Source organism: Quercus suber, unplaced genomic scaffold (assembly GCF_002906115.3).
Source record: "Quercus suber isolate HL8 unplaced genomic scaffold, Cork oak 2.0 scaffold_40, whole genome shotgun sequence".
NCBI lineage: Eukaryota > Viridiplantae > Streptophyta > Magnoliopsida > Fagales > Fagaceae > Quercus > Quercus suber.
The window spans coordinates 1402070-1474158 of NW_027069505.1; the positions used below are offsets into that span (position 1 = coordinate 1402070).

At 35.1% G+C, this 72089-nt stretch overlaps 4 protein-coding genes and 1 pseudogene across 5 annotated transcripts; 2 read left to right on the top strand and 3 right to left on the bottom strand.

Annotated features, from left to right (window-relative positions):
- Nucleotides 1-16030: 16030 nt before the first annotated feature.
- LOC112011357 (uncharacterized methyltransferase At1g78140, chloroplastic) lies at nt 16031-20203 on the top strand. The gene is made up of 8 exons (XM_024043728.2): nt 16031-16346; nt 16543-16646; nt 16749-16889; nt 17380-17464; nt 18198-18391; nt 18494-18605; nt 19329-19436; nt 19849-20203. Exons 1-8 carry the CDS (start codon nt 16176-16178, stop codon nt 19987-19989), a joined length of 1056 nt encoding a protein of 351 aa, XP_023899496.1. The 5' UTR covers nt 16031-16175; the 3' UTR covers nt 19990-20203.
- Nucleotides 20204-20602: 399 nt separating this feature from the next.
- Nucleotides 20603-23837, bottom strand: LOC112039660 (uncharacterized; annotated as a pseudogene).
- Nucleotides 23838-23940: 103 nt separating this feature from the next.
- LOC112039668 (uncharacterized methyltransferase At1g78140, chloroplastic) lies at nt 23941-28477 on the top strand (the record flags this gene model as incomplete). The annotated part of the gene is made up of 8 exons (XM_065771171.1): nt 23941-24135; nt 24431-24534; nt 24651-24791; nt 25283-25367; nt 26114-26307; nt 26404-26515; nt 27504-27611; nt 28134-28477. Coding segments are annotated over 8 exons (1080 nt in total), but the record flags the coding sequence as incomplete, so codon positions are not given.
- Nucleotides 28478-29855: 1378 nt separating this feature from the next.
- LOC112039667 (uncharacterized) lies at nt 29856-35066 on the bottom strand. Of its 2 annotated transcripts, XR_010628101.1 has the most exons (4): nt 34566-35066; nt 31480-32231; nt 31018-31145; nt 30871-30901 (listed from the first exon to the last, which is right to left on the bottom strand). XR_010628101.1 is itself a non-coding variant. In XM_024072550.2 (3 exons), the coding sequence occupies exons 1-3, from the start codon at nt 34869-34871 to the stop codon at nt 30409-30411; spliced, it is 1551 nt and encodes a 516-aa protein (XP_023928318.2). In that variant the 5' UTR covers nt 34872-35061; the 3' UTR covers nt 29856-30408. The 2 variants fall into 2 exon arrangements, 1 of the variants encoding a protein (XP_023928318.2); XM_024072550.2 differs by lacking the exon at nt 31018-31145 and having other exon boundaries at nt 29856-30901; nt 34566-35061.
- An 18492-nt stretch (nt 35067-53558) lies between these two features.
- Nucleotides 53559-55797, bottom strand: LOC112039683 (uncharacterized). Its single transcript, XM_024072574.2, has one exon. The coding sequence runs from the start codon at nt 55083-55085 to the stop codon at nt 53826-53828; it is 1260 nt and encodes a 419-aa protein (XP_023928342.2). The 5' UTR covers nt 55086-55797; the 3' UTR covers nt 53559-53825.
- Nucleotides 55798-72089: the final 16292 nt, after the last annotated feature.

Below are 72089 nucleotides of genomic sequence, written 5' to 3' on the forward strand. Positions count from 1 at the left end.
GCGGTACAATACGGCCATTTGGTTGGCATTAGAATTTACTGATTGTTTTAAAACTGCACTTTTCGTTAATCTTGAAAGCTATATAGTTCTCTGGGCATCAAACAAGTTTTTGCTCCAAGTCATAGCAGCTTTACATTACCATGAATAAATTGCCAATACTATGTAGAAACATTAACTAAAATGATGGAGAATTTACATGATGGTGGTATCTTGGTTATAAGGTATATGATTTGTGACATAATTAAAACAGGTGAAAGTGAAAAGCCACATAGGCCCCCTTTATTTTATTTTTGATAATTTTATAGTTGGGTGAACGGAGCTGCAAGGCTCTTGGTCCTTTATTCAAGTATGCTGATAACGAATTTTCATTGAAATTGGTAAAATTAAAGTTTGTTGCTTGGACAAATTGAATTCTATGAAGCCTCTGTCTTTTTTAATTTTTTGAGTTCGTTGAGGTAGTCATGTACTTGGTGGCATTGGTGAGTGTTGTGACAGTGATAATGCCATCTGATCTAATCAGGGCTAAGAAAACCAACCACCTCAAATGTTGTTGTTGTCGTGTCAGTTCTAATTTGAGTAATTTCAACATATTAAATAAGTCATATAAAAAATAATTTCTGTGAGGCCTTAAGATGTCGTCAAATGGACTTATGGTGACAATAGACATTTGAGTCATTGACACCCTATAAGAGATACTATTACAAGATATGTCTCCATCCATTACAATTACATTCAACTCATTTAATTTGGTATGGTTTGGTTCTGCACTTACATTAGTCTGGTGAAAGCTTGACCTCTTAATCCATCAAATCATGGAACATAAGCTGGTTAGGGGGTTATTCATTTAATCAGGACTAGCTAGATGAATTTTGGGTGGTCTTTGTAGTTACACTATGGTTCCTTTAGAATTTAGGTGCAAAGCTGCATTGCAAGATTCTGTCATACTTGCTACTAGTGTTCAACTTTATAGCCGATACTGCAATACTTGATTTCCTTGTGCACACAATGTAAGCAAGAAGTTACAGTTAGTAGCATCCATGCCGTATCTACTTGAGGCAATCTTTCTCTCAATGAATTTCTTGGTTGGAAAATTCTCTTATGGTTGAAGACTGCAAGGAAATTAATGAGTAAAGATGAATGGAAGGGTTCTAGTTTTGTAGCAACAGATATGATTGGCCAAAAGAGGATGGCTGGCTGTTTGGTTATCAAAGAGGCTTTGTGCATGGCTCTTGAGAAAGGGTACCAAGCTGTCACTATGAACTGGTGCATGTGCTTAATGAACTTTTGAAGTAAGATGGATTTTGGCTCCTGTGGTGGCATATACTAAAGAGCTGGTGCTTAATTAGGTTGCTGAGTGTTGGATCAGTTATCCTCAAAGGTGAGTGCAGTGTGCTCATTGAAATCAGATAATTAGCTACTGTGGCAACTAAGACCTGCTTGCATATCAAGTGGAGTAGCAGATAGGCTAGCAGGTTGACTTTCTGTCCTACTAATGTTAATACTGTAAGAAGTTTAAAACTTTTTTTTTTTTTGAGAAGAAATAAGAAGTTAAAACTGTATAACTTTAATTGGTATGTACTTTTGTATCTGTTATTTTTAAAAAATAAAAAATAAAAAAACGAAAGGGAAAAAAAACTCTTAAAACTTTATTTTTATGTATAAGTGCTTCTTAATAATCACTTTGTTAAAGTTAATTCTAATTATTTTATGTTAACATGTATTATTAACATGCATTGCTTTGGGATTCAAGTGATAACTAAGTGGTAGTGATATTCTTTATGGTATCTAATATATTGTGGTTTGAACATCATCTTTCCTTTCCTCACTATCTATCCATAAAAATAATATATTAAAAAATATGTAAAAAAATCATGAGTTGTCACTTATATAGTTGAATGCATTTCAAAATCAATTTTCATAAACTTTTGACAACATTATTGGAAAAAAAAAGTTTTAAATTTTTTAAAATATATTTACATAAAGTTCGTAGGGTTGGCTTCAACTCTTAGGTAATACCCCACTACATGGGCTCCAAGCATTGGGTTGAGTTCCACTTAGGGGAGGTTAGGGGACTGCACAGGTTTATGGTAGAAGAATTTTTTCACTGTTACTGTCCGACTAAATTGTTCAGTCCAAGGGCATGTACAACTTTGTGCCCAAGAGCTCGTTACTAAGGCTCGTGTGTGACACCCCAAACTCTAACAAAAACTGGAAAAGTCGCTATTTTTTCATGGAGGGTGACGAATGGATGTGTCACCCTGGTGACTGAGAGTTCATGCCCGTCAACAAAACTTGGGTATAATGCCCCCGTCTGGTATGCATCTGTCTTTATTTAGTTTTTAATTGTAGATTTACTTTACTTTAACTGTCTCCTTTTGTAGCCCAGGACCATCCACAAGTCTCACTTGAGTAGTGGAGCTTTTTGGAAAATATTTTTTAACAAAACCAAACTATTAGAGAGGACGTGGGCTAAGTTGGTCAACTTAAACACTCTTCACTGGTATTGTGACGGACTAGAGCCCACAGAAGCAACTCGACGCTACGATCGTCAAGTACGCCAACATAAGTCCATCGCCCAACACTTTAGTCTCTCTACTTTTCACATTTTCTAAACTCTTGTATCCCCATCCATCTTTATGCAAAATGGACGATAGCAAGAGAAGGGCCTACATTAAGTAGCAAGCTGCTTTGAAGAAAAAACAAAAGGGGAGTCAGCCCTTTAAGGGGACAGGCCTGGCTAACCCGTCGACCAAAAGGAAGCAGCCAAAGAAGATTGTCCGTCTTCCAAAGAAGCCTAAAACTATTCCTGAGCCCGTCATGGGGTTGAAGGCTGAGACTAGGAAGATGGTCACTCCTCTTGGTTATGGAAGGGGCAAGGGACTCATGACGAGCCCTATTCTCGGTACTAAAAACCACCCGTCCTCCTCCGTGAGGATTCTAAGTATGCGTTAGAGCAGCTCATGTCCATCATCACGGCTGACAATTATGAGGACTGGAGTAACCACGCAACTGAGGCCATGGGGGAGACCGGGCTTTTTAGCATTGCTCAGGTAACTATGTCCGTCTATTTTTTTTCTTTTCTTCAACCTGCCTGGTTACTAACCCTCTCTTTTTCAAGCGATGTCAATGATGAAAAGGTTTATAGGTCGTTGCCTAACCATGAGACGGTGCTGGACCATATTAGGGCAAAGGCAAGGTTGACGGAGGACAAACTGGCTAAGTTGAAGGCCTGGAAGACAGTTTAGGAGAGAAACTTGCTTTGTCGGAGTAAGCTAAAGTGAGCTGGAGAAGCAGACAGAGCTGTTGAGGCAGGCCTTGGAGGACAAAGAGAAAGAAATTAGTGACATTAAGGACTGGCTCCATCAGGCAAAGGAAAAAGCGATACGTGAGTACCGTGACTCCAACGCCTTCCTGGTAGAGCTCGAAGGCTCCTTTGCTGAAGGCTTTGACAATTGCCTCCGTTAAGTCAAAACTTCTTTTCCAGACCTGGACTTGTCACATGTTACCATTGAGGCCCAAGCCCAGACCTTAGTTCAACCTGTCCACTTCGAGAGCACGGATGAATTATTTGCTGATGATGCCTTCGTTAACAACCCCCGTGGTGACGGAGAGACTGCTGTTGAAAGCCAAAGCAAAATCGTCGAGGATAGCACTCGTTAACCTGATGAAGTTCAAGTTTTGGAAGAGAGAATGAGGATACTCTCGTCCAACAATAGACCCCTTTTTTTTTGCTAAAATGTAAAGATTCTGGAGAACAATTTATGTTGAATTAACAGTCTTTTTTTTTTTTTGGTATCTAGACTTCTCCCTTTATGGGTTTCCGTAATATATTGATTACTTATTTTATCCGTCTACTTTTATTCTTGTAGATGAATCCATTCAGTTTATGGTTATGAATATAACTCATTCTTTAGGGTGAATCCGTCCACCTCTTAGGTTTGAGCAAGAGTTTTTGAGTCTAACGGGCTTAAGTCATCCCCTTAGGGTGATTCGTCCTCCATATGGACTTGTTAAATTCAAAAATTAGTCCATCCACTTTGTGGACTTCGTCCATTAGGGATGAGACCCGTCCACTTTGTGGACTTGATGTTTGAGTCCATCCATTTTATGGACTTATGATTAATAATGAAAACCGTTTATTTCGTGGACTTTCAACCTGTCCACTTTATGGGCTTATTATTGATAATGAATCACGTCCACTTTGTGGGCCTTATTTCTGGAATTTGTCTACTTTGTGGACCTATCATTAATAATGAATCACGTTTACTTTGTGGGGTTTATAACTGGAATCCGTCCATTTTATGGACTTGTTATTAATAATGAATCTCATCCACTTTGTGAACTTTATAACTGGAATTTGTCCACTTTATGGACTTATCATTAATGTTGTGAACTTTATAACTGGAATCCGTCCACTTTATATAACTGGAATCCGTCCACTTTATGGACTTATCATTAATAATGAATCTCGTCCACTTTGTGAACTTTATAACTGGAATCTGTCCACTTTTATGGACTTATCATTAATAATGAATCCCACCCACTTTGTGGACTTATGGAATCTGTCCATTTTATGGATTTGATATTGTAGAAATATAGATATAAAAATATGTGGCCTTTCTAAATAACTCCTCTTATTATTATGGTAATTCATGCGTAAAAATTGTTCTTAAAAACTTGCCCTTGGGCTTTAAAAGGAACTGTAGAAAAAATTCAACTAAAAAGAAATAAACTGGAGATAAGGAGCGTCGTCGCTTGTCTACTGGTAGTACTTCTTTAGGTGCTCTGCGTTCCATGGGTGACTCAACTTTTGTCCGTCCAGCGTCTACAGGTGATAGGTTCTCTTCCTATGCCATGATGCAACTCTGTATGGTCCTTCCCAATTAGGTCCTAGCTTCCCTGGGGTGGCGTTTGTCACCTTTCTCAGGACAAGATCTCCAACCTAGAAGTCCATCTGTCTGACCTTAGAGTTGTAGTGCTTTGCCATGAGATTTTGGTATCATGCTAACCTTTGCTTAGCTATTGCTCTTACTTCGTCCACCATATTAAGCTGCAGGTGCATAGCTTCGTCATTCTTACTTTCGTCTTGGTTTCCTACCTTGTAGCTTATAGGTCCTACTTTAGCCAGGATGACCGCCTTACTTTCGTATGCCAGTTGAAATGGTGTCTCCCCTATAGGTGTTCTTGTCATCATCCTATATGCCCATAAAACACTTGGTAATTCATCCAGCCATATACCCTTTACCCCCTTGAGTCGAGTCTTGATGATTTTAAGCAAGGATCGGTTCGTGACCTCAACTTCTCCATTGGCCTGAGGTTGCGTAGATGATGAATAATGGTTCTTGATCCCTAGCTGTGAGCAAAAGTCTCTGAACACGTTGTCGTCAAACTACTTTCAGTTATCCGAGACAAGCACTGTGGGTATACTGTACCTATAGATAATGTTTTTCCATACGAAACTGTGCACATTCTTCTCTGTGATGGTGGCCAAGGCTTCCGCTTCTACCCATTTGGTGAAGTAGTTAATGCCGACTACTAGGAACTTCAATTGTCTCATCACTGTTAGAAAGAGGCCCATGATATCCAACCCTTATTGAGTGAATGGCCATGGGGCTATCATTGGGGTGAGCTTCTTTGTTGGTTGCCTTATGAGGTTGCCAAATCTCTGACACTTGTTGCAAGCCTTGACGTATGCATGGGCATCCCTCTACATGGTTGGCCAATAGTACCCCACCCAGATTAATTTTTGCACCAACAACCATGATCCAAAATGATTTCCACAGACTTCTTCATAGACCTCTCTCATGACACAGTCTGCTTACTCGGAATGAGGCACTTTAGGTACGGTCGGGAGAAGCCTCTCTTATATAGGACGTCTTGATTAAAATGAAGCGAGCTACTTGAACCTTCAACCTCCTTGCGGCCTCCTTATCGTTTGGTAGTGTGCCATCCTTCAGGTTGAAGGCTACTGGTGTTGTCCAACAGTTCTCAGAACCTATCTCTTGCACATTGGTATCGTCTATTAACTGCGAGATTTGAATGAAGGACAATACCTAACCAGGGATGACCATGTGCTTTGCTGAAGCAGCTTTAGCAAGTTGGTAGGTGTGCTTGTTCTCTTCCCTTGGGATTTGAAAAAACTTTACTCGGAGGTTGCTAATTCAATCCTTTACCCGTTCAAGGTAATTATTATTCATTCATTCTTGCAGTCATAGTCGCTATTAACCTGACTAGTTACTATTTGGGAATCGCAATATACGACCAAATTTTCAGCTCCTGCGGCCTTAGCAAGGTCCAGCCTCACTATCAAGGCTTCGTATTCTACTTCGTTATTGGTAGTAGGGAAATCCAGACGGACCATGCATTCGATCCTATTTCCTTCTGGGCTATAGAGTACCACACCAGCTCCACCTGCTTACCTATTAGAGGACCCGTCTATATGGATGCTCCATTAAGGGATCTCTTCTGCCCTCTGGCCTTTCATGAGAGTGAATTTTGCGATGAAGTTAGCTATTACTTGCCTTTTTGCAGCCGTGCGTGGTCGATATTGTATGTCGAATTCACTTAACTCAACTGCTTATAATGCCATCTGTCCTGCAGCTTCAGGGCTACTCATAGCTCTACGAAGGGGCTTGTCCGTCAGGACGATCACAATGTGTGCTTGGAAATACGGCTTAAGCTTTCATGTCACAGTTACTAATGCGAAGGCAAGCTTTTCCATCTAGGGGTACCTCTCTTCGCTCCTCGTAGTGCTTGGCTTGTGAAGTATACGGGATTCTGCACCCTGTCCTCTTATTTGACCAAAGCTGCTTTGACAACGGCCGGGGAAATGGCTAGGTAGAGGAATAGTTCTTCCCCTAGCTTGGACGGACTTAGTAAAGACGGAGAAGAAAGATACACCTTCAGATCTTCAAATGCTTATTGGCACTCGGTCGTCCATTCGAATGACTTCTTTAATGTGCGGAAGAAAGGTAGGCACTTATCCGTTGCTCTTGAGACGAACTTGTTTAATGCTACCTTGCCGTTCAGGTTCTGCACCTCCTTGACTGTCTTTGGCGGAGCTAACTCCATTATAGCTTGTATAATTTCTGGGTTGACCTCAATACCTCTTTGGGATACCATGAATCCCAGGAACTTTCCTGCTGTCACCTCGAACACGCACTTGTTTGGATTTAGTTTCATATTGTACAACCGGGGTGTATTGAAGGTCTCTTGGAGGTCACTCAAGTGGTCGTCCTCCCGCATGATTTTTACCAACATGTCATCCACATAAACTTGTATATTCCTTCTGATATGATGTGCAAACATTATGTTCATCAACCTTTGGTATGTTGCACCCGCATTCTTGAGTCCAAAGGGCATCACTTTATGGTAAAAGAGGCATTGGCTGGTAACAAATGAAGTCTTCTCTTGATTAGCCTCATTCAATTTGATCTAGTTGTAACCAGAGAATGCGTCCATGAAGCTTAGCAGTTGGTGTCTTGCAGTTGAGTCTACCAAGGTGTAAATTTGCAAGAGAAGATAGCTATCCTTGGGGCAGGCCTTGTTTAAGTCTGTGAAGTCTATACACATCCTCCACTTCACGTTAGCTTTCTTGACGATCACCACATTTGCCAGCCAGTCGAGGTAGTACACTTCTCGTATGAAGTCTACTTCTTGTAATTTTTAACCTCCTCAGTTATGGCTTTACCGCACTCCTGTGCGAACACTTGCTTTTTTTCCCGGATAAGAGAGAATGAGGGTGATATGTTTAACTTGTGGACTATGATCAACGGATTAATTCCTGGCATGTCCTTATGACTCCAGGCGAATACATCCTGGTTTTCCCTTAGGAACATCGTGAGTGCTTGACATACTGGCTGGCTAGCCAAAGTTCCTATCCTCATTGTTCGTTCAGGCCTAGAATCATCAAGGAGTACTTCTTCCAACCCTTCCACTGGTTTTGCTACCATTCACTGTTCTTTTATACACATAGTCTGTAAATGATCGTCCATCTCTAGCATGGCAATTTAGCATTCGCATGCTGCCACTTGATCCTTCCTTACTTCCCTTACCTCGTACTCGGTGGAAAACTTGATCATCAAGTGGTAGGTTAAGATCACAGCCTTCAATGAATTCAAAGTAGGACAACCCAATATGGCGTTGTATGGAGATGAACAATCAACAACTAGGAACGTAACATCCTTGGTGATCTGCTGAGGGTAATCTCTGATTGTTATCGGCAAGGTGACCGCTCTTAGGGATGCACCTTTGTTCCCCCAAATCCTACGAGTGGCGCGTTGGTCAGAATCAACCGTTCTCTCCTTATCTCTATCTGTTGGAATGCCAAATAGTATAGGATATAAGCAGAGCTCCCATTGTCCACAAGGACTTGGTGGGTGTTGTAGTCACCCACACGTATGCTGACTACAAGTGCATCGTTGTGTGGGTGATGGAGACGCCGGACATCTTCCTCTGTGAACCCAATTACAAGGTTGTCAATTCGTGCCATCTTTGGGGTGTATCCCGTCAGCTACCTATGGTAAAACTACACACACCATTATACCTGGGTACTAGACAGAACCAAGGTCTTGCATGGTCCTCGGACCCAAACCTATGGGGAAACTAGATACTTACAGGAAAAATTGAAGTGGTAGACAGAACCAAGGTCTTGCATTGTCCTCGGACCCAAGCCTATGGTAAAACTACACACACCATTATATCTCATACTAACAGAAAATAGAAGTGGTAGACAGAGCCAAGGTATTGCATGGTCTTCGGACCCAAGCCTATGGTAAAACTACACACACCATTATACCTGGGTACTAGACAGAACCAAGGTCTTGCATGGTCCTCGGACCCAAACCTATGGGGAAACTAGATACTTACAGGAAAAATTGAAGTGGTAGACAGAACCAAGGTCTTGCATGGTCCTCGGACCCAAGCCTATGGTAAAACTACACACACCATTATATCTCATACTAACAGAAAATAGAAGTGGTAGACAGAGCCAAGGTATTGCATGGTCCTCGGACCCAAGCCTATGGTAAAACTACACACACCATTATACCTGGATACTAGATAGAACCAAGGTATTGCATGGTCCTCGGACCCAAACCTATGGGGAAACTAGATACTTACAGGAAGAATTGAAGTGGTAGACAGAACCAAGGTATTGTATAGTCCTCGGACCCAAGCCTGTGGTAAAACTACACACACCATTATATCTAATACTTACAGGAAAAGTTGAAGTGGTAGACAGAGTCAAGGTATTGCATGGTCCTCGGACCCAAACCTATGGTAAAACTACACACACCATTATACCTGAATACTGGGCAGAACCAGGGTATTGTATGGTCATCGGACTCAAACCCGTAGAGAGAATAACTATCTAGAGAAAAACCAAAGCGTTACTTAGAATCAAGCTATACCACGATCTTTAGATTTATATTCGAAGGGTAACAGACGGTTTCATGAGGCTAACTCCGGAATAGAATACGAATATTGAGCAGAATACAATAGTAAAGCAAACAAAAGAAAATGTCATTAGATGGAAGCAAAGTATTATATATTCAGTTCAAACGGAAAGTATACAATTCCTTTACAATGCCGCTGAGGTAAGAAACAAATTAATATCAAAGAGAAAATAAGCAAAGCTATCCTATGCCGTATACTAGTCTCCTCAATTCAATAGGCAAATCAAGTCAGTAAGTAAATCAAAAAAGGTCTGGGCCAAGGCCTAAGGGCTTGATTTCAAAAGGTCCGCCGGAGGACTTGCCATGTCTTGTGGTATTCCTTGACCCTCGGTTACAACTTCCTCCAACACTCTTTGGGGCTCAACCTCCTCAGATGGTTGATCAGTTAACGGTACATCCTCGGCGGTCCTATCCTGACTTTCAACCGATGGTAATGAGGATCCCTCCTCAGGAGCAGCAGGTGCAACCTCACGAAGGGTAATATACCCTGTCCTCCCTTCTAAGCTCAGATGAGGCATCAACCCCTGCTTGGTTGAGGGCTTCATGCCAGGTTTGAGAGCAATAATGCCTGCACACTGCAGGAACTTGAGCCCGAAGGGTGGCTTCAGTCTTAGCCACCCCTTCTGCGAAAGCATCCTCCTCTGCCTTTTCCATAGAGCGCTCAGCGTCTGTTTTCGCAAATACCGCCTCGTCTTTGGCTCTCACAGCCTCGTCCTTGACATATTCGGCAACACCTTTTTCATGGATTGCCTTGGTCAAATTTGCCTTCATATAGGTAATGTCCTCTTTGGCCTTTTGTAATTGACCCTCAACATGTTGCAAGCGGTTAGTTTGATCCTCAGCTTGCTTCCTGACCACGGCTAGGTCAGAGACAGCAATATCCCTGGCCTTCGCCATTTCTGCCAGATCCTCAATTGCCTTTTTCAGGTCGGCCTCAGATCTCTTAAGAGTATTGGCCGCCTCTAGGAACTTGTCGCGCTCTTGCGCTAAGGCATTGCTATGATCATCAACCTCTTCGCCCAACCTGAAAAGGGCCTGGATAGCCTGCCAGTAAAAACAAGCAACTCTGTAAAGAGAAAGAAAGGTACTAAGCGACAAAATTTTGAGTAAAATGAATAGGTGTCAAAGGACCTACCATGCCTAGATATTTCTTAAGGTCGAGGACAACCTCTACCCCACTCATTTTCTCTAACTCGGCCATATCAATGGGAAGAAGAAGAGATTTCTCTAGGGCCTCGGCCACGAGAGCCCCCTCGTCTCCTTGAGACTCCCGCATCGATGCGTTATCCATTAGGGGCTGATCATGGAGCATGGCAGCAGGCAGCCAGGCTTGAGCCTGGGGCTGCTGGGTGGCCTTCTTGCTCTTCCGTTGATCACCGAGCTTCAATTGCTTTGGAGGCTTGCGAGTTCTACCCTCCTCGGGTGAAGAATGAGATTTGCTCCCATCCATTGGCTCTTTACCCTTGGAAAGTCTTTTCCTTTTCAGGTCATGAGACTCAGTAGGAGGGGCTGTTACTGTAGGAACGGAGGACGACCTAGTTTGCATGGTTAGAATTTGGGGCTGAGGTGCTGGGGGCTGGGGCTGCGACTCCCCTGGTACATCCTTCTTGGAACCATCTTCAAGCAGGTCGAGAAGATTGGTTTGGGGCTGTCTTTTTAAACCCATCTCAGCCTAAGTACCAACTCTTATGGACTGGAGATCGGCTTCGGACAAGTGAGGGTCTCCTAGGTCACCGGGAGGATCCTCGGACTGATCAACTAAGTCAAACACACTATATTCGTCCTCGAAGGAACTCAGTTCAACCACCTCCCTTGCTTTCTTAGATGGTCCTTTCTCGGCCACCGTTACTTACCGGGATGAAGAGGGACCTGATAGCGGAATGCCTTCAGGTATATAAGACCCCTCAGTAAAAGCAAAATCGCTCTCCACCACGGTAATCTGCGTAAGCCGAGGGTCACGAGCTCTAATTACGTGCTTCGGAACTGGGAATGACGTCTGAGCTGGGTCGCATCCGAGGATTTTATGAGCAGCTCTGACTTGGTTATCAGGTTCGTTCAAAAAAAGGTCCGACCTGAGAACGGTTTCCAAATCCGCTTTGTTAACCAGGTGGAAATGACGTGCAAAGGCGTGTGGATCTGCGAAAAGAAAAGCGAAATTCCTATGGTTAATCAACCAAATCGAGTATACAGGTATAAAACTTGAAAATGCTGAGACCTAGATTATCTTGTATTTCGGATGCCCTACCTGGCTCCCCCTCTACCGTTGGGAAATGAAAGCCGTCGTGCCACTCTCCCGACACTATGAGGAAATCTTGGTTTAACCCCTTATTGGAATCAGGAAGACACTGGATAAGACGAACCCTATCGTCCCTTGTCTTCATATAATATGTCTTACCCCTCAGGTGATGAAGGTTGTAACACCAATTCACATCGTGGTGAGTCAGTCTCAGCCCCATTTTCTCATTTAGGGTATCTACACACCCTAATATCCTAAATACATTCACGGCACACTGAGTAGGAGCCAGGCGAAAATGCCTAAGGTAATTAAGGGTCACCGGCCTCATAGGGATTCTCATCCCTCCTTCTACGAAAGCAACTATCGGGATCACAACTTCACCCTCCCTCCTCCTAAGGTACCACTCTCCCTCTTCACAGTACTTCAAATTCACATTATTGGGTATTCCATAGTCAACAATGAATTTGTTCATCATCTCATCGGACTCGACCAACTTCTTAAACTTACTCATTCCCCAAAGACAACTAAAAGTTCTAAAAGAGAAAAGGAAGAGTGAAATCAAGGAAATTTGGGGTCACTAGAAAAAGAAGACTTACAGAAGTATGACGATACTCTTCAGATAGTGTGCAAGTCGAACCAGACTCGAACTATATGCATCAATAATTGTAAGCGCGAAAATGATGGAACCCTTAGGTTCAAACAGGTATTTATACTCCCCCTTAGGTTCCCCAAATGTAACCGCTTGCTCATAAAAGCAAAAGATCATGCCGTTGAAAGTGGGAAACGTGGTGCCGCCAAAATTTAATGTGGGCGCCCATTAAGTCTTGAAACGCTAAAAACGCGCATCGGGCAGTCAAAAAGCCGCCAGCATCAGTACAAACCGAAGTGGGGCAATTCGTCCAATGGACCCGCAGGTATCAAAACCCTCCTCCTCGTCCGAGGGAACGTGCAACAGGGTTTTGAGGGGCTATTGTGGGGCCCATTGGCCTGATAGCCTCGGCCCATCATGTAGCAGGCCCAAGGCCCAGACCGAGTAGCACAGGCTATTCAGGGCTAAAAGTGGGGAAAGCCTCTCTTCCCAATCCTCGCCGATGACCACCTTATCCTCGGTCTGACAAAGGTGATTTTGGGGAGAGACTAACCCCAAAGTAAGCTGTCACTCTCGCATTTAATGCACTCAACTAACCCCCCCTGGCCGCATTAATGGGGAGGTAACCCATTGGCAGGATAACGTTGATCAGAGTAAACCACTTGAGTACCGATAAGGCCTCTGATGGGACGGACGGCCAGAAAAAAGGCAAATAGATGATCAACATATGGAAGAAGGAGATAGGAAGATGAAAACTATAAAAGAAAAGCTAGTAAAGTAAAGAAGGGAGGGAAAAAAGAAAGAGAGAACAAGAAGGCCTCCTCGGCCTGTGGCCGAGGAGCATTCCCCCATTTGTAAAGAAACTCTTAGCATTTTTTATAAGAAAAGCTCATGCATGGTGATCGACGGCCAGCACCTAAACCTTTCAACCCACTCTCTATAAATTTATTGTTTGGGCTTATTGGGCTGAAAACCCATCACTCAGGGTCAATCCAAATTGAGTTCTCACAATAGTTGTTTACAATTATTTATATATTTTGTTATTAATATATTTAGGTTTTTTTATTTTATATTGTCTTTTAATTTTGCTCTCTCCACAAAACTAAAATCATGGCTCTGCCATTAGCTACAAAGGCTCATCTTGTACTGAACTAAAACTATAGTGCCTCAACTATTTTTTTCCCTCCTCTATCTCTTGACTTTTCAGTTTCAAAGCATTGAGTTTTTGTTATAAACCAAAATTTTAAATACTTTGAAGAATTAAAAAAAAAAAAAAAAAAACTAGAATTCCACTAATTTTTTGAAAAGGAATTAAGGCATTGAGATGTGTATACAACTTTGTAGGTTTATTGTTATCCTCTTAATACGTTTATATTGACTTACTTTCTCAATTTATTTAAGGAATCAAATTAGATGTCTAAACCATATGTATTTAAATTAATCTCTTACTTTGACTAAATTATAGTAGGTGTACGGACTTGATTTGAACTCTTAGCCCAAAAAGTGTATGGACTTAGGCTCAAAAGGCCCAAAACAATAAATTTGTAGAGAATGGGTTGGAAAACTGGGTTTTAATGAATTGAGCAACAAATAAACAGATCTTGATGACAAAGAAAGTAAAATAAAGAACTTTAACTAAGGAAAAACGTCCTTAGCAGAGTCCGAGGAGACTGGTTCTATATTGCTACAGTGTTTTTTTTCTTGATTTTCCAATCTCCCTTCCTTCAAGGGTCTCTTACATTATATATCTCCCTCCTAATGATCTTGGCCTTCCATTTATTGATCATCCAAGCCACTACTTGAGTGCCTGTCCTATCAGACACCATTTTTGGCTTTTTGTGAGTTGTGATAGCCAAGACAGCACTGTTCAGGGGTCTTTTCCACATAAATGCGGCCAGAAAGTTAGCTGCAGGGCATTCAATGCGATGGCAGCAGCTTTTCCCTTTGTATCTCCTAGCTTCTACTTTCTGGTACAGTTGAGAAGTACGTCCCTGCCACTAGAGCTTCCTAGAAGGTCGCCTTGATCATTAGGATCTACATCAGACTCGTGTTTAGCCTATCCAATGAGGTATTCTTCCTCGGACCACCTTCCCATTAATATCATGCTCGTGAAGTTATGAGCTTAAACCACTTACTATTATTTAATTGTCCTCAGATCACCCATGTTCTCGGCCAAGGCCCAATATCGGATTTGGGCTTTTACCCCTACAGTAGGTATAAAAATAAATTATAATTTACATTTATATTAGATTTTGTATGACAATTATAGTTGTTTGCAATTATTTATATATTTTATTATTAATATATTTAGGTTTTTTCTTTTATATTGTCTTTTAATTTTTCCTTACTTGCAAAACTATAATTATGACTCGCCACTAGCTACAAAGGCTCTTTTTATTCCCTCACCCCCCTAATTTGATAGTTGGAGTGAGAAGATTTGAATCATGGATGCTTTAAATACCAAGAGGTGCCACCCAAAACTATAAAGCTCCTAGCGATCGTCCTCACATTCAGGTTTAAATTATTACTAATATGTTGGTAGCATGCATAGAGGGGATCAAAAGCACCTTTTTTTTTTAGGTATAACTTCTAAGACGAAAATGAAACTATATAAATATAGATTGAGCTACTAAGAATTTAGTAGTTGAACTAGTTGGTACTTCCTAGTGTGTTCAACGATGACCTTGAGGATTTAAATCCCCCCACCTAACTGTCGATTCATCAAATAAATAAGTATAACTTTAATTCACTAATTAGAGAAACAACATCTAAGAATTTGTATCTACGTTTTTTTCCAATAATATACTAAACCATCCTAAAAATTTGAATGAATGAGCGAAGATAATTCAAAACTCAATTAGGAAGGAATTGAACTCTATCTCATTCTATAGAAAGCAAAATAATTGTTTTTTTTCCTCTTCTTAATTTAATTAGCGTAAATTACAAATTACACCCCTAAAGTTTGGGGTTGTTTATATTCTATACCATGAAGTTTTAGAATTTGAATTTTATCCCTGAAGTTTTGGGGTGTTGGATTTTATATACTGATGTTTTAGAATTTGGATTTTACCCCTTAAATTTTAGAGGTATTTGGATTTTGTATTTTGAAGTTTCAGAATTTGGGGGTATAAAATCAAAACACCCCCAAACTTTAAAGGGTAAAATCTAAATTCTAAAATGTCATGGTGTAAAATCCAAACACCCCAAAGTTCAAGGGGTAAAATTCAAATTTTGAAATTTCAGGGTGTAAAATCCAAACACTCCCAAATTTTAGAGGTATAATTTGCAACTTACTCATTTAATTATTTGCAAGATCTAATCTTTTAATTTCTATTCTATTGATTGACATCTTACTGTTTTGTCAAGACATCTATTGCAACTTATAATTGTAGAATTATAATTTTTTTGATAAACAATTATAAATAACATAAATATAAAAAAGACAAAAAAATCAATTACCAGAGAGATTTTTGCTTATTCTTTTATTTTATTTAGAAGAATTAACTTGTTTTATTCATTTTGGGCTGATTAGCCAGGTTGTGTTTAATTGCCGAATTTGTCCCTACACTATACAATTAATTCTTGCTATTGCTCTCCGGTGGAGGTCGACTCGAGAGCCCATTCTTCCCCATACAAAACAAAAGCGTCTTTTTGATTCAGGAAAAAAAAAAAACAAAAGGGCAAATGTTTTTTTTTTTTTTTAAGAAGAAAATCTCTAAAATTTACGGTAGAAGTATAGAACGTCCAAAGAGAAAAGGAAAGTCAAATATTGGTACACGTTCGCTAATCGCTGGCACTGCTCCTCTCTCTTTGCTTTTGAATTTTTGTTCTCTTTTCCAAACAAACTGAAATTTCAAAGCACTAACTAACTAAAACAGAGAGAGAGAGAGCGGTTATGGCAGCAGTGTTCAGCAACCTATCGTCTGTGCCGCTCCCGAGTCAACTCGGTAACTCGACGCGCTTTTTCTTCAAATCCTGTGCGCGACCACGGCTCTTCGATAAACGTATTTTCGCGGTAAAAGTTCGAGCTTCTTCAACTGCCTTTGTCGAGGCCAAGCCCCCACCGGTAACCAAATTCCTCTCCTCCTTGTCAAATTCTTCAATTTGAGAAAGTACACACAATTCTTGATGTTTCTGTTTGTCTGCTGAGAAAGTGGAAGAAAATTAAGAAATGGATGGTAGAGGAAAACTGGAGGCCTTGTTTGGCTGTAGAGGAAAATTTTCTGTTTTTTAATTTTAATTTTAATTTTATAAATGTTTAGGAACCTATTGTGGTTGAAAATGAAGTTAGCAGCAGCAAGAGCATTTTAGCTTGTCCTATATGCTACGAATCGTTAACGTTGATTGGCAATCGTGTCTTATCTGTGTAAGTAATTTGACTAATTTCATTTAATGTAATTGATTTTCAATTCTTTATGCTTTCACAAGTTTTGATTTTTCTGATTGCGTTGTGAATTTTATTAAGCAGAGATTCTGCAGCTGGGTCTACTTTACAATGTAACACTTGTAAGAAGTCTTTCTATGGCAACCAAACACATTATGACATGACGGTGTCTAGTGGGGCCAAGGACTATGGCGCGCTGATGCCACCTTCCACCGAGTTTTTCAGGTGGCCACATTGTTTATTCATTTCAATTGTGTTGCCTACAATGGCTTCAGTGTCTTCATACACTTTTTAGAGTAGGTGTTTATTGGAGATGGAAAGAAACAGAAAGGGTTGAAAATTATTTAGATGCAAATTCGCCTAGTTTCTTCGCGTTAAAAGCGTTTTATGAAGTGTTTATAAGTTTTATTAGGTTCCATTTTGGGGTTTATTTCAATAGTATTGTCTTATTTCAGATTCTGGATAAAGAAACTTCAATGTGTATATAAGTCCTTCACTGTCAACCTTAGTATTATTGGCTTCTTCTTCTATGTCATATATTGTGCATGAACATGGATTAAATATAGTAGCTGATGCCACTTTAGGTGCTTTCGTGCGTAATCCTTGTAATTGTCTTATACTGCATTGGTGCTGTTGTTTAATATGAAGCAATCATATAATGGTATTGACTTGATTTGCATATCTTATCATGTGTGTTGGTTGTTTGCTAGATCAGGTTTCCATTGATATCTTTTCTCTATGAGAGGGGCTGGCGTCAAAGTTTTTCTATCTGGGGTGGTTTTCCAGGCCCAGAGAAAGAGGTGATTTGAAAATTTTTCTCTCTCTATATTTCATATCTTGCAGGAAGATTTAAAAATACTTCCGTACTAAATTTCAATTATAGTTCATTTTATGGATTGCATGTAAAGCTTATAAAAACTTTAAAAAGCATGGTCAACAGATTTTTAGTATATGAAGGGTTCTTGGATATTCTGTGGAAATTAATTCAATCCATCCTATATGTTTTGTATCTAAAGTGGAAATCAGTTTCTAGAGTAGCATCATTAAAACCTGGAATGCTGTTCCATCATGCATTTTGTGGATAAAATTACGAGGGTGTAACAGTAGAATTGATGGTTTAAAGCATCCAATTCATATTATCAAGCAATACTGACTAAAATGTTTGTTAAGTGGACGGCTGTCTTAGGAAACATCTTCTTAGAGTTGTTAGATAGCTTACATTTGAGGATGTGATTTCCCTTTGATGGAAAGGCTTATATTGGGCATCTTTTATTTTGTAAAGAAATTACTTCTAACCACATACACAGATGCCTTATATCTGGTTAGTTTGGGGGTATACAAATTGACTCAATTTAGTGCTGCGGAATACATAAGGACCCATTTGAAAAGTTTGCTATCAGAAATTGTATCTATTTCATAATATTTCTCATATAATATTGAAGGGGTGAAAATAGATACAGAAATTAGTAGATATTTTTTAGTGTATCCACTTTGGGTTGCTGAGCTACAAACCATGTTGTGATCTGGCTGCAGTTTGAATTGATGAGGGATTTCTTGAAGCCAGCTTTAGATGGAAATATAGTTGATGCTAGTTGTGGGAGTGGGTTATTTTCAAGACTATTTGCCCAGAGTGGATTGTTTTCTCTTGTCATTGCTCTGGACTACTCAGAGAACATGTTGCAGCAATGTTATGAATTCATTAAGCAGGAGGAAACTTTTCCAAAAGAGTACATAGTTTAACTTTTAAATTTAAATTCATTAAATAAGACAAGTGAACTTTCATAATTATCATTTGAGTTTTCAATCTGAGTGAGTTTGTTTTTTGTTAGGAACTTAACCTTGGTCAGAGCTGATATCTCTAGGCTTCCATTTGTTTCAAGTTCTGTTGATGCTGTGCATGCTGGTGCTGCTCTACACTGTTGGCCTTCACCATCAACAGCTGTGAGTATCTCTTCAATATATGGATTTGAAGTTAATTTTTCCTATTGCAGAGGATTCCCCCAAAAATATTTTCATTAACTGATATCGCACACTGCTCTTTATTGGAAAATGATTCCCTTAAATAAAATGAACCCCAGCTGTCCAAAAGGAAGGTTTATATATATGCTTTTTAGCTTTGTGTGGAAATTTATTAATTTTGTGTTCATTTCTATTTTTGTATGGAATTCACTCCTAGAATTATCTGGACTGCATTTCCTTGTACATATTTCTTGTGTGTTACTTTGTCATTAATATTGAAAGAAACATGAGGGCTGTTGAACTTTGTATCACACCTTCACCCTCCCCTTAGGGTCAAAACATACTTATCAAAAAAAAAAGAAAAGAAAAAAAAAAGAGAGCAGTTGAACTTGTGAGTTGTTTCAATGGCCGACCTTAACAAGTGCCAAATGCATTGTGCTAGCCAAGGGAAATCTTATTTAAAATATATTTTGTGAAGCGTAGAAAAATGCTCTGTTAGATTTTTTGGTTAGTTATCCACATGTGGATTTTTTAGCCTCTAGGAAACCTATATAATTTCATTGGAACAATGGTTACAAATCTTGGAGGGCATGTCTGTATGCACCTTCTGGTGCTGTAGTCCCCTTACTTCATCCAGTATTACTATAATGCCTAAGATCCCAACATTTGATAATTCCACATAATTGGGTAGCTGTGGTTTTGTAGGTAGCTGAAATTAGTCGAGTTCTTCGACCTGGCGGAGTGTTTGTTGCTGCCACCTACATACTTGACGGGCCTTTTTCTTTTATCCCATTTTTGAGGAGACAACGCCAGGTAAATTGTTTCAACTTTGAATCTGGCATGGCTGTCCGAGATTTAATTCAAAATATTCCTTTGGAATGGATAGTTTGGAATAATAATTATAGTTTAGATCAAGGGGACTTGATTCTTGTTTATCTTCTGGCGTCATGGTTTCTTATATTTTTTCTGGATATAAGATGTACATAATGGCAAATATCATGGTTTCTTATATTGCTGCTCTCTAAATTTTTTCAAAATAAGAAATTAAGAATGCAATTACCTGTGCACTCAGAAGCAGCTAGAATGACTTTCCCCAACCTTCTTTCAAGAATATCATTATAAAATAGGGCTACAAAAAATTGTCTAAAGAGCTTTCCTTCAGTCATCATTATACTTGTTTTCTTTTATATGTTGCTGATGGTAGTAATTTACTTCCTTTATATAGAATATAGCGGCAATATCAGGCAGCCATATCTTCCTATCTGAACGTGAACTACAAGATCTCTGCACAGCCTGTGGATTAGTTGGCTTTACAAGTATAAGAAATGGGCCTTTTGTGATGATCTCTGCTTCAAAACCCAACTAAGTATTTAGCAACCTGCTGCTCTCCACCGTCTTCTCTAATTTTTTTGGTTAATAGAACTATATTTATATAAGATGTTGTTGCCAAACAGCTAGGTTCGAATCTCATATATCATAGGTCTATTTAAATATAGAGAGATCATGGTGTCCAGTTTTGTAAATGAAATTTATCATAAGATGATTGAGCAACGCAAATAAAGGTGAAAGCTTATAACTTCTGTTATTTTTTTTATTAAAATCAAATCAAGATCAATTTTGCTACTGTTCAACAAAATTTTTATACATGTTAGTTATTGGACTATCTTGGGGTCATTTTTGACCTTTTGTTATCTGTTGAGAAATATAATGACATGTATGTTGCAACTTGCAGTGTAAAAATTCATCATCTAATGTTATGATTGACTTCAAGTTGATGTGCAATCTAATTCTCTTATTATCATATCTAATGTTATGATCGACTTCAAGTTGCAATCTAATTCTCTTATTATCATACCTAAAACCCCACTTCAATTCTTCTGGCAATGCCTCTCTCTCTCTCTCTCTCTCTCTCATACACACACACAATTGGTAGAGGGTTCAAAGTTCAAACTATGAAGTAATTTAATACTGTGGTGGATTCAAGCTTCATGATAATGGATGAAGAGATTAGAATAATTTCTAGCAGAACTTATGACTGTGCTAATCAATCCATCTTTGAAGAAAGTACACTGATACACGTATACATTTCAATCCATTTTATGACTATGATGTGGAAATATTTCATTAAATTCCACAAATTAAGATCATCTAGTAAAACCATAGCTGGTAGACAGGCTATCTCTGAAAATCCCATAAGGCCGGAAAAAGGTAAAAAAATTGAGCTATAGCTCATTGACAAAATTGTCAACTTACTAGTAATGAATAATCTTTTATGTCTTGTCCCTTTGCCAAAAGCTTGAATTTTGGCTTCTTTGTGCCAGCATTTATCTCTCTGTCAATCTCTCTCTCTCCAAATATTTTATTTTTCTTGTTAGTTTTTGCATTCTGTAATAAATGATTGATTCGGACTTTGGGATTGCACAATAATGAAATAATTTCATCTGAAACAAGTCTTTATTGTTCTTCTTTACTATTATTTAATTAAGTAAATAACCTAATTGTCGCAACTTCAACGATTACTCTGGTCATATTGATCATGGCTTGGTTTTACACGAGAAACCCAATTACTTGGTGACATTATCAGATTATTTGTGTATATAAATCTTAAATTTGTGAAATGAGTTTAGCAGGTGAAATGAAAAAGGATTTAAGTGTGAAAGACTTTACTTGTTTGTAGCTGGAGCATTCCAGGATATGCAGAAGCCCAGAATGAACAAGACAAAACCATGGACTACTCCAGAAGATGGATCATTGGGTAAAGCCAGCAAAAGTATTGCTGCTAGAGGGATAGCTGATGCTGAGCTTGTCTGTGCTAGAATTATCCTTCCAAAATTTGGGAGACGAGTAGAAAGTATATCTCCCATCATACCACCAAATAGGCCCCCAAAGGAACTAGCCATCACAAACAGGGCTATGAGGAATGTGCAGTTTTCTCGTGGGAGAAGCCAGAAAGCTCTAACCACATAGCTGAGAATGACAGAGCTGACCATGGGAATGAACCAGTGACACCCTGTGCCCACAATAATCTGGAAAGATGGAATATTAATAACTGACTTTGCTTCCTGAACCAGATCCTTCACTTCAAACCAGAAAGTTTTATTCTTAACTGTATCTCTGTCTTTTGCATTAGAATCTGAAAAGCGAGGATCATTGGCAAAAAGTTGGATCAAAACACCAACCATAACACTGATGATTGCAACAAAGATGAAAGGAAATTCTCCAACCAGGAATTCCCATGAATGTTATTGGAGCTATCAATACTGAGAGGAGTCCACCAATAATTGAACCAAGGTTGCCTGTTAGTTGAAGCCACCCAAAAGCTGAACCACGGTTGTTGTCATCAGTTAAGTCAGCTACAAGGGACTGGATTGCAGGTGAAACTAGTGCAAGGCCAATCCCATTCAAAGCTCTAGATATGGCCACCTGTTTGACAGAAGATAAATGACTTCAAAGAGAACACAATCAACTGGTATGCCAAGAATGATAGCACTTCACTTGTACAGCTCTAAAACCGTATATATTTGTAGAGTAAAAAATAGAAATATTTGGGTCAAAATATGATCGTGGTCTTCATATCCGTGAATTATCAATTGTTTCAATTTAGTTATTATAAGTGCCTCAATTTACCCTTCCCGCCTTACCATCTCTATGCAAATATTTTTTTATTTCATAGACTTTCTTTCAGAGAGTCAGCTTTTGATTGAAGTAAAGTGTGTATTAGCATACCCCATCTTATACATCTATCTGAATAATGTCTTTGTAGGGTGTTCAAGAAGCAGATAGGCCAGAAGATGGATTTTACATTCGGTTAGGAATCACTGTTATCCTGGAGAAGGCAACATTAAAAGATGGCATTGTTATATAAATGGATCTCAAGTACTTACACAGGTTGGTGAGGTGTTGGGAGAGGAATGCTGTAAAGAAAATTGCAACTGCTGCTAGGGAAAATGAGATGAAATCTGCAGCATTTTTCTCGAAGAAAGAAGCAAGCATCGTACTTGCTACCATATATGTAAACTAGAAGTTCCTTGCATGTAAAAAAAGAGTTGTTTATCCTATAAGAGTTCACAGATGAGAGAAGTACATAAATAAATCAGAGGGCAGGCTGGCTTGTTCCTTTCTCTTGAGTTCTCTTCCAGGCCGAGACATAGAGACTTTCTGTATCAATAAAGATTGAGAATAATTGTATTGAGATTATGAGACAGACCGGTATTTTTTACATTGGCATATGATAACTAAGTGTAAGTTTGGATAGAGCTGAAAAGGCAATTTCAGCTGCGTTCAGCATTTTTTAGTAGATCCCCTGCACTGTTCACAAGACTCACATGTACTTTTTCAACAAAACAATTTTAAAATTGGGTCTCACGGCACTATTTACACATTTAAAAATTATTTTTCTACAGTATTTTTAATTTTCAGCAATAAGCGGTATCTAAACAGACTCTAAATAGTTATCAGAAGACCCATCAATATGTTATCCAAGATTAGAAACATTAATTGGTGATGCAGGCCTTCTTTTTAAGGTGCATTTTTGTTTGCAGATTCTTAGTACACTTGATTTTAATCTTCAACTTTGAATTTTGAAAGTTGAATTTTCTAGGTATATTCAGTGTCAGGTACCCTTTGAATTAGTCTAAAAACTAGCTTTTCTTCTTTTGGCAAGTTGGACTTTTTTACAGCAGAATATTTGTTAGAAGCTTTGGCTCATACCAGACCAAATGAGTATGCCAACATTAGGCCTCACCTAAAGATCATCGATACATGAATCATATGACTCTGAACAAAGACACAAAGAAAGCAGAGAGAGAGATAGATTGAGAGAAAACAAAATGTAAAAGAGAATTCTAGAAGACTTTATTTCTGTAATGTAATCTCTGCTTTACATCACTGAGCTGTGCTAAGTATATATACAATCAGATAGAGAAAGAGATGAAGCGTAAATCATGGAGGTTGTTATAACAGATTAACCACCTCTAACACATTATTATCACTGCATTTAATCCTAACTATCTGACTTAATCAAAACGACAGTGTTTTGAGTTTAGTGATACGGTGCGTTGGCTTGTGATACGGTGCGTTGGCTGCTTCTTACTACGACACCGTTTTCATCTTGCCTTTTGCAAGTCTGAGAGCATCTGAAGGTTCTTTGTCTTCATCACCAGGGAGAACTTCATCCTCTGCTATCTTACACTCTTCATCCCCCCTCAAGCTCATGGGAAATTGCCACATGAGTTTGGAAGTCAGCCACTGAAAACGAGGAGAAGCCAGACCCTTGGTCAGAACATCAGTTTTAGTGATACGGTGCGTTGGCTTGTGATACGGTGCGTTGGCTGCTTCTTACTACGACACCGTTTTCATCTTGCCTTTTGCAAGTCTGAGAGCATCTGAAGGTTCTTTGTCTTCATCACCAGGGAGAACTTCATCCTCTGCTATCTTACACTCTTCAAAACGTATCTTCGCGGTAAAAGTTCGAGCTTCTTCAACCGCATTTGTCTACACAAAGCCCCCAACGGTAACCAAATTCCTCTCCTCCTTGTCAAATTCTTCAATTCTTAATGTTTCTGTTTGTCTGCTGAGAAAGTGGAAGAAAATTAAGAAATGGATGGTAGAGGTAAACTGAAGGCCTTGTTTGGCTGTATGGTTGAATGGTACTAACCGGAGATTATTGGATTCTTTGGAACCAAACAGAGTCAATCATTTGTTGACTGCACTAAATTTCAATTATAATTGTGCGAATAAAAAAAAAATTATACAAATATGACTATTAAGTTCTTGAAAATTTTCTGTTTTTAATTAAAAATGTTTAGGAACCTATTGTGGTTGAAAATGAGGTTAGCAGCAGCAAGAGCATTTTAGCTTGTCCTATATGCTACGATTCATTAACGTTGATTGGCAATCATGTCTTATCTGTGTAAGTAATTTCATTTAATTTAATGGAATGGTGCTTGGAGTGTAATTGATTTTCAATTCATTATGCTTTCACAAGTTTTGATTTTTCTGATTGCGTTGTGAATTTTATTATTGCAGAGAGTCTGCAGCTGGGTCTACTTTACAATGTAACACTTGTAAGAAGTCTTTCTATGGCAACCAAACACATTATGACATGACGGTGTCTAGTGGGGCCAAGGACTATGGCGCGCCGATGCCACCTTCCACCGAGTTTTTCAGGTGGCCACATTGTTTATTCATTTCAATTATGTTACACCACAACGGCTTCAGTGTCCTCATACACTTTTTAGAGTTGGTGTTTATTGGAGATGGAAGGAAACAGAAAGGGTTGAAAATTATTTAGATGCAAATTCGCCTAGTTTCTTCGCATTAGAAGCGTTTTATGAAGTGTTTATAAGTTTTATTAGGTTCCATTTTGGGGTTTATTTCGATAGTATTGTCTTATTTCAGATTCTGGATAAAGAAACTTCAATGTGTATATAAGTCCTTCATTGTCAACCTTGGTATTATTGGCTTCTTCTTCTATGTCATATATTGTGCATGAACATGGATTAAATATAGTAGCTGATGCCACTTTAGGTGCTTTCGTGTGTAATCCTTGTAATTGTCTTATACTGCATTGGTGCTGTTGTTTAATATGTAGCAATCATATAAAGGTATTGACTTGATTTGCATATCTTATCATGTGTGTTGGTTGTTTGCTAGATCAGGTTTCCATTGATATCTTTTCTCTATGAGAGGGGCTGGCGTCAAAGTTTTTCTATCTGGGGTGGTTTTCCAGGCCCAGAGAAAGAGGTGATTTGAAAATTTTTCTATCTCTATATTTCATATCTTGCAGGAAGATTTAAAAATACGTACTAAATTTCAATTATAGTTTATTTTATGGATTGCATGTAAAGCTTATACAAATTTTAAAAGAAATTGCAGCTTTGAGCAATTCAGGTGGAAGCATGGTCAACAGATTTTTAGTATATGAAGGTTTTTTGGATATTCTGTGGACCATCCTATATGTTTTGTATCTAAAGTGGAAATCAGTTTCTAGAGTAGCATCATTAAAACCTGGAATGCTGTCCCATCATGCATTTTGTGGATAAAGTTACGAGGGTGTAATAGTAGAATTGATGGTTTAAAGCATCCAATTCATGTTATCAAGCAATACTGACTGAAATGTTTGTTGAGTGGACGGTTGTCTCAGGAAACATCTTCTTAGAGTTATTAGATAGCTTACATTTGAGGGTGTGATTTCCCTTTGATGGAAAGGCTTATATTGGGCATCTTTTATTTTGTAAAGAAATTACTTTTAACCACACACACAGATGCCTTATATCTGGTTAGTTTGGGGGTATACAAATTGACTCATTTTAGTGCTGCGGAATACATAAGGACCCATTTGAAAAGTTTGCTATCAGAAATTGTATCTATTTCATAATATTTCTCATATAATATTGAAGTGGTGAAAATAGATACAGAAATTGTAGATATTTTTTAGTGTATCCACTTTGGGTTGCTGAGCTACTAACCATGTAGTGATCTGGCTGCAGTTTGAATTGATGAGGGATTTCTTGAAGCCAGCTTTAGATGGAAATATAGTTGATGCTAGTTGTGGGAGTGGGTTATTTTCAAGACTATTTGCCCAGAGTGGATTGTTTTCTCTTGTCATTGCTCTGGACTACTCAGAGAACATGTTGCATCAATGTTATGAATTCATTAAGCAGGAGGAAACTTTTCCAAAAGAGTACAGAGTTTAACTTTTAAATTCATTAAATAAGACAAGTGAACTTTCATAAATATCATTTGAGTTTTCAATCTGAGTGAGTTTGTTTTCTGTTAGGAACTTAATCTTGGTCAGAGCTGATATCTCTAGGCTTCCTTTTGTTTCAAGTTCTGTTGATGCTGTGCATGCTGGTGCTGCTCTACAGTGTTGGCCTTCACCATCAGCAGCTGTGAGTGTCTCTTCTACATATGGAATTGAAGTTAATTTATCCCTTGCACAGGGTTCCCCAAAAAAATTCCATTAATTGATATCGCACACTGCTGTTTATTGGAAAATAATTCCCTTAAATTAAATGGACCCCAGCTGTCCAAAAGGAAGGTTTATATATATATATATGCTTTTTAGATTTGTGTGGAAATTTTTAATTTTATATTCATTTCTATTTTTGTATGGAATTTGCTCCTAGAATTATCTGGACTACATTTCCTTGTACATCTTTTTTGTGTGTTACTTTGTTATTATTATTGAAAAAAACATGAGAGTTGTTGAACTTTGTATCTCACCTTCACCCTCCCTTACGGTCAAAATATACTTATAAAAAAAAAAAGAAAAAAAAAAGAAAAGAAAAAAAAAGAGCAGTTGAATTTTTAAGTTGTTTCAATGGCCGACCCTAATAAGTGCCAAATGCATTATGCTAGTCGAGGGAAATCTTATTTAAAATATATTTTGTGAAGGGTCAAAAATGCTCATTATTTTGGTTAGTCTAAATGTAAAAAACATCCACATGCAGTTCTTTTAGCTTCTAGGAATCCTATCTAATTCCATTGGAACAATGCTTACAAATCTTGTAGGGCATGTCTGTATGCGCCTTCTGGTGTTGTAGTCCCCTTACTTCATCCCGTATTACTATAATACCTAAGATCCTAACGTTTGGTATTTCTACATACAACACCAGAAGGTGCATACAGACATGCCTTTCAAGATTTGTTACCATTTATAGCTATGGTTTTGTAGGTAGCTACAATTAGTCCAGTTCTGCGACCTGGTGGAGTGTTTGTGCTACCACCTACATAGTTGATGGGCCTTTTTCTCCCATTTTTTGAGGAGACTACGCACCTTCTGGTGTTGTAGTCCCCTCACTTCATCCTATATTACTATAATGCCTAAGATCCCAACATTCAATATTTCCACATAATTGGGTAGCTATGGTTTTGTAGGTAGCTGAAATTAGTCGAGTTCTGCGACCTGGCGGAGTTTTTGTTGCTACCACCTACATATTTGACGGGCCTTTTGCTTTTATCCCATTTTTGAGGAGACAACGTCAGGTATATTGTTTCAACTTTGAATCTGGCATGGCTTTCTGAGATTTAAGTCAAAATATTCCTTTGGAATAGATAGTTTGGTATAACAATTATAGTATAGATCAAAGGGACTTGATTCCTGTTTATCTTCTGCCATCATGGTTTCTTATATTTTTGCTGGATATAATATGTATTATGTATAATGGCAAATATCATAGTTTCTTACATTATTGCTCTCTAAGTTGTTTCCAAATAAGAGTGAATATCCCTATGGTTTCTATATTGCTGCTCTGTAAGGTTTTTCAAAGTAAGAAATTAAGAATGTCATTATCTGTGCGCTCAGAAGCAGCTAGAATGACTTTTCCCAGTCGAAAGTCATTATCTGAGCGCTCAGAAGCAGCTAGAATGACTTTTCCCAGCCTTCTTTCGACAGTATCATTATCAAAATAGCCCTGTAAAAAATTGTCTAGAGAGTTTTCCTCCAGTCATCATTATATTTGTTTTCTTTGATATGTGGCTGATAGTAATTTACTTTCCTTATTAAAGATTATCGCGGCAGTGTCAGGCAGCCATTTCTTCCTATCTGAACGTGAACTACAAGATCTCTGCACAGCCTGTGGATTAGTTGGCTTTACAAGTATAAGAAATGGGCTTTTCGTGATGATCTCTGCTTCAAAACCCATCTAAGGATTTGGCAACCTGCTGCTGTCCACCCTGTCTTCTCTAATTTTTTTTTTTGGTTAATAGAACTACATTTATATAAGATGTTGCCAAACATCTGGGTTCAATCTCATGGGGAAAATGGATATTTACCTATAATTTGAAAAATATGTAGCAAAATACTCAGGTTTTGAAACTATTTAGTAAAATATCCATATTTTGAAACTCGATATTCACAAAATCCAATTCTATGTAAAACTCAATATCCTCAAAATCAGGTTCTATATGTATTTTTAAGTAAAACTCGACATTAGCAATGTTGAGTTTCACTTAAATTTTCAAAAAAATTTAAGTGGCAAAATATGTATAGAACTTAATATTATTAATGTCGAATTCTACTTGTAACTTAATTTTGTCAAAATTAAATTTAAAAAACATGGGCATTTGCTACATGTTTTTCAAATTAGGGGTACATACCCTTCCCTCGAATCTCATATATCATAGGTCTATTTAAATATAGGGAGAACATGGGGGCAAAATGGGTAAATACCCTTAATTTTAAAACCATGTAGAAAAATACATCTCATTCCAAACCATTAAGAAAAATGTCCATGTTTTAGAAACTCGATTTTAACAAAATCGAGTTACAAGTAGAACTCGACATTGCTAATGTCGAGTTCTACTTAAAAATACACATAGAACTCGATTTTAAAGATAATGAATTTTACACATATAACTCAATTTTGTTAAAATCGAGTTCCAAAACTAGGGCATTTTACTAAATAGTTTGGAAAGATAAGTATTTTATAACATAGTTTTAAAATTAAGGATATTTACCTATTTTGCCCATAACATGGTTTCTAGTTCTGTAAATGAAATTTGTCGTAAGATGATTGTGCAACGCAAATAAAGGTGAAAGCTTATAACTTCTGTTATTTTTTTTTATTATTAAAATCAAATCAAGATCAATTTTGCTACTGTTCAACAAAAATTTGATACATGTTAGTTGTGGGACTATCTCGGGGTCATTTTTGACCTTTTGTTACCTGTTAAGAAATATATAAGGACATGCATGTTGCAACTTGCAGTGTAAAAATTCATCATCTAATGTTATGATCGACTTCAAGTCGATGCGCAATCTAATTCTATTATTGTCGTACCTAAAACCCCACCTTGATTCTTCTGGCAACAACTCTCTCTCACACACACATACAATTGGCAGCGGGTTCAAAGTTCAAACTATGAAGTTATTTAGTACTGTGGCTGAGGCAAGCTTCATGAGAATGGATGATAAAATTAGAATAATTTCTGGCAGAACTTATGACTCTGCTAATCAATCCATCTTTGAAGAACCTACACCGATACACGTATACATTTCAATCCATTTTGTCTATGATGTGGAAATTTTTCATTAGATTCCACATATGAAGATCATCTAGCAAAACCATAGCTAGGAGACAGCCTATCTCTGACAGTCCCGTAAGGCTGGAAAAAGGTCAAAATGCAGTTGATTCATTTATAGGCATGTTGCAATTATTCATCAGATAATGCTGTCTACAAGATGTAGAATCGTAGATAACAGTGATTTAAAAAAATAAAATATAAATTAAAAAAAAAAAATCATAGGCTTCATTGACATTGGATCCAAAAATATGAGAGGCCATTATACACAAAATGAATGTCAGAAAAGAAATCGATGGGAACTCCTTGTCAGATCAACAAAACATGTTCTGCTACACACTATACTCGCTATACTGGTCAAAATTGGGAGTTTTAACATACCCAACAATAATTTCGAATGTGTAAGATTATTTGTATTACCCCTGAATAGGGTCTTTTAATAGATTTACTCATTCCACGAAAGCTGGCAAGCCAAACCAAAGACCAATTCGGTAATCTTAAACCCTTCAGTTGTTCCTGTCAACTACATTTCTTTCAGGTGCATGTTCAAGGCCAAAGAATATCAGGACAAGATGGGCATGTGACTTCTGTATATTATGGTACTCATTTGTGTGCATTGAACATGCATCTCTCGCCAAAATGTTGAAAATTTTCCTTGTTATTAATACCAATCAAAAGCTTTGAATTTTTACCTATAGGCAACCTTCTTCAATGGAATGCAGGTTTTGGAAAATAGGGCGGCTTATGCTTCTTGGTATTACTATTTACCCATATTGGAGAGCAATATCTTCTCGTCATCTTCTAGATCAAAGCCATTCCCCAGTTCATAATCCAATTCCTGACCAAAACGTTCTCCTGACTCAGAGAACTGGACTTGAGAAAATTCTTCACCTGTGGGTGAATTATCCAACTCTATTTGTTGCATCTCTGATTCTATCAGAGCTTCCATCTTGGCCCGTTCTTTGTCTCTTGGGTAGGTGTAATAGAGAAATGAGTAAATTAGACAACACAAAGCCATTGGAACTCCTATTGCCGTGTAGAGTGCCTTGGCCAATGATGCAGCATTCCCTCTATCTGTGGCAATCTCTTCAGATTCACTTGACCCAGTAGGAACTGGCTTATAACCATAAACATTCTGAGCCAATATCCCAACTATAGGGGGAGCAAATGATGATAGTATGGACTCAAATGATCGGTCCATTGCATAGACACTTGTTCGGGATTTCTCAGGAACTATCTCTGCAAAAATTGGACTGCGTATACCATATAATCAAAATCAGCAACTTATGAGTGATGCAGACAATTAAACTTACTTTTATCACTGATAAGTTACAAATGCACTTAGTGGATATTGAATTCATGACCTTACCCTCAATCCCATTATTATGTCTTGCCCCTTCGCCAAAAGCTTGAATTTAGGCTTCTTTGTGCCAGCATTAATCTCTCTGTCACTCTCTCTCTCTCAAATATTTTATTTTTCTTGTTAGTTTTTGCATTCTGTGATAAATGATTGATTCAGACTTTGGTATCACACAATAATGAAATAATTTCATCTGAAACAAGTCTTTGTTGTTCTTCTTTACTATTATTAATTAAATAAATAACCTAATTGTCACAACTTCTATGATTCTTCTGGTCATATTGATCATGGCTTGGTTTTACATGATCAAGTTGTGTGTAATTGCTCCTGTCATTGAACATAATGTTTTCATTTATGAGAAACCCAATAACTTAGTGACATTATCGGATTATTTGTGTATATAAATCTTAAATTTTTGAAGTGACTTTAGCAGGTGAAAAGGAAAAAGGATTTAAGTGTGAAAGACTTTACTTGTTTGTAGCTGGAGCATTCCAGGATATGCAGAAGCCCACAATGAACAAGACCAAACCATGGACTGCTCCAGAAGATGGACCATTGGGTAAAGCCAGCAAAAGTATTGCTGCTAGAGGGATAGCTGATGCTGAGCTTGTCTGTGCTAGAATTATCCTTCCAGAATTTGGGAGACGAGTAGAAAGTATATCTCCCATCTTACCACCAAATAGGCCACCAAAGGAACTACCCATCACAAACAGGGCTATGAGGAATGCAGTTTTCTCATGTGAGAAGCCAGAAAGCTCTAACCACATAGCTGAGAATGACAGAGCTGACCATGGGAATGAACCAGTGACACCCTGTGCCACAATAATCTGGAAAGATGGAATCTTAATAACTGACTTTGCTTCCTGAACCAGATCCTTCACTTCTAACCAGAAAGATTTACTCTTAACTAGATCTCTATCTTTTGCATTAGAATCTGAAAAGCGAGGATCATTGGCAAAAAGTTGGATCAAAACACCAACCATAATACTGATGATTGCAACAAGGTGAAAGGAAATTCTCCAACCAGGAATTCCCATAAATGTTATTGGAGCTATCAACACTGAGAGGAGTCCACCAATAATTGAACCAAGGTTGCCTGTTAGTTGAAGCCACCCAAAAGCTGTACCACGGTTGTTGTCATCAGTTGAGTCAGCTACAAGGGACTGAATTGCAGGTGAAACTAGCGCAAGGCCAATCCCATTCAAAGCTCTAGATATGGCCACCTGTTAGACAGAAGATAAATGACTTCAAAGAGAACACAATCAGCTGGTATGCCAAGGATGATAGCACTTCACTTGTATAGCTCTAAAACCATATATATTTGTAGAGTTAAAAGTAGAAAATTTTGGGTCAAAATATGATTGTGGTCTTCATATCAGTGTATTACCAATTGTTTCAATTTAGTTTTTAAAAGTGCCTTGATTTTACCCTTTCCCTGCCTAACCATCACTATGCAAATAACTAATGTGACAGTCTTTTCCTTTTCCTTTTTTATTTTTTTGGTATAAATGTCACTACAATACTGACATTGTATATTTTGCTGCATTCTCACATCACAAAATCAGAATATATGGAGGGAGACAAGTAAATTTAATATTTAAAAATATTAAATAGAAAATATCGTGGTGTCTAACATTTGTGTCACGTGTCTCCATGCGTTCTGATTTTATGAGACCAATATATGGGCCAACATCACATCAATAATTGAGGTTTGCATAATGATGGTGAGGCAGGTAAGGGTAATATTTAAGCATTTTTAAAACTTGAATGACTGTTGAAACAATTAATAGCTTAGGAACAAAATTGAAATTGGACACTAACTTAGGGACCAAAATTGTATTTTGACCACAAATTTATTATGAATAAACAGTTTACAAGTACACTGTTTTTAAAGTTCAAATTTGAGTGTCCTGAACTTGATGAAGCTCCATTTCATAACAGAATCTAGATAATATCACATAAAGCTCAACGCCTACAAAAATTGTGAATCTTATGCTCATTCATGGTTTCATTACTGGTTTTGTTCTTGTTCGATTTGACAAGGATGCCATCAGAGGATAGATGGAAGAGAAAGCATCTTCTAGCATGTTATGTATCACAAGACGGTCAAACTTTAAAATTCAAATTATAAAGATTTAGAAATTTTGTACGGAAGCTCTTGGATATTAAAAAATGCTAGGAAATTTATCAGTCTGCCACTCTAGCTGTTGTTCAAAGTTGAAACTCCAACTCAACTCACATTTCCTTTGCCAACCTCTTGCTTACATTTCCTATCTCAATAAACTATTTTGTTTTCCCTAATATCACATACACATGCTTCTAACCTGTTTAGGGTCAAGCCAAGAGCTGTCTAGCTCAACTGGAACCTCTTGGTGTTTCCAACGAAAATGTTCATATTCAAATCCCCCCTCTCCCATTATAACTATTGAATCTATCAAAAGAAAAACTGTTTAGGTTAAATGAATGAAGGATGAAAAGGTACTCCACATTGCTGTAAACCTATGTGCATGAATTATTCCCTAGGTTTCTCTTTGCTTCTTATATTGAAGGCTTCCATTAACAAAAAAATTTAATTTTATAGTTTCCGTTATTTCAGACCCAAGAACACAAAAACTACTGCATTCATAAAACTAGCTGTCGAAATTGAAGCAAGTATTTCCTTTGTAAGTAAGTAAATAAGTGCAAATTTTTAATTTGATTTTTGGTTTTCCCTAGCACCTCCTAGTGTTTCCAACTAGTGTTTCCATCAGAGACGACCAAGTTCAAAACCCTCCTCCCCTCTTATTTATCAACCAAAAAAGAAAACTGTTTAGGGTCATGAGTGAAGGACGAAGAGGGGTTCCACATTTCTGTAAACATATATGCATGAGATATTCCCTAAGTTTCTCTTTGCTTCTTACATCTGCACGTCTGCACGTCTGTGTTTCTGCGTTTTTGCCCATTTTTCTTTTTTTTTTGGACCAGCCTCTTGCGTTTCACTGTTCATGAAACATGAACAGTGCATTAAGAAAAGCTACAGTGTTTTCAGTTGAACAGTAACTCAGAAATTATTTTTTTATTATTTTCAGTAATAAAGTTTTCAGTATCCAAACACAGACATAGTGTTTCCTTCATAAGTAGCCGAAAGCACAACATTTCAATTTCTATTTTAGTTTTCCCTAGCTTGCTTGGTTTCTCCTAATCCAACAATAACAGTTTCCCAATTTAGCAAAAAGCTACAGTGTTGTTGTAAACGACTAGACTAGCATAGAATATAGCTACGAGAAAGGAATATCCCCAAACATTTTTCCTAATATTTACCCAAAGTATTTATTTACCATTCATTGTACCAACTACCTAATCAATCGCAACTAGTTAATTACCCTAACGAGAAAGACCCATCCCATAATTTCATAGAAACCAACCTCCAAAAACAATCAAATTTAATTTTTTACCATATTTACTTACATAATTGAGAAAATGGAAAAAAAAAAAAATTTTCCTTTTAATCAGCTAAAAATAAAATAAGCAAGAGGGTATATATGTGTTTTTTTTTGTTTTGTTTTGAATTTGCTTACCTGGGTGAAAGTGGAGGAGAAAGCGACGAGAAAAGTGGCGGCGGCCCAGAGGAAGGCACCGGCGGCGATGACGTGGGCGCGGTTGTGGCGGACGGCGAGGTAGGCGGCGATTGGGTAACAGGCGGACTGAACAATGGACCTGAAGAGAGTGAGAGAACCCAAACCCGTCGGGTCGGTGTGCAAAGCCGCACCAACCTCTTTATACACACCCGGCAATAATGACTCATCTGCCCTCTCCATGATCCCAGCTAGATTTACCAAAATCAAAGTCACCATCTCCGCCTTCATATTTATCTTCACCTTCATCTTTGATTCTTTTTCCCTTTCCCCCTTTTGTTTTAAAGGGAAATGAATGTAGTAAAACCAAGTGGCTCAAGGGAACGATGGGTTAGCCAGGTAGGACGGTCGTGTTGAGTTGTTGTGCGATGGCGTGTTAAGATGGGCTTAGAGGCTTTTTCTTTGACTGAGAAGGTGGAGGCTTTAGAGTCTTTTTAATTCTTTTGTGAAATTGAAATTTTGGTCATTCCAATTTCAAACAAAGGGTACTTTTGAATTTTTATTAATTTCAAAACTACTGGACCTTGGAGAATGAGGGGTCCACGATGACTTGGCAAAAAATGGTTGCCGACACAGTGGCGTGAAGATCCATGGAATTTGATTTGAGGAAGAGTTGAATTGGGCTTTTAGAGCCCTTTAAAGCGCAAATTTGTTGGCTTGGATAGTCTCAAACTGGTAAACGTGGATCTGGGCTTGCGGAAGATCCAAATTACAGTGTTGATCCAAGTTCTTTCTTAATACGTTAGACCCAGAAATAAAATTTTCAAGAAAATTACAGTGCATGTGTTCAAGGAGCACTAAAAAGATTTCCATCCTATTTGCTTTAGAACTGTGTGTGTGTGTTGTGGTTACGTTGAGGGGTCCATGATGACTTGTAAAATGGCTTCTGGATTTGTATTAGTGGGAATTTGATTTGTGGAAGTCTTAATGGGCTTAGAGAATAAACTGCGAGTGTATGAGCTGGGAATGGGATAGGCTCAATTTCTCTCAAGAATCTTCTACTCCTTGTCCTTACTGATGGGGCACTCTTTAGTCAGTAGAGTATAATTGGCCAAAAATTAGAATTTTTGGCCAATTATACTCTACTCTCCTTTGCGGCTAATTATACTTTACTTTCTTTTGCTCCCCTCTAAATCTGAATATTAATATTATGAGATACATATTAATGTTATGAGATGCTGGGCTTTTCAAAAGAAAGTTTTCAAAAATTATATACAAATAAAAACAAAATTGTTTTGGGCTTTAGCTGACTGGTAAAAATGGACTTGGGCTTGCGGAAGATATCCTTCTTCCCTTTCCGATTCTGTACGCATATGTGTATATAAGACTTTATAAGTATATATATTTTAAATTCTCAAGCCCAGGATATCATTGACCTGTGCGCCCACAGGCGCAAGACAATTTCAGAATATATATTTATATTACCCTTCTAAAATAGCTCAATTTGTGAATTTAATGTGATCAATACTAATGTTTCTATTTTTTTTTTTTTTTTGATATATACTAATATGTGATGAGAATCAAAGAGTGATCCAAAGCTTAAACATATATGTATAGGATTAGTTTTAACTAATAAGAAATAATAGATTTAATCATTTAATTTTTTTTTTTTTAAAGTGTGGATCCAATTTTTTCTATAATAAGTAAGACCCCAAAAATAAAATTATTAAGAAAATCACAGTGCATGTGTCCAAATGAGCACTAAAAATACTGAGAAATGCTATGTTTATAACATTTTCATCATAAATCTTAAGTCATAAGTTATTATTGGCTGATACTGGTGATAAAAAAAAAAAAGTAATTTTAGGAGTAAGTTTAAATTAGTACTGTGGGGCCTGATAATCTGACAACCCCGGCCCATCTTATATCCGGCCCAAGTCCCATGCCGAGGATCAAGGAATGTTAGAGAAGGAACACAGGTAGCCTAAGTTGCCAGGAAACATCGCCGAGGACGATGTCGTCCTTGGCCAGCTGAGACCGTTGGGGGAGGAAGTAGTCAGCCACCAAGAACAGCTTTCTTGAGCATCCAAAGAAAAAGGGGAGATGCAACGTGTCAGCCAGGGAAGCCTGGTGGAGGAGCAAGTCCAAAACGAACTGTCACCTCCACATTAAATGCCCACAACTAATGTTCTGGCCGCATTAATGAGGAGATGACCCCTGAGCAGCGCTGCCTTGGTTGCCGCAACTCACAGGAAGGATGGAAAGGCGGCTGATGGGACAAGCACTCGAATAGCGGCCTGGTTGATCAACAAATGTAGGGCTAGGATCAGTTGAGGGGGGATATATAATGTAAAAAATCCCTCTAGATGAGAAAGGAGGAAAAAAAGAAAGGAATACGGTAGCACCTGGGATTCTCCCATAAATCATTGTAACCAATCACGAAGGGAGTAATGAGAACCGCAAGCTCCTAAGAGAAGAGCCGAGGAGCACCATTAGGAATGGCAACGGGTCGGGTTCGGGCCGGGTTTTTGCATACCCGGACCCGACCCGCCGGGCAGGACCCGTGACCCGAACCCGATCCGATTAATAATCGAATTTTTTTTCTGGGGCCCAGACCCGCCCCACCGGGCCCCGTTTAGCAGTTGGGCCAAAATCTGCCCCAACCAAAAAAAAAATTTTTTTGAAGCCCATTATGATTTTTTTCCTAGATTCAAGCCCATTCAAGCCATATACCGTAAACCAAATCAGTTGTTACCAAATGAACCTAAAAATCTCAATAACGCAGAACCATATAGAACTAAAACCAACATATATTTTCCGTTTGGTTCCTGAGAAAACTAATTTTTCTAGCAACAAAACAGAGAATTAAAGAGAGAGAAAGAGTTTGATTCAACCCATTTTCTGGGCTATGCAACCAAACAAGACGAAACCCACCCAAAGTAATTACAACATTTTCTGGGCTATTTTCTTGCCATCCAAATGGAACCAAGATCTAACAGACCAACCCATTTTCTCAGCTTCTTTTCTCGGTCGAATTGCAGAGATAGTACAGCGGTTCGACAAATATTCTTCAACGACAAGTTGTTTGGGCGTTTGGTGGCTTCGAATTCGCTGAGGAACAGAGGGCACGAAATGTGATTCTGCAACTGCATCGCTAGTGTATGGGTTTTCTGGGCTTGGTTGGGGCTGTCGTGGTGAGAAGAGAGAAGAGTGAGTGAGGATTGGTTGTGTCTATGGTGGTCAGAGGAGAGGAGAGTGAGAGAGAGAGAGGGAAAGTGAGGCAGTGAGGACTGAGAGAGGCGTGACTGAAGAAATGAGGGATTTAGTGATTTAGGGTTAGATTATAACTATATATATAAGGGGTATTTTTGTAATTTAAGAGAAACCGGGTTTTATCCGGGTCGGGTTTCGGGTCGGGTTTTGGATTTTTTGATAAAACCCGGACCCGACCCGGACTCGCTTCGGGTTTTTTTTTTTTTTAAAAACCCATACCCGGCCCTATTCCTAATCGGACCGGGTAAAACCCGACCCATTAGGGTCGGACCGGACCGGGTACCCACAGGTCGGGCAAATATTGCCATCCCTAAGCACCATTGCGTATTTTAACCCACGTTCATGTCATTCAATCCACACGCAACCTTGGCCGTTGCATCCCTCGCTAGGGCCTAGTTCTTGAACCCGCTCTCTACAAATTCATTGTAATGGGCCAACCGGGCTTGAGTCCACTCTCTCAACAGTAGAAATGCTCAAATTCGATCCCTACAAGTACTAATAACAACCTTCTAACTATGATTTGTTGTAAAAATATTATAAAAATACTGTGCATGTAGCACTTCTCAAAAATATTTCCACTGAAACTTTTCCTAAGGTTTTCTAGTAATATGATAGTTTTCCAATAGTCTAAGTTTTAGTATTTATACCATAAACTACAGTTTCCCTTACTTTTTTTTTGTTGATAAGACAATTTCTTTTAGTGGGAATTGTTAGAAAAAATAATTTTAATTAACTCAGGCTTCTAAAAAATTAAAAGAGGCCAATCTAAAGTCAAAATATTACACCTTTACCACCAAAACAAATAAAATAAAACATATGAATTTTCCTAGTAAATATATTAAGATTTAAAATTTAATGAACAATGCTAATAAAATGATTTATTTGAAAATCATGGAAAGTCAAATTAAGATGTTTCATGTCCCTATAAAGCTAGATAGACGTAGACCAACTGTTTGGTCAATCTGTCAAGTGGTGGAATACACCCTGAGAGGTTCTGGAAGGTCTTATTCAAACTCTTGAAACACTCATTCTAGAAATTTCTCAAAATTTAACCCAAACTTTTTTTTTTTTAATTCTTACTCTAACTTAATCTATGTATCTGTGTTTGAAACTCTCTTCCGGAGACTTGAATTTCGGTTTTTACCCTCATATGTTCCACAAACACTTATACTTATAAAGTGACCATCGCACCAAGTGTGGGTGGTAATATAAACTTTGATTTCTCGTAACATTCTCAATTCTTATTAAAATCAAGCAAATATATGCGGTTGATAATCTTACGAGATGTAGCTTCTTTCCATATTTTTGTTTTCTAAACCAACTTAGTTCATAAAATATGAGGCACAAAGTTTGAATTACAAAACTAGGGTCTTAAGTTTATCTTAAATCACACAAGCAATGACCATGAAATCTTAAAGGCATGTTTTTGACTTTATTTTCTTTAAAATAAAGATATTGTGTGGTATAACACAATAAAATGTGGCGTGTGCCATGTAAAATTCATTATAAAACAAAAGTGGTGTGCGGATTCAAAGCATGGTCCATATTGACGTTTTCTTATCAAGAAAACATTATGAGACATACATACAATGAAAATCACTAAATCATGTGCTTTGATACTAATGTTGGAAAGCGGAAATGATGAACATAAGAAAGGAGGATTTGCTCCCCTTTCATTAGTCAAACTTACAAAAAAGCAAGATCTTTGGAACTATTTTACATTTTCCCATACTACCTCTAACGAGTAGAACTTTGATAAAACTAACACAATGACATTTTTTACAAGAACAAAACATCAAAATCCACATCCTTGGATAGGATTTTTTTTTTTATTATTAATTTTTTAATTTTTTTTTTTTCATTACCATATTTGAGCCAAACGGTACGTGCAAAATAATAAGACCTAGACCAGTTCGAATCCTAAATTCCTTATCTAAATTTGATTTGAAAATTGAAATTGATGACCTTTGAAGCTTGCTCCATCTGGGCTTTAACTTGAATTTGGTAGACCTTTCTTAAGCTTTTATTAAGGCCCATATCAAAATTGAGTCCATTAGATCACCCTATTAAAAAAAAAAAAAATTTATCATGCACTTATTTTATAATTTGGGCACTAAAATTAATTCCAAACTCATACAAAACATATATCCATGCGTTAAGATTTATTTTGATAACTATATTAATTATAGGGAGAAAATTGGCAAATGCCCATTTCACACAAACTTTCTAGTATTTTGCTTCATTTCTCAAACTAATTAGGAAAATGCCCCTATTTTGAAACTCAATTTTCTAAAAATTGAGTTTCAATTTTAAAACTCGATTTTTGGACAATCAAGTTATAGCGAACTGAAAAATTAAATAAAAAAAATATATGGAACTCGAGTTCCATGTGAAGTACTTGAGTTCATGGAACTTGAGTTCCTTGAAAAAATTTAAATGGAATTTGAGTTCCATGAACTCGAGTACTTCACATGAAACTCAAGTTTCAAAAAAAAAAAAAAATTATTCTCTAAGTTCACGTTCGCTATAACTCGATATTCCAAAAATCAAGTTTTACATTTGGAACTCGATTTTTAGAAAATCGAGTTTCAAAATATGGGCATTTCCTTAATTAGTTTGGAAAATGGGGAAAAATGCTGGAAAGTTTGTGTGAAAGGGGCATTTGTCAATTTTGGCCTAATTATCGAGAATTATTTTTAAATCTATGTATGAAATGCATGAATTAACCTAAAATAAGTATGATAATGTTCTATAATAATTTTACAAGTATACAAAATTAAGTTATTATTAGGTAAAGTTGGACAATTGACCATGGTAGCTATCTATGGTACTAGTTTGTGGGTCATCAATGGATGGATTGATTGGTAGTTTTGAGTGTGTATATGCTGCAATAATGAGGTGGTTATAGCTTGGTCCTCATGGAGGTGCTTTAGTTGTATGCGGGTACAATGGTGGTATTGTGAATGATAATGAGGAAGAGGGTAGATGAGGACAAAAAAAGGTTGTGGAAAGTGAAATTGGCTCTAAAATACAAAGTTGTCACCTCCTAATTCGAACCTAATAGAACGATTTTAGTTTTTGAGATGAAAAGGGGTTTGGGTGAGCACACTACTGGCAATCTCTCTCTCTCTCTCTCTCTCTCTCTCTCTCTCTCTCTCTCTCGGTAAATATTTTTGTTTTTGTATAGCATGATTTTATTGTACTTTTTTTTTTTTATACAATATAGAAATTCTACTTTAACTTAATCTAAGTGTATATGTGTGTGAAGCTTTCTTTAGAGACTTGAATCTAGACCTTTGTCCCCCACACCCCACAAGCACTTATACTTGTGGAGTAACCATCGTGCCAAGGTGCACGGTGGTGAATTAATTGTACTTAAAACGATATGATCTTTGCATAATAATATGAGAGGTGCTACGTTTACAATATTTTTACAATAATTTGACAACAAATCTTAAATAATAAGTTATTATTAGTTATAATTTGAACAAACCATTAAACTTACTATTTTACCACTTAGAATTTGTTGTAAAATATTGTGAACATAGTATTTATCTAATAATATTCTTTTGAATTTAGTTGATACCTAGCAGCCACATTAATATAAATTAATAGAAGAATATCCTTACAAACAAACTTAAATAAAATGTTATATACTAAAACAAAACAATAATAATAATAATAACTATAAAGATAGATAGATAAAAACATTTTATAATGGTTTACTTTTTTTTAATGGAAAAATAACCTTAAAAGTAAACTCATCAAAATTATTTCAAATTTTAAAGTGAAACTTGTGTTTTATTCCAAAATAAATAAAAAAATTCGACCAACTTTATCAGATAAGTTAACTGAAATTTCAGTTGAATTAAACTTATATATTTGTTTATTTATAATTATATAATTTGAAATGATTGATATATTGGTAAGGAGAGGGAGGGGATTTTTGGGATAAATTAAGGAGAGTCCGATGCGGATGGCATAGCACACTCAGCTAATGGAGAATGGCTATGGGGTTTCTCCTTGCACTTGGGAGTCACCAGTAATACTATGGTTGATCTGTGGGGTATTAGAGAGGCATTGGTTCGAGCATGGGCCAGTGGTCATCACTGAGTTTGTCTTCAAACAAATTCTCTTCTTACTTACAAATGGTTGAATACTAATGAGGAGTATTTTATGGAATTTTTTAACTTGATTTTGGATTGTAGGTGGCTCCTTAACAGGGACTGGGAGGTGCGCGTTGAACATATAGGGAGAGAGGCTAATAGTTGTGCAGACTTATCGGCAAAGAGGGGTGCTTCTCAATCGGAAATAGAAGTGTTGTATGATACATGCCCCACCTTTTTGTGGCAATGTCTAAAATAGGGCTCCATGGGTTTTGTCTCATCCCGGAGTCGTTGTGGTTAATAAGGACCCAGTAGTGTTTTGTTTGGTTTCAACAATTCCTCTCCTTGATTTGGTGTTATTCGGAGTGTGTTTATGTTGTTTTAGTTTCGTTTGTGTGTGGATGTGGTTCCTTGCACTGTAGTTCTGTTGTAATATTTCAATTGTAAGACTTCTGTTTATTTAATATATTTTCCGTTTATGCAAAATATATATATATATATATATTTTGATTGAAGGCAACTACTACATCAACATGTGTAGTCATGATTATATATTTTGGGGACTAGTAGGTGAGCGCATATGCAAATTGTTTCAGTCGCACAGACGTAGAGTTCCTTCCCGACTACGATTAAAGGAGCCTATAATCATGAGACAGCTATCAGCTAGCCATCAATCCCACTCTTTGCCCACGTGGGAGCCCCATCCTACCATACACGTGGACCATCCTCCTTATTTCGCGCCCTTTGCCGGTTAAGCCGCCCATTTAGTCTTTTTTGCAATTTTGCAAAATTTATTTTTGTAAAAACTAAAAAGCATGAAGTGATACTGACGTCGTTTTGTGCGTCATATGTCTGTGAGTAACGGTTCTGTCACATATAACATCCAAAGATTTGAAGTTTAATCAAAAGATTTTAATACCTATTCAATTCACATGCTCTGTTGTTTGCAATTTAATCCAACGATTTGGAAAGTGAGGTTTCATTCCAAAAAAAAAAAAAAAAAAACAGACAATACGCTTTTGAATTTATTAAACTGAAAACAACTCCACGAACATCTAGAAGGACAAAGGGAGAAATGTCCTTACGAAGGTTTTCCAACCAAACACGAATTTATTTCGTGATTCATGCTTGCATAACTCAATAATTGTTCTTTACTCAAAAAAAAAAAAAACTCAATAATTGTTCAAGTCACTTGAAAAAGTGGTTTAAGTAATAATTTTTTATGTGCAATAATTGAGTGATTAAGTGGTTAGTTTCTACCTGGTTCATAGTGAATGTTGAGAAAGAAAAAAAAAAGTGGGTTTAGTGGGTTTGGAGGAGTTTCACCGTTTCACCTATCTCTCACATAATGATTTTCCTTCCCCATCCACTATTCTCTCTTCCTATTAATCTTTTATTTAAACCCTTCAAAGTTCAAACAAATGGAGAGTCGGTTTCTTCAATTTGCATGTAGCATCGAAGTAGAAAATATCATTCCCAACTCAACAACAACAAAAAAAATTCTCTTCCAATCTTTTTTCATATATATATATATATGTGTGTGTGTGTGGAGTCCAAATCTTCTGTCCCACTTTTCCTGTTCCACTCTATACTCCACCAATAAATACTTACCACATGTTCACCTAATTAATTAAATATTATTATTATTGACTTATTAATCCTACAGTTATTAATTAATAGTATCACGTAGCAAGTATTTATTGGTGGAGTATAGAGTGGAGCAGGAAAAGTGGGACAGAAGATTTGGACTCGTGTGTGTGTGTGTGTGTCTGTGTTAAATTTAGTCAATAGAAAAACCCTTAATCACACAAATTCTATACTCACAATAAAATTTTAAAAATATTAATTTAGTAAGAAATTATTAAGTAAGGTAATGATAATAAAGAATTACATCATATGCAATTTAATATTCTCTCTCTCTCTCTCTCTCTCTCTCTCTCTCTCTCTCTCATAAAATTTAAGATGTTTAAAATTTGTTAACCTCGTGAAACTTTCCAGCATAAGTTTTGAAAATCAATATTTTACACACATCTATTATATATATATATATATATATATAATTTATTTTAAATTTTATTCTATATTTAAACCTTCCATTAAAATATTGTTGTATCATATTTTCTTAAAATAACATAAAATATAGTTATATATACAAATACAATTATAATAAATAACTGTGGGGTCGGAGGGTCCAAAGGTACTCATCTACATATATATTGGGCTCAAGGCCCAAACCGAGGACGAGTACATGTCTGAGGACAAACACGTGATGTCATAGAAGCCCACGGTTGTAGGCGAAGAAGACAGTGTTGATCGTAACGGTTCAGGAAACTACGTGGAGGACGAACCTATCTTTGATTAACAGAGGCCAAGGTACGAAAGAGTGTTTTACCGACAAAGGCAACCTTCCATACCATTCCAGATGAGAAGATAAGTACTATAGGTGAATAGGACAGAACGTAATAATGTAGTATCTCCAACGAAAGCTGCTGCATCCACATTAAATGTACTGCAGCTAACTCTCTGGCCGCATTAATATGGAAGTGATACCTGAACAGTGCATTTCAGCTTTACAGCTACTGCATCGTGACTTAGAGGACAGGCTGATGGGATAAGTATCAACACTAACCCACCGGTATACACGTGTGAAGTTGGAATGAGAAGAGAGGATGATATAAAAGGAAAAGGAAGCAACAAGAAGGAGGATTGAGAATCAAAGGAAGACACACTGTAGCATTTAGGAATCAAACTTGTAACCCAATTTAAGAATAATATACAAGAATAGTGCACCTCGGACCTTGTTGAGGACTATTTTTCTTCAATACAACTTTATTTCTTTTCATTCTCTGATCATCTAAATCTATTCCAATGTTTGTTTGATCAACCGAAACCCTGTTTTCCAACCCATTTTCTACAAATTCATTATTTTGGGGCTAAGTCCATCCACGTAGTGGGTTGGGATCTCAAACCTAGTTCTTACAATAACAATTAATTATTGAAATAATTATCAATATCATATTTAGACAAAAAAGAAAATATATAGTGAAAAAAAAAAAACATATTTTGTTAAATATTTCTTATATATTGCACATATTAGAGACTGCTATGTGTGTGTATATATGTTTCTAAAAAAAAAAAAAAAAAAAATTTGTGTGTATATATACATTGCTTGCAATATGAGAAAGGTTTCTCTACACTTAAAACAATAAGAGACCATACCTAATGAATACTATTTTAGAAATTTTTTCTGTGCCTTTGGTAGATTAGAAGGGAATGTCACCATCTTAAATTAAATTTTTTTTTTAGGGTAAAAGAAAGTAGGACTCTAAATTAACTAAGAGTATTAAAAGTTCCAAATTGTTCATTTACATTACAAACACAAGCCGAGCTTGAGCTCATTACCAAGCTAGATTATATGTTTGAGTTTGGTTGATTTTCTTCTTTATATTATTTGAGTGAATTAGATATAATAATTGCATTCATGAACTTATAAAAATTAGATTTTTTTTTTTTTTTTATACAAGATAGAATTTTTACGCTAACCTAATTTAAGTGTATATGTGTGTGAAACTCTCTTCTAGAGACTTGAACCCTGACCCTTACCCCCCACACCCCACAAGTATTTATACTTATAGAGTGACCACAACATCAATGGTGCGCGGTGGTTATAAAAATTAGATTCATTAACCTTATATGATTAAAAGTAGTATATATATATTTTTAATTTCAAAAATGAAAATTGATTGCCCGTCTTATCAATAAATTATAAAATATAATTTGATATCTTATGTACTTAGTTACAAACTTGTACATCTCATACTCAAGTATTTTTATATATGTATACATATTAAGATATAATATTATATAAAAGATACTCATATTTTCAAGCCTGTTCACTAATAAATTACCATGCTTGAGTTAACCTAATTAATAATTGAGCCAAAATGTAGACTTAACCTTGCATAACTTATTTGCTAATTAATAAACGAGTGTAAACAATTTTTTTTTCTTAATAAAACTCTTAGTTAATTTTTCACCTTGGGAATTTTTTTTTAATTAATCGAACACCTTCAAAAAAAAGTGTTACGTTAATATTTTCACAATAAATCATAGGTAGTAAGATATTATTGATTTTAATTTAAACCCACCACTGATATTACTTTAAACCTATCAGTAGCCTGCTAATAACAACCTACCACTTAAAATTTATTGATAAAGTGTCGTGAAAATGTTATAAAAATAGTATTTCTCTTTAAAAAAAAACCCCACCTTCCACTATTTTAGTATTTTTTTTTTGGCTGAATTCCTCTACTCTTTATTAGTCAGTCGTCTATATATTAATATATGCTTCCACAACAATTTCCAAGGTACAATATTTATGCAATACTCAATTGATATTAGCAATTCTTTATACGGGTCACGACACAGCATCAAAGTTCTCAATGGCTAGCTGCAAGTAACACATATATCTAATTCTGAGGAAAAACTGAAGTGGGGGGACATGTGGGGTTCATGAAAATCACTGAACATCAGCTGAGGCAGACAAAGATAATGTCTCCACTCTTTTAAGAAACCGATATACATATTTTTCCCTGAATTTAAAGCATTTCTGAAATTTTTGCACAAATTAAACAAAAAGGGAAAGAAATGGTTTAAGAGATTGATTGATCCTCTATAAAGACTAAAGAGATTGTGTCGTGAAAATGTTATAAAAATAGTATTTCTCTTTAAAAAAAAACCCCACCTTCCACTATTTTAGTATTTTTTTTTTGGCTGAATTCCTCTACTCTTTATTAGTCAGTCGTCTATATATTAATATATGCTTCCACAACAATTTCCAAGGTACAATATTTATGCAATACTCAATTGATATTAGCAATTCTTTATACGGGTCACGACACAGCATCAAAGTTCTCAATGGCTAGCTGCAAGTAACACATATATCTAATTCTGAGGAAAAACTGAAGTGGGGGGACATGTGGGGTTCATGAAAATCACTGAACATCAGCTGAGGCAGACAAAGATAATGTCTCCACTCTTTTAAGAAACCGATATACATATTTTTCCCTGAATTTAAAGCATTTCTGAAATTTTTGCACAAATTAAACAAAAAGGGAAAGAAATGGTTTAAGAGATTGATTGATCCTCTATAAAGACTAAAGAGATCCCTGGACATAAAATGGTAAAATACTCTCTCTCTCTCTCTCTCTCTCTCTCTCTGTGCGATAGCGAAACTTTTAACTCACTCGAGATGGGACACCTACACCTCATGCAAGGAGTGGTGGGTACTGGAAGCTTGAATTATAAATTTTGAGTAATGCTAGCTTTTTTTTTTTTTTTCGTTTTTTCTTTTTTTTTTGAGAAAGATGAAGAATGCTAGCTTTATAACATTTTTATAATAAATTTTTTATAATAGGTTATTACTTATTTTAATTTGGATCTATCACTAACATAACTTTTTTATTTACTAATATCAGTTTGCTACCTAAATTTTATTGTAAAAATGTTGTGAACTTAGTATTACTCTTAAATTTTAGATTAAGTAATAGATGAAATATTTGAAAGTATATATAATTATTAATAAAAATGTGATGAATCTCTTTGGAATTGAATGCATTTTAATGACGTGCTCTAAATTCAAAGTCTCCAAATTTCATTTACCACACTATTGATTTATAAAATTTATGAGGTCTCTCATGGTCAATAAGTGGAATGGTTTAGTGGAAAGGCTTGGACACTATATTTTTTATATATAAAAAAAGTGATAATATTTGTAAATATTTTTTTTACATTAAATTAAAAGTGGTATTTGTGATAAGCATCCTATTTATTTCTTGAAAAAAGTTAAGAATAATATAGGAAATTGAAATTCTATTTTGAAAAAGTTTCATATTGAACCTAACCTAAAAATAAAAGGTTATTATTTATTAGGTTAAAACAAAAAACTCATCATCTAAGTTTTTTCTAAATTCATTTCAGTCCTTTAACTTTATTTTTGTTTATTTTAGTCTTTTAACTTTCAAATTTATTCAATTAAGACTTTTCCATCAATTTTTGTTATATGTTGTGGTTAATTTTTCAATTTTTAAAATTTTTCTTCAAATTTTTAAAATTAAAAAAATTCAATTAATGATTGAAAAGTATTTTCTAGATTTTGTTTTTCAAAATTTTTTTAATAAAAGTTGATAGAAAAATCTTAATTGAATAAATCTGAAACATAGAGGACTGCAATGAATGAAATCAAAGTTAAAGCACTGAAATGAAGCTAGAAGAAATTTAGATGGTGGCATACACTCTAGCGTGTGCCTAACTTCCACAATTCTTTAGTTTCTTAAATCTTAATAACTTGATTTTTATTTTTAAAAGAATTTGGTGTTTAGATGAGAAATAGATTTGGTGAACCTTATAACTTTCAAAATGGGAGTATAACCTATAAAATATCACTAATTAATTTATGCTTTATACTTTGACATGATTGGCTTGGGACACGAGGAAACTCGAGTAATTGAAGAAGGATCATCTTGCAAGCAAGATTAACTACTCGTTTGAAGTAATCAGCAATGTAGAGCAGCACCATAAAGGATTGGTGAGGAGGTCTCATAACTAGTAGCATAAATAAAATTTTATCTTTACTTTATTATTATTTTTTTGGTTTTGTTGGTAACAGTATTGTTACCTTTTTAAAAAAAAAATTTATTTTATTGATACAATAATAATAATTGTTTGTATTTACATTTTTTATTTTGTTAATGAGGGTGTTCAAAGCTTTTTGAGCATTGGCCTATCCCCTCAAATGTGTGTAGTCTTTTTGTTTCTTACACACTAAAGGCCCGTTTGGTAATGTTATTCTAGTAACATTGTTTGTATTTTTTGAAAATACATGTAAGTGAAAAAGTGTGTAGAAATACATATAATGTTGTTTAAACACTGAAAATTATTGTCTAAATTACACTACCAAACAGCCCCTAAGTAATTATAAGAAGAAATTTCTTGGAGGTATCCCAAAATGATAATTAGAAGTTTCATGCATTAAAAAGAAGAAGAAGAAGAAGAAGAAGAAGTTTCAAACCCAAAACTCATTTATATTCATCATATTGACATTTTAATATTTTATACCCATTCATTTGAAGTTGTGGTATTACGTTCTCCTTAATTGTGTTGGATTAAGCACTCTCACCCCTACTAGTTGTAACGATCAACAACATTGAATTTCTAAGGCCTTTTATATTACATAAGATTGTATTTGTTTCCGAGGATCTTAATATGAAGCAACTCACGAACTAATGATGTATAGACTATAGAGTGAATACGTTACTTACCTTGCTACAAACAATGTGTTTCATGCCCACACTACAAAAAACGCTGATTATAGTAGCATCTTTAGGACCTATAGCAAATATAAACCCAAATAGACTTATAGTCATAGGACAATAGCAATATTTTGTGATGTCGTTATAGAAATGCTGCTATAGCCCTCGCTTTTTGTAGTGCCATTCAAAACATGTAGAAATTGATTTTCATTTTGTTCGAGAAAATGTCACAAATCATCCTCTAGATGTTCGCTTTATTTCCACCATTAACCAATTAAACGACATCATGATCAAAGATTTATCTTCTCCACGTACGGTTTATTTTTCTTCATGACAAGTTGAAGCTCTCCTCGAAAAATACTTCTATTTGAGGGGGCGTATTAACCATATTAACTTATTTCGTATTTATCGATTCATATTTTTCAATTCATGCAATCTTTATCAGTTGTAATCCTTATCAAGTACATTCATTTATGTCAATTCTATACCAAAAAAACTCAAATAAGTGTGAGAGGATAATACAACTGCCCGTTTGTTTCAATTCCTCTCTAATGGACTACTTAACTAACTCTACTAGGATAGAGACTTGTCAGAGCTAGCGGCCATCCTTTTTAAATTAGCTAGGTCATATTCTTTTGGCCTCCTTTAATTATCATAAATAATGCTGTCCAATTATTAGGTATGGCTTGTGAACTAAAGGTTAAGGTCCAAACTCTATAAACGGCGGAGATAACTTGTTTTGAATCACATGTTCATTCCCAAGAGGTTGTCCCAGTCTATATGTACACCAAAGAATCTTCAATGGAATATATATCATGAGAGAGAGAGAGAGAGAGAGAGGAACAAGTCTTCTCTTTGGAGACAAAGTTATTGGTCTAACATTGCAGCCAGCAGTCTAAGCCACGGGGTTCTTGCCTTGGTTACCTTTATTTTTTTTACTACTAGATTCAAGTCTTCAAAATTAACAATTGGCGTCAGATTGCAATCTACTTTCATCATCGCTTACGTACAGCAAATCATTTAAGACGATGAAAATAAACAAAACAGTAAAAGTAAAGAAAAGCCAATCAACAGCATAAGTTGAAAGCAGGAGAATCGAATATATAGAATTACATAATAATGACTTCTTCTTTTTCACTAATCAATTTCTCTCGCATACATGCCTCATTCTAGTTCCAACAGGCAATAGCTATTCTTTCCAGTTTCAATCTCAGCTTATTTATCGTAGAGGTTAATTAAATCTAGGTTAAAGAAGTCATTTTTAGGTGCTACAAAAAGCATGCAAGTATATATTTATATTTAAGGGAGGGAATGGTGTAAAAGGTTACTATATTTGGGACTGGCTTAAGATCGTTTGGGCACACATACAAAACAGAGAATTTTTTTGGGTAACAAACAAACAGAGAATTAAGTTTAACTTTTTCAGTGCAAGAGTTTTTGAGGCCAGTGTTTCTCATGTCCTCACATGAAAATGAGGACAAGAGAGAGTAAGAGAGGTAGAAAGAGGGATAGAGAGAAAGAATCATCATTGCTAAAAACCAGATTATTCCCTGGCATGGGGCCACCATGATTCCAAAGGAGAAAGAGTTACTCACATGTCACCACATCCTCTCAATGTGTCCTCATCTTCCAAAATCCCATGGCTAATAATGTCCCCTCTTCATCATCATCATAATGTTTTCTTGGATATAGTTCATTTTCTCTAGTCTCTTAAAATCACCCCCCCTAATTCTCATGCTTAAAACACTCAATTTGTTGAAATAATTCATCAAAATTATGAACAGAAAATCTTCTCTCTCTCTCTAAACAAGTAAAAAAAAAAAAGTCATCATTGACTTTTAGGTAGAGAGCATCTTTAATACTTTATATTTTGTCACTTGTTAGCTTCAAAGTTCCGTACAGCTTATAAGGCATCTGTTTAACTTAGCAAGTTTGATCTACTAATGCTTAGCAGGCTAGCACCCAAAAATAACCTATATAATTATATTATTCATTGAGGAAACTCTATATATTCTTTACTATTATAGTTGAATAATAATAGTTGAATAACATGCGTTTGTGGATCAGAAGCTTATCATGCTTTAAGGAGTCCGCTAATAATATTTCATTGTATTAATGCGCATTGAATCTTTGCGTTGTTTTTTGATTGTCAACATGTGGCAAGTAATTTTTTTGTTTTGATAATCTATATATGGCAGGTTTTAACTTTAAGAATTACCAACCTTTTTATTTAAATACTCCTAATAAACAACGGACTACGGTACAAAAATTATGTGGAAGAATTTTATATTTTTATTTTTTATTTTTATAATTGCTCATTATCATCAAGACAAAACATCAATTAGTTTATAGTGTAAGCAAAGCTTGAATCATAAATTTTTTATTCGACGACAAAAAACTTTATTAGTTAAGTTAATTAAAACCCACGTGGAATTGCTTAGGGAAAAAGAGTTTTGTCTTCATACTCAGACAATATAATTATTGTGGTAGGTTAAATTTTTTAAAATCTCAAATGGGAAATTTTTAGAAGAGAAAATAGTTTTACTATAACCAATCCATGCCTCACATATCCTCATAATTACTTGAACCTAAGCTAATTAAAGCTAAGAGCATTCGCATTAACTTTTGTAAAATGTTATATTTTACAGAGCCAAAAATTCACTTTATCTACTTTATATAACCAATTTAACAACACCCTAAATTCCAATTTTCATTTGTGAATATAGCATATTAAAATAATCTGAAATTACTATTTTTATATGGAAAAAGTTTACCTCCAAATTGGTTTGGAAGAAAATTCTTTCATCTCACTACGGTTGAAATGACCTCATGTGTACTTTTAGTCATATGACATTTTGAATAATTCATGTAACTTACTTAAATAAAACACATGAATGGTTTTATGATTCACGATGTAGTAGGTTGGAGGAGATTTAGAGGAAAATTTTGTCATTTTTATATTAATTTTTACATCACAAAGCGACAACTCAAATCTAAGACACCACATATCATTGCAGATTTAAGACATCCACCCTGCCTTGTCTCAATCCCGTCACTCAAACCCAAATCCAGCAACCACAACATTGTTGATTTGAAACAACACTCACCAAAATCTAATCCTAAACCAAATCCAAATCCTCACACCACCACTGTCAAAACCAATTCTTCATTACAATTAAAATTGAAACCAAATCCTGCACCTTTGAGCTCCTTTGCCAATTTGGTACCTATGACATCCATGTCATCGACTCAAATTATTGACCACTCACAACGTGACCGCTCATGTGTGTGTATAAGAGAGAGACTAACTATTTATGTAAGAAGAGAGAATACTTCATTATTGTACTCACAAAATAATGTATACTTATTCTACCAAGCATAACAATAAAGGAGAATATTGAATTAATAGTGAACTTATTGCACTTGTATATTAATAAAATATGTTATAATTGCGGCAGATAGGATTCCCCTATTCTTGCCACTAATCGCTCCACTATATATTCGAAATTAAAAATACACGATATTATGGAGGAGATCATGAGACACGAGGATGGAAACCTTGATCCTAAGGCTCATGGTTTATACCAACATGATGAAAAAGGGAATAAGACAGAGACATAAAAATACTGTAGAACGTGTAGTACGTTAGAAATTTAGAATCAACATGTGCCGGCATTAAACATGGCAAAGTACTATGGATTTAGAACACAGAAAAATCAAAAACTTCAATTAAGAAAAAAAAAAAATCATCCTATAATTAAGCCCGCGTGCAGTGATTCTTCTTTATCTTTATGCTTCTTCGAACAAAAAAAAATTAAACAAAAACAAAAAAGTCTGTGGGATGGGCACAACATAAATAGCCTTTTGCCTGAAAGGCTGAAACTCAAAGGCCGTGTAACAATTGGACCACCTTTGATTAGCTACTCTCTTCCCAATGGATAGAGACCTTAGATCTCTAGTATATGATATGTGATACCTAAGCAAAAGTTTACAGCACGAAGGCTTTAATGCACAGCACCGACCTATTTATCTTGTTCTTTGTGTAGATAAGGTACGAGGAAGCGAAATTTGCTTACTCTCTTGAGTATACATATTCTCATCGTAACAGTAACTAACAGCTATATATCACACATATAAAGATATGAGAAGTAGGGGGGAAAATTTTTTTAAGAAAAGCAATTTAAAAGTAAAACTAAGTTTTATAATCATCTTATGGATGTCTAATCTCAATTACATAATATAAAAGAAAGAGATAATATATATCTTGATATATCTACATAAAATTAAAATATATGATGCCTCATATCTTTGACTAAATTACTTATTATTCATTGTTTAATCAGAAAAAAACAAAACAGAAAAGAAACATAAAGAAGATAATTTGATGCCGCAAATTAATTAGCTAATAAAGGCGTGGTGATTGATCATGCTAATGTCACAAACAAACTTATTTTCACCACCACCACCATCACCAACTGCCACCACTACTAGCTATCTCTTATCGCAGCAACAGAACCCTCTTCATGTTCTTCTTGATGATCATCAACATGTGGTTTTATAGAGAGATATATAAATTAATCTGAAGGACAAAGCCACGAATCAACCGTACCTTCCGTACCCCTTGTAGAGACATTCTCCAAAGACTTGTCATGATTAAAATCCGATGATGAAGTTGCTGAATAGTTCAACTTACAGCCACCAATACGCAGCGAATTACTCAAATGGTCTTGACCTTGATCTCCATCGTTATTAGATCCCGCTCCATGATTTTGTAGCCCAACAAGGTTCACATTTACATGTCCAGAACCATGGTTCATACCCAATTCATCAAGGGATGGTATTGACAAACTTCCTTGTTGAGACCGTGCACCAAATCCAGGCACGTTAAATGAAGGGTGATGAAGGGTCGGTTGTGAGAGAGACTGGAATGTGAGAATTGGGTTTTGCATGTTTAGCTGCATATTTTGAGGCTGTCTGGGAATATTTAGGCCTAGATTAGATGGAACTTGGTGGTGGTAGTTATTTAAGGTTGAACTAAAATTGTTGTTACTAGTACTAGCAATATTTGTAGCATCAAACACAGTATTGTTCAACAATGAAGTAGTACAAGAAGAAGAAGAAGTGGAAGTAGTGGAAGATACAAATGGCGATAGCTGGACCTTTTGGGCCGAAGGACGTAAAGGGTAAAAAGCTCCTATTGGTTCCAAATGACCGGACCGCAAAGCTGAGCTATTGCCAAAGAGATCAAGCCGGCGAGTGTGTGATGAGCCTGAAAATGGTGGTGAAGGAATCCCAGTGAATTCTTGCACCATTGCCCTGAAATTCGAGGTGTCAGTGGTGAGAACAGTGGTGGGTGCTCGCCTTGAAGCTCTAGTTCGCTTCTTGGAGTTGCGAACTACGTTGGGTTGTGCTGTAGCTCGTGTACCATTCTCATGAAGTGGCCGCATCCGCATCGATGATGGGGTTGAACTTGAACCATGGTTAGGTCCATGATGAGCAAGATTGGATTGGGTTGATGATGATGAGCCCGGTAGGTTTCCAAGGTCGGTGCAGTTGGGTTCAGATCTTAGGCCTCTAGGTTGAACCGTATCAAGATTGTGTAGCAACGAATTGGAAGTTGAGTATGCTTGAGACTGAGACAAAGCATGGAGATAATTAGATGAAAGATCAGACAAATTGGGTTGTTGGTTTTGGTGTTGAGAAAAAAGCGAAGGTGAACCATAGTGGTTGCTAGGATGATTCAAGAAAGAAGGGACTGACTCTGCAGCTCTTGAATCATACTCTTCATCACCACCACTAGAAGATTGCATACTTCCACTATTACCAGAATCCATAGTGAAGTGAAAAAGAGAATCAATGAAATCTAGCTAACAAATAAAGAAACCTGGAAATTAAGAGATGGTGGCAAAGTTGCAGAGAGAGAGAGAGAGTGAGAGAGGAAAAAACAAAAACAAGAGTATATATTATGAGGGTGCAGAGAAAGAAGTCAAGAACCCATGAAGTGAATGAAGAGAGGTGTGCTCTAAATTAACCAAACTTTAAGAGAGAGAGAGAGTGAGACCATATCTTTGAATCCTGGATCTGCAATGGAAGCAAATCTTTTCCCTGTCTTTCACTTGGAGCAAAAGTTGCTATAAAAAGAAGAGAGAATATGCATATAGATCTTAATTATGACTATAGGAAGAGGTGAAGTGAAGGGTGAAAGGGGGCTATAGAGATATCATATGAGAGGATCTCTTTGTCATTTGCTTTGTGGGTTATTTTGTTTTTTGCTTATCTTTTGGTATTAGTTCTGAACTAGCTAGGGTTTCAGGGAGGGAAAGGAAAAAAGAGAGAAATGGAAGGAGAGGAAAGGTTATTTAACCTTTCTGCTCAGAAAAAGAGGGGGTAATGCTCAAACATTAGAAGATCCTCCAGAGTGCAGGGTGGGGTCGCCATTTGAGTAGAGAGAAGTTAGCTGCCGGTGGCAGGCAACGGGTCAAACTCAAAGTGAATGAGAGAGAAAGTGATGAGAGGGTCCGCTAATATGTTATGAATGTGAAAGGGAGAAAAGGATATATGAGATATTAAAGTTTTGCTAATACAAAGGCAGTACCTAATTTAATTATATATATTAAAAAAAAAGTCACAGAGAGTTGGATAAAAGGAGTGGTGTATAAAGTAAAGAACTAAAAAGGTGGGCTAGCTAGCTAAATTGGGCAAGATCAAGAGGAGAAGTGAAAAAAAATAAAAAATTGTCCACAAGCATGCATCACTGTGAGAACTATTATTTTGTGATAGATTAATAGTGTAAAACAATTTGCGTATAGTAAGTTTAACTCTATGAAAAATTATGTTTTAGCGCACATAAGATGTGAGATTTGTTATAACAAATCAGAAGTTACATAATAATTGAAATATACATAAATTATCATAATAGATATATTTATTATTTTTTCTTTTCACTTAATAGTGTTTATACTCGTCCTTCATTTATAAACTTGGTTCTAACTAGTGTTGAAATGTATGGATAATATGCTTGAATCTATGGGGATTGTTTTATTAACTATGCCTCGATTTTTGCTTTTTTATTTTAAGTATTATTCTATGAATGTTAGAAACTTAAAATTTGATTTTAAATATAAGATAGATCAATGAAATTGATAAAGTATGAAATCATGAGTAGGCTGCAAGCTCCAAACATTAAGGCGTATTAACAACCAAAAAAAAAAAAAAAAAAGACTATTGGAGTTGACCGGGGTGGAACCGGCTAAAGACCCTCCAATAGTTAAATCAATAATTCTCTCAAAAACTTAAGTATGAGAAGTGGATAAATAGTTGTGCATACCTTGGTTTGGTGAGACTTGGTCTCTTTTATAAAGAGTTTAGAGTTAGTCTACTTGTTAGGTGCCACTTTTATTGTGGGGATGTGTGTAGACTTAGTGGGGAGAGTAGAGCGAATTTTGGGGAATTTATCCCATGTCTCAGAATAGTAAATCGTGGCGTAACTGTTATTGGTTTGTAGAAAATACTTTAGAATTTACTAAGTGTTTATCCATCGTCTATGGTCTCTTGTCTGTCGATGATTTGTTCTTTATTCTAAACGACCTTTCTCCTTTCTAGTACTACTTCTTTCTTCTTTCCTTCTGGACGACTATCTTGAATGTGGTTCTCTTAAGCGACTTTTATGGACAATATATACTTTTTAATTACCCATCATAAATAATAATATAAACTAAATTCAAACACATGAATTTTTTTTTTCCAAATATGTTCTTGTACATTTGTGAGAGCTACTACCCAAAAAGCCTTATTTTGTTCAGCTTCCTTTTTATTTGGTGAAGAGAGTGAAACCTCATATACGTGCAATTGCTATAAGGTGACAAACCTCAAGGTAGAGATTCAATTAACAATGCAAAACCCCACGCAAAGGGACTTACATAACATGGAGTTACCACTTAATTTTATTTAAAAGGGAAAACTAAGAAAACCATAATAAGGTGAATGGTTTGATTGATAAAAGAAAGAAAGAAAGTATATGAATGTTTGAAACACATAAAGTTTTGGGTCTTAATACACTCTACCAAAGAGAAATCTACATGACTTAATTTCATAGTTACAATTTGCCAAGAGAATATAGAAAATTACAAGGAAAATGTCTATTTTACATCTCATAAATTAGGATCGGGGTTAAGTTACCGGATGTGAAAGTGTTAGGCACCCTCTTTGCCCATATTAAGTTGGTCCTATAGGGTATACAAGCCAATATAAACAAAATTTACTGTTTGGAACAATTGAAGAACAATGAAAACATCCATGATAAATTTCAAATAAAATAACTCCATAGTTCACACTAAGCATTGAAAAAGAAATGAGGTTAGCAGTGAACATATATAAAGTATAAAAATAAATAGTAACATGTATAAGGAATTTTCAAGATACGAATTTATATGGCATGTTAGAATGCATAATAATAAAAATTTGTGGGATTTTTTGATATTTGGAATTATATATGTCATGTGAATAACTGAACAAAGGATATTTTTTTGGGGGCATTTTTTGATATTTTTATGAACCATAAAAAAATCTAACCATATGAAAATCTAATTAAAGATGCATGAGAATGTGAATTATGTATGAGATGCTCAATCTACAATGCAATTCCTAAGTCTACATGATGCAACTTACCAATCTACATGATTAAATACATATAAACATATGAATGCATGGATATAACATTAGGCATGTGAAGTACTAAATTCAAATTAATCATGCGAAATCCATTAGAACATATAGTATGATTTAAGATTTTATTTGAAAAGTACTACTTGCATGCTAATTCAGATCATGAATGGTTGATGGCCACGTACAGATGTAGCAGTTGAGATCTCCACCCGTCTTATATAGATTATTCAGAGAATTGATGATAGCAATGACTGAACTTTAGTTACCATTGTCAATTCTTGATGCAAACAATGATGGGGATGAGCTTGATTAACGGAAGGATGTAGAAAATTGCTAGGAATTATTGGAAAATTTCTAACCCTTCCTATGGTGCCACAAAACTCAGCTTTGGAGAGAATCTAGACTTATTAGTTTCACAAAAATCCATTCTTTTTGGCAGAGAGTGAGCGAGAGAGAGAGAGAGAGAGAGAGAGAGAGAGGTTTAATTTCCTATTTTTTAAAGACCAAAAGGTGTGCAAAAATAACTTGGAAATAAGAGTTTTATTACCCTTAAAACTCTGGGAAAAAAAAAGTGAGAAAATTGGATTTTTGGCAAGAAATTGAAGGTCAAAGTACAAGTGCCGATCAACACTTGAGTAATAGCCAGACAAAAACTTAAGGGCTGGTCGACACTTTGACACTTTCTCGACTTGGGTTTAACTTCTAATTTTTCGATTTTTGAGAGAATTTTTAGCAATTTTATTTTATTTGAACTCTCCTTTTGACAATATTCTTCTAATATTAAAATTTTAATATACTGAGCAAGATAAAAACATTATTTAATCAGATTAATTCTACTTATCAATATTTAATTAGAATTCAGATGACTACCAGAGTAAAACAATTACTGTACAATCAATTAATGGGATTGATCATTTTAAGTAATTTTAATTAACCATTTTACGTACCAATTAAAAATTTTCTTGGATTATCCTACACATCCATGCCCATGGTAAAATACTGATGGACTGATCAATTAGATACGAGAATTAATAAAACAACAATCTGAGCATTGCTTTCAGCACATAAAAAGGCCATTTTTTGGGGGAATTGAACTTTACAATTTAGAATGTGAAATTTAAGATTAAGGTCATTAATGAAATTGTTTCCTATAGAAAATTATCATTTTACCCTTTTGAGCTGAGGAAGTGATCAATGATGAAGAAAATGTTAGTAAAATAGAGTGTAAATTGCTAAAATCACAAACCATTTTACAAACTACTGATGTGATAGGTAATATTATTGGCAAATAAAAATGTAATGTTAATGGTGGACTCAAATGAAAATCAACAAAAATTCATCACATTAATAGTTTATAAAAATGTTGTTAAATAGTTTGTACATGTAGCATTGCTCTTATAACATTGGATGAGTTAGCAACTGGTTAAACTAGAAAAAAAAAATAGAGGTTAAATTGTAAAATGCTCATTTTAAGTTTGGAGTCATTTTGATTTTACCCCCCCCTGTATTTAAAAGGAAAAAATGCTCATAAACCCCTAAACTTTTAACTACTGGCCAAAAGACTCCCTCAGCTTTTTTATTGGCCAATTTACTCCTTAAACTATTCACAACTGTCAAATCAATACTTCAGTTAGTCACACGTTAAAACACTAACGGAATATGCACATGTCAATCACGTGACTTTCAAATACAAACATTAAAAAAAAAAAAAAAAAAAAAACCCAAACGTCCAAAACCCAACGGAAAGAGGTAAAAAAAAAAAAAAAAAAAAAACCCAAACGTCCAAAACCCAACGGAAAGAGGAGAAGAGAACCAGGTCCGGCAAAGAGAGAGAGAGAGAGAATCCACGCCGTTCAGAGTCACTGCCGAGCTTCTCTCAGCCGTCTTGCCGCCTTTGTCTCGGCGGCGCCTTGGTGGTTTTGCCGCACTGTTTAATTTGGGTATGTCTTTCCCCTACCAAGCTCCAACCATCTTTCTTCCTCAATTTGTCGTCGACCCAAGCCCCAAGCCCCAAGCCTCCATCGCTGACCTATTTCGGCGTTACGTTTGTGTTTGTGTTTCGGTATGGGTTTTGGCGTTTATGTTTGTGTTTCAAAGTGGATTTCGAGCTGTGTTTGTGTTTCGGTATGGGTTTCAGCGTTTGTGTTTGTGTTTCGGCGTGGATTTCAGGCTGGGTTTCAAGCTTTGTTTGCATTTCGGGTTTGTGTTTCGGGCATGGATTTCGACCTCTCTTTGCGTTTCGGGCTGGGTTTTTGCTGGTTATTCTCAATCTGTTGGTTTCAATTTGGGTTGCTTATATTTCTACTCTTTTTTTTGGTTTTTCTAATCTGGGTTTTGCTCATATTTTTGCTCTTTTTTTTTTTTTTGTGGTTTTTCTGCTCTCTTTTTTTTTTGTTCTTCTTCACTAGTTCTTGATGGGTTTTGGTCATAGTGGTGGCGTTGCAGTTGTGTGGTGGTTTCCAAATTGAATAGTGCGATAGAACCACCAAGGTGCCGCTGGGACAAGGGCGGCGAGACGGCGGAGAGAAGTTTGGTAGTGGCTCTGAACGGCATGGAATCTCTCTCTCTCTCTCTTTGCCGGACCTGGTTCTCTTCTCCTCTTTCCATTGGGTTTTGGACGTTTGGGTTTTTTATGTTTGTATTTGAAAGTCACGTGAGTGACATGTGCATATTCCATTAGTATTTTAACATGTGACTAACTGAAGTATTGATTTGGCAGTTGTGAATAGTTTAAGGAGTAAATTGGCCAATAAAAAAGTTGAGGGGGTCTTTTGGCCAATAGTTGAAAATTTAGGGGGTGTATGCGCATTTTTCCTATTTAAAATATTGAATATTTTGTAATGGTATATTTTATTTTCATTCGAGGCTATTTGATCATGCCCAAATATGATGCGCAGCTCAAAATAAATTAATTTTAATACTCTAAAATTACATTTTTTTGACTAAATAAAAAAATTATTTATTCTACTTCAATTATTATTTTTTCTCTTTCCTCATTTTATTAACATTTTTCTCATTTCCTATTCTTCACTCTTTCTTCAATTGCACAACTGGAGGCCACCTTTTTTTCCTTGAAAAATCAATTGCATCTCCCTGTTTGATTCAGGGGCAAAACCAAAGTAAAATTCAAAATTTTTTATTGATTCTTTTACATACCCAAAGTGGTCGTCATTCTATTTCTAAGATTTAAATTCAATACATACATATATCTATAGCTTTCCTTTTTTTCTTCTTTTCTCGAAAACCAAACAAAATAATACCCAAACAAATCTAAGGGGTTGATCTGCGTGGCTGAGCCTGGGTTGGTATATCTACAGGTTGGGTAGCTACTGAAAAACGAAACCAAAATTATCTTTTTAAAATACATAAAAGAAATAATTGGGGAAAATAAAAAAGAAAAAGAATAAAAGTTGGGAAATTTCAGCAGGATGAAGAAGAGAAGACGAGTAGAGTTGGAAAAATTGGATTTCATATGCTGTGTTAGGGACATATTTGATGTAATTAATTAATCATTTGACAAAATACACTTTACTTATAATTGGGTAGATCTAGAATGAGTTTAGTACTTCAAGAAACAAGTGTTCAAGTTTAGTATTAAAGTCATACAAGTCTGACCAAGAAACAAGTGAAGGAAGTGTTATTCATTAAAACTCGACAGCAGTCTCGACAGCAATCTCGACAGAAAAACTTCTATTGAGATTTAATGTTGAAACTTGACACAAGTTGTATTTGTCGAGAATTACGAAATCATGTTTTCCAGATCTGATTACACGCATATCCATGAGTATTTGTGTAAAGTTTCTTTTCTCACAATCCTAAACATATATAAGGGTTATTTTAAGAGCCGTCACAAGTGATGCAAGGTGTTGCAAAAGAATAATCCATGCATATTTTGATCGGAGACAAAAATTGCTCTAGTTTATCATATTCTCTATAGAAGTTACTACGTCTTTACGCCAAGGATTTTGTGACCGAGGAGCTTCTTGATCTTTATTGTTGGATGAACTGAAGAACTTTGCAGCCAACATCTTCCTCAAGTTTGTGTGTTAGTCATGTACTAGGATCCGTGCATCATTGGTTAGTCACGTATTGGGATTGTGCAATGAACGGAGAGATTGCCGCTACAATACAAGTCCACTTGGGTATTGGGGTAAGAGTTCAATTGTAGGTTAGTATTAGGTATTGAGACTCCTTTTACTTGTAATTACTTGTTTTAATAATAGTGACTTCTTGAGAGTGGTGACCTTAAATTCACTCGATGGAGTTTTGTCTCGATGGTTTTCTTCATTCGTAAACAAATCACCCATGTCAAATTTATTTTCCGTTGTATTTAACTTAGTTGGTGATTTGTTTGTGCTACCACGCTATTGCATGTTAATTTGACTTTATTAATTCACTTAGGTAATTAATTAATTAATTTGCCAAAATGATCAATACATTTTTGGCCTATCATGCTCAAATTAACAAAACAACCTAACCATATTAATTAAGAGCACTAGTTGATAACAGATTTTATGAGAAACCTTGGTATGTTAATCAAAAGACAATACTTATATTCAGTGTAATAATGCATTAGACACATGTCTATATTCTAACGTATCCAGTTTATCACTGCGCTAGATATAAGCTCCATCCTTGATCAAATAACTTAAAAGTAAATATCTATTCACGATCTTTTCAATGGATTCTAAACAATAATTTTGAGGCCTGAGGATTAGTCAGTTCAACCTGTCAACCACATCCAAATGGCAAATACACTGCAATCCATATAAAATTAAACAACAAGTAGGTTTTCTTTATTTGTATTAAATAAATAATATATAGTGTAATAATCTAAAATAAACTCTTTTTTTTTTTTTTTAAGAAATACAAAAATACAAATACAAGAATGTGTGGACAGTGTTGTAGAGGTCTTTGTCATGAGACAATTTATTTGATTCTTTTTAATGGCTATTGGCCTGCCCTACTAACCAAATCCCAATCCCTAAAGATTCCAATTGAATTTAATTTCTTACGTCTTCGATGCCTATACGGAATATAAATATTTATAAAATAAAATATGTTCGGCTTTATTTGTACCTATTAGATTGCTGCATTTCACACTCATCCTTCTTATGTTTATTTGTACCTATTAGGATTAACTTTTTTTTGAGAAGAAAGATTAGGATTAACTTGATTGTAATTGTCTTAGGATGATGATAAAAAAATATAATTAATTATCATAGAAGAATGATGTTACATATTCAAATTGTTGACATATAGTTTATAATGATTGCTTCTCTTCTTTAAAAAAAAAAAAAAAAGTTTTTGATACACGATAAAAATTATCAGAACTCATATAAAAGTAATATCATTCAAATCACAACTTGCTAAAATTATTATGAAAAATAATTGTGTACTATTACCGTTTGTTGGCTAGTACTCCTTTTCCCCTTTCCTTAAGTTTGCCAAGTACCGTAATAATGCAAACAAGTTTTAGTAATTATTACGCTTTCAGGTTTACAACTCTTTTTTTTTTGTCACCTTATTTTCTTGGAATCATGGCTATCTTTTGTAGCTTTTTTTTTACTAAAAAAAAAATGAAAAAGACAAAGAATTTTTTTTTTTGATGAACTTTTTTATTTTTGATTTTTATTTATTTATTTATTTATATTTATTTTTACGAACAAGACAAAGAATATTGAAAAGCAGCTGATAAGATAACTAATATTCTCTTACTGTCTTGCATATATGCTACCTGTTTCGTTTTTTTTTTTAATCATGAATTGTAACTAAGGCAGTAAACTTATTGGTCAACTTGTAATTTAAAGGAAAAATAATCTCATCCATTCGTTTACATCTACTCTTTTACATTAATATTGTAAACTATTTTACATTAATATATGTGAGCACATTCAGTCATTTACATTAACACATGGTGATGCACTGATGCCTGACAATTTAGATGCCTGCAAATGTAACTATTTGATTTTATTAGCAATCTAGTAAGATTCTTGAAAATATGAGATGTTTATATTTGGTTTATTTTGGTGAAATATATAAATTTTTTTTTTTATTTTTCTTAAAATATCATTTTAAGTGGGACTCTAAATACCTCTGGCTCTAAGCATCTAATTCTTTTGTGTAATTTACAACAAAAATGAGAATGTTAAAGAATTTTTCAATATTTCCAAAAATCCTAAAACATTAACCTGTATCAAACAACTAAAATCTCTATTTTATTTCAACTAGTACTCATTACAAAGCCCTTGTAACTTGTAAGCATTCTTTTGGAGTTCCTTTCTATTATGGTAATGCATTTATTCCTCGAGCTCCATTAAACATGCAGTAGTGTAATGCATTTATTCTATTCCTCGAACTCCATTAAACATGCAGTAGTGTACCTCTAGACCTGTATCAAACAACTAAACTCTATTGTATTTCAACTAGTACTCCTTACAAACCTCACCTTTTCCTTGTAAGCATTCTTTTAGAGTTCCTTTCTATTATGGTAATGCATTTATTCCTCGAACTCCATTAAACATGCAGCAGTGTACCTCTAGACCTGTGCTGAGGTAGTTTGAGTTACTGATCACCATTTTGGAGTTTTCTAGTTACTAAATTTTAATCACTAAAGCGGCGTCATGCCTTTAAGGCGCTGAACACCATACCACCTTTGATAGATTAATCTATTTACCGTGTACCATACCCGACAAACAAAGAATAGCTCCAAACCAGTTTGAAGATATTTTTTTCAATACATTGTGTGACGATTTAAAACATTATCAATGTGTTTATTTAAACAAGTGGTATAATTCATTGAAAAAGTCATGTGACTAAATTTACGCATAAATGATTTCATCAATCATCACATAATGAGTTAGAGGAAGATAACTCTAAATTAGTTTAGAGTTATATTTTATTACTTTTTCATACCCAAAGTCAACACAAATGTTTTTTTTTTTTTTATAAAGATAATTACAACATGCTACTAACCCCGCAGTTCGAACTCTTCTCCCCTAATGCCCCGAGCACTTTATGCATAGGAATGTGTCAATTTGGTTACAAAGCCCTTAGCATGTCAACATAAATGTTAATTTGAGAAGTAAGACGTCTAATGGACTATTTGCCAATATAGACTCTACATTTCCAAGCAAGCTATAAAAATACAATTGATTAACTATTACATGTATACACTATTAATTGATGTTGGGTTACACGTGTGAGTGAAATCTCATATTGAATAATAATGATAAGAATGAGTAGTTAATATAACATAATTGAGCACAGACCCATTGGGCTTAGACATTTTGGGTTAAAGTGTGTCTCTATATGTTATATTAGCTATTTAAGGAAGCTCCCCAAGGTGTTTATCTTCCCAACAAGTGGTATTAGAGCTCATGGTGCTGTGGAGCAAAGGTGACAAGGTTATCGAGGTTCCTTTTGCAGTTGGAGTGGGAACGGGATGTGTGCGCTTGAAGCACTTTTGCAAATGAAGCAGGGCGGGTCCCTTTTGCAGTTGGAGCAGAGACAGTATATTGCACCAAGCAGGCCCATAAAGCCCACACAAATGATCTTTGAAAAGGCCTAACAAATAAGTATTATTACTAATGATGCTAGACAACAATGAGGTGCGAGGTTCCTATGGAGGATAAAAGACATGCAGGGTTGACACATGAAGACCCATTGATAATGCACTAGTGAAGGAAAAAGCCCATTAGGCAAGGGGGAGCGAATAAGACTTGTTCATGGCCCATTGAGAGGTCTTGAAACTTACAGATAGGCAGAGACTCACACATAAGGGAGAGATTGTTGGGTTACACATGTGAGTGAAGTCTCATATTGAATGATGATGAGAAAAATGAGTAGTTGATAAAACATTATTGAGCACATACCCATTGGGCTTAAACCTTTTAAGTTAAAGTGTGTCTCTATCTGTTATATTAACTATTCAAGGAAGCTCCCCAATGTATTTATCTCCCCAACAATTGAGTCGAGGAATCAATCCTATAGTTTACTAATTATATTATAGATGGTTATACAAATGTTTAGCCTATTATCAACTTTTACCAAAAGAAAAATAATAATGGCACAATTCATTTTCAATTGATAAATAATCTCACAAATTGATGTAATTACAAAGTTTTTCCCCTTAAGAATAAAGTGAGAACAAATTATATTGCATTTTTTTCTAATAGATATAATAATATTTCATTTTATGCTTGATCTTGGAATTAAGTGGTAGGTAAGTAAATTCCGAACAATGCATAACATGGCATCATCAATATATGTGGGTAAATGTATTTGGATTAATTATTATTTTTAGGATTTGCATAAAACCATCCTAAATTAAGGGGTATTTATACTTTGCATCCCAAATTATTAATTCACTGTCTTAATTATGAATTTTTTTTCAAATAACACCCATACGATGGGTGATTTTGCAAATAACCCCAAACTATGAAATCAACTTCTCAAAATTTTTGTGAGTTCCAGTTAGCTCTATTAATAATGAATAAGAGATTTGAGGTTTAATTCTCGTATACACTAAAAACTGATTGGTGTCTTGGTATGATAATAAAAAGTTATCATCAGTAGCAGACGTTATAAGTTGAAACTCTAAAAAAAAAAAAAAAAAAAATCCCAAATTCCAATTGCTTAAATAATTAACAATGGGCAGGGATATTTTAGTCAATGTGGAAATTTGTAAGTTTGTTTTAAACTTTTAATTGGTTGGAGGGGTAAATCAATAAATTTAGTTTCTAAGTGTCATGGACTTGTTCATAACCGTTAATTTTAACTTTTAATTTAACCACAAGGTGCTAATTTCGAGATTAGTCATAATTTAGGTGATGATTATAAATTTGGTGAAAATTCACTTTTCATAACTTTTGAGCAGATTTGAGTAAAGTGACGAGAATTTTGTATTTTTACTAGCTGTGGGCCATTTTTTGCGAGGAGCGCTTGGGGGGTGGTGCTCTTCTAAGGTCCAATGGGCCTAGCGGTATTTATATTTACGTAGCCTTTTCGTTTTTCTTGTGAATTCGAACAGCATGGGGTCTTTCTCCTAATAATTATCCAGGGCCATATCTGACCATATAATATGTGGCATATCTATAAACTTTTTTTTTTTTTTTTTTTGAGAAGAGGTAACGATACTTGAGTGGCTAGAGTTATTCTTTAAGGTTGTATTTAGTGTTGGGCTTTGTGGAATCTAGTTGTGTTTGATTTTGATTATGACTAGACCCAAAATAATATTGTTATATTTTTTAATGAGAGATTTTCTGAGATTTAGTCCATTGAGTGGAGGCTTGGTTTTTTAGCCCGTTTTGTAGCACATTATGAATCCTGTGTATTGGATATAAAAACTGTTATTTTAAAGATTAGGGTTTTATGTTATTTTTGTGAGAGAGAACTGTATTGCCGCATCTTATATTTTTTCCCGAAAATAGTGAGATCCTTGCAACTCTATGGACGTAGGCAAATTACTGAACCACATAAATATTGTCTTGTGTAATTGTTTTTTTTGGCGCATATTTTTTCCTCTATTTTTGCATCTCATAGATTTAGGAATTTCGTGAATATTCCCCTTAATTTAGATACTTGAATTTGAATTTTAAAGTGATGGATTTGAAATCGCTTAATTCCAAATATATAAATATTTAAGTAATATCATATGGATTTTAAAATGAGTTGTGGTTCGTTTGGATTGAGAGAGAGGGAGGGAGAGTAGCATAGAGTAGAGTTCAGCCAACTCTACTATATTCCCCCTTCAATCTAAGCGGGCCCTATAAGTTATTTCAAATTCAAGGATTTTAAGATTTAAAATCTTTGGTAAATTTGTCAAATCCAAATCTTTGACCATTTATAAATTATCTAAATAAGATATTTGAATTTTAATCACTCAAATCCAAATCTATGTATCCAAATCCTGCCATTCATACAAAAACAAAATTCCCTCAGTGATAAATTTTTTAGTCTTAGGCTACCAAGCCCAAGTTTATGGGCTGGAGTCATGAAAGGGCCACATAAATATGTTGGAGGTAGGACCATTAGAACCAAAGGCAGCCCTTTTAAGAGACTAAGACCCCACTTAAGTGGGGTTAGTACTTTTTTTAGCAGGAAAAAAAGTGATATTGATTTGGGTCAAAGCCCACCATTTTCCTCAATATATCAAAGCTTACGGCCTGCATAATTTCTCTCGCCGTGGAATGAGCTTTCTCAATAAAGGCCCATGTTTACAAAAAATGGGTTTGAACTTTGAAGGAAAAATATCAAATTATTTGGATTACTAAGAGCGGAATAGTTTATTTAGCTAAAATTGAAATTTTGATGTTAAAAGTGTTATAGATAAAACTAAAAACTAATTGAAACTATACAGTAGGACCTATGAATAGTACCAAAAAGTGCAATGAGACTTATAAATAGTAGCAAAAATAAGCTGTATAGGAACAAAAATAAGCTCAATAATAAAAAAAGTTGTATTTTTCAGCCAATGCCAAACACAACATAAATTACACTTTCATGAAGTCCAAACATATTTATTGAAGGCCCAAGTCTTCTTGGGTAAAATCTTGTTTAGGATAATTGGATACCACCTTAGTCAAAGTCCACTTCGCTAGAAGATGTACTAATTAGGAGGTGAGAAACTCAAAGTTTCAGCATATCATATTATATTTTATCATATACTATCATAAAATATAATAAAAGTTGTACTTAGAAATTATGCTTGCGCCAAATAGCTACTCTCACAAATTAATAAATTAATTTTATATTATTTGTTATAATATATTTTCTCAAATTAAAACTTTATTATTTAAATTTCAGCAAGTTTATATTCTATTTAAAATTTCAAACTAAAAGTTTATTATAAAAAATTCTAAACTTAAATTCCAAATAACAATTCATGTTTTCTTTCTCAAAAAAACAACAAAAAACAAAAACCCATGTTTTGACTTCTACTTCAACTAAAAGTTTATTATCAATATTTTAAGAACGACTAATTAGTAAATTAATTTTATATATTTAAATTTAACAAATTTAAATTCTATTCAAACTAAAAGTCTATTATCAAAATTTTCTAAACTTAAATATTTCAACAAATTTAAATTCTATTCAAACTAAAAGTCTATTATAAAAAATTCTAAACTTAAATCCTTAACAACAACCCAAGTTTTTTTTTTTTTTTTTCCTTTAAAAGGAAAAAACATTTTCTTACTTTTACTCCTACTTAAAGTCTACTATCTACATTTTAAGAACAACTAATTAGTAAATTAATTTTAAATTATTTGTTATGATATATTTTCTCAAATTAAAAGGTAACATTTAACAACAGTTTAATTTAAATAAAACTAAAAGTCTATCATCAAAATTTTCTAAACTCTGTTTTTTTTCCTCAAGTTGCATCTTATTAAATTAATATTTTATTACGATATTAAGCTATAAGACTCTTGACTAAGGGATAAGATTTAACAATGGGATAAGATTTAACAATAATTTAATTTAGATAAAACTTTAACACCTAAGTTTTAGAAATTTAAATTCTACTCCAATTAATGGTCTATTATCAAAAATTTCATATATATATATATATATATAAAGTCATTGTTTTTCGAGATAATCTCTCTTAACCGATAAAGCCATCCATATAATTAAATCCCACACAATACACCCCATGTTGTTATTTTTTTTTTCCTAAGATGCAACTTACACTTATGTTTTAATCTAATAAATCCATCTTATTTATTGTTTTTTGCTTCTAAATTTGCGTGCAGGATATTATGCTAAAGGAAGTTTACTATAAAAAAGCAAAACAATGGACACCCATTTAAGTTATTGGTTCTCTTATGTAAGTTTTTAATTTTTTTTGTTATATTCTCAATTTTTGAACTCTTTTGTGTATGTTTTGATTTTGGGTTTTGGTTATTATATTTAATTTGTGAGTGTGTTGATTTTTTTTTAATTATAAAAAAATAGACTAATATTAGGAAAAAAGTTGTATTGAGGAACTATTTTGTTAATTATTGTTTGTGCTGGCTAGATTATAGATTAAATATAACCCAAATAGGAATGATCAAACTCATTTCATATCTCATATTAAGAAATTAACACAAAACACAAAGAGAATTTTCAAATATAAAAATAGATAAACACTGATAAAGTTCAAACTCTAAAAAATTAGAACTTAAAGCAATTTTTTTTATTAAAATTATTTACTTATTTTATAATTTATTATTACTATTTATTTAAATTTTTTTTAATTATTTAAAAAAAAAAATTAGTTTACATATAGATATTCATCAAGCCATGCATCACATGGGAATAATACTAGCTTGTATTATTAATAAAAATTAAATCTTATAGGACTATCTCTTTCTTACCACATGATATCACTTTCCTCCATCAGTAAACAGGGACGGCGGTATGTATTGGCCAGGGGGTTCAAATGAACCCCCTGAGCTGGCAATTATATATATATACATATACATTTTTTTACAAAAATTGTTTTGACTCCCCCTAAAATAAATATTTGAATACCCTGACCATAAATTTTGTTTAAATCTAGCTAAAATAAACTTGAATATGATCATTTTAATACTATTTTCACAATAATTTCATAATAAAGGGTAAGTAACAAGTTGTAACTTGTTTTTATTTTGCCTACAATTGACATCACTTTTTTACCTTTCTTTTTTCCTAATACATCACTTTTTTTTTTTTACCTACCTTTAACAACTTGCCACCTATATTTTGTTGTGAAATTTTTGTACAAGTATTGTGTCAACAGCACTACTCTTAAAATATTTAATTTTATAATAAAGAAAAAAATGTTTCAAATGTTTGCTCATTCGTTAAAAATAAATAAATAAATAAACTTTTTATCTAAGACTCTGGCTTACTTTATCGTTGACAACAAAATGATATTGTTTTTCCCTGCACTTTTTTTCTTTATTAGACTACTGTTCTAACCAATTGATCTATATTTATATATGTGACTTCTTTCTTCATTCTCTCTATCTCTCATTCTCCAATTTATGTTTTCTTAGCTATTATCTTTGTTTGATCAAGTAGTTTTCTTAGCTTTTATCTCTGTTTGCTCTAATTCTAAGAGAGTGGCCATGTGTATGGTTAAAAAACCGTACACTTCAAAAACAAAAATTTATATCAATTTTTGTTCACATTTACTCCTAGTCCCACTCCTAGGTTTGTTATTATTCTTCTCTATCATATATTTTTATTTAATTAATATTACATATAAATATAATAAGTTATTATGCATTCAATGGTTGTTGTCTTAGTGATCTTCAAACTATTAATAAATTTTGTAGACTATTACATGATATAGTTGTATTATATACTAAATTGTATATAATATGGAAGTTGTATATTAAAAAAAAAATTAATCATTTTATTTTTTAATCGCCCCTATGATAAATTCCTAGCTCCACCATTATTGACCCCCTTAGATAGGGCTGTAAACGAGTTGAACTTTATCGAGTTGTGAATGTTCAAGCTCAGCTCGACAGCAAAAATAAAATGTTCAAACTTGGCTTGAGCTTGATATGAGCCTACAAATAATGTTCAAGCTTGAGCTTGTTATAAAGCTTAAAAGTTTAAGCTCAGCTTGGCTTGGCTTGATTCATTGGTCAAACCAAGCTCGAGCTCAATATCAAGCCCAAACTCAAGCTCAGTATCATGTTTTTGAGCTTGAGATCCAACACAAGTATATTATCAATCCTATATCAAGTTTATTATCTAGCCTATTTAGTTTAGATGAGTGGTTTCAACTTATAATTAATAAAAGTCTTGAAAGGATATGAGTTAACTTGTCAAGCTTATATCAATTTTATTACCAAACTCATAAATAAGCCTAGGTTCAACTTGTTTTGTTACTTTTGTATCGAGCCTTGGTGTTCACAATCTTGTTCACGAACAATATTTTGTACTTGGGCTCGACTTATTTATTAAACAAGCCTAAAATTAAAGCTTAAACTTGGCTTGTTTATAAACAAATAAACATGAACGAGTTTTTCATCAAGTCAAGCCCGAGTTGTTTATGAACGGCTTGGTTCATTTACAGCCCTATCCCTAGGAAAAAAATCCTGGAGCCACCACTGTCAGTAAACAAGACCAAAAGCTGAAAAGCATGGTTATAAGGCCAATCAAAGCTCAAGCGCATGTGTGTGTGTATTTAT

Excerpts from the sequence above, each read along its gene's own strand:
- LOC112011357 (XM_024043728.2), top strand. The coding sequence starts at position 16,176 with ATGGCAGCAGTGTTCAGCAACCTATCGTCTGTGCCGCTCCCGAGTCAA. Across the intron at positions 16,347-16,542 it reads TCGAGGCCAAGCCCCCACCG|GAACCTATTGTGGTTGAAAA; the intron begins GTAACCAAATTC and ends ATAAATGTTTAG. Across the intron at positions 16,647-16,748 it reads GGCAATCGTGTCTTATCTGT|AGATTCTGCAGCTGGGTCTA; the intron begins GTAAGTAATTTG and ends TTTATTAAGCAG.
- LOC112039667 (XM_024072550.2), bottom strand. The coding sequence starts at position 34,871 with ATGAAGGTGAAGATAAATATGAAGGCGGAGATGGTGACTTTGATTTTG. Across the intron at positions 32,232-34,565 it reads TCTCCTCCACTTTCACCCAG|GTGGCCATATCTAGAGCTTT; the intron begins GTAAGCAAATTC and ends TCTGTCTAACAG. Across the intron at positions 30,902-31,479 it reads AATGCTCCAGCTACAAACAA|TCCAATTTTTGCAGAGATAG; the intron begins GTAAAGTCTTTC and ends TGGTATACGCAG.
- LOC112039683 (XM_024072574.2), bottom strand. The coding sequence starts at position 55,085 with ATGGATTCTGGTAATAGTGGAAGTATGCAATCTTCTAGTGGTGGTGAT.